The sequence below is a fragment of the Lepidochelys kempii genome, chromosome 6, assembly GCF_965140285.1.
Source record: "Lepidochelys kempii isolate rLepKem1 chromosome 6, rLepKem1.hap1, whole genome shotgun sequence".
NCBI lineage: Eukaryota > Metazoa > Chordata > Testudines > Cheloniidae > Lepidochelys > Lepidochelys kempii.
Window position 1 is genome coordinate 10,686,059 of NC_136385.1, and position 72,089 is coordinate 10,758,147.

At 48.6% G+C, this 72,089-nt stretch overlaps 1 protein-coding gene across 1 annotated transcript; it reads right to left on the reverse strand.

The window, feature by feature from the left end:
* Positions 1 to 9,370: 9,370 nt before the first annotated feature.
* LOC140913656 (uncharacterized) lies at positions 9,371 to 40,044 on the reverse strand. Its single transcript, XM_073350416.2, is given in 9 exon segments — positions 9,371 to 10,938; positions 11,542 to 11,631; positions 13,888 to 14,004; positions 14,735 to 14,993; positions 32,331 to 33,766; positions 34,367 to 34,522; positions 36,869 to 36,982; positions 38,329 to 38,455; positions 39,899 to 40,044. Coding segments are annotated over 9 exon segments (4,002 nt in total). The 5' UTR covers positions 40,034 to 40,044.
* Between the last annotated feature and the right edge of the window lie 32,045 nt (positions 40,045 to 72,089).

Here is a 72,089-nt window from a genome sequence, read left to right on the forward strand (position 1 = left end):
CCCGTTCCTGTGCTGAATGCAGGAAAATATTCTATTATCCATCAAATCTCACTAGACACCAGAGCAAGCACTTGGGAGAGAATCTCTATGGCTGTGCTGACTGCAGGAAAGGATTAAATTGGTCATCAAATCTTGCTAGACATCAGCACATTCACTTAGAGGAGAGGGTGAACCCCCTCATTGCACTGAGTGTGGGAAAAGGTTCAGGTGTGCACAACATCTCACCGTCCACCAAAGAAATCACACTGGGGAGAAACCCCACTGCTGTGCTGAATGCGGGAAAAGATTAACCCAATTATCAGGCCTTATCACGCCGCAGAGCATCTGCTCAGGAGAGAGACTCTGTCCCTGCACTGAGTTCTGGAAGCACTTTATTCACTCATCAGCTCTCACTAGACATGAAAGAACCCACAGGGGAGAGAGAGACCTGACCCTCATGTCTGATGTGGGGAAACTTCTGCCAACTCTCCCTTCACCCTTCTCCCCAAAGCCTGTACATAGGAGGGGGACCCTGCACCTGCCCTGAAATGCTCCCACCTGCTCATTGACCAGACAGAAATTCAGGTGCTAAGTTTGGTAAGGTGATTTGTGTAGCCCTGGGGATAGGAGCATTAACCAACAAGCCACCTAAACATCCCGTTGTGGGTGTTACAGGTTGGGACTGGGAGAGATGAGATGACTGGAATCTGGGCTGCTGTGTACGAGGCCCTGGTTTCTCCCAGGCTGTTCACTTGCTGTCTCCCACCCACCCCAGACTCCACGGACACAGTATATTTTTTTATTTCCTCTAGTTTTCCTTCTTTACCCAACTTCTCCCAAATGCAAAGTATATTTCCAAAAAGATCGAAAAGTATATTCCTGCTTCTGAGTAACCAAAAGGCTGTGAGGCCCCCTCTGTGCCCCTCACTGCACTGATCAAAGCAGACGGCTTTGTTATAACTGCTCTTTTCTCTCAATAACTTGACTCTGTGTCCCTAGAAGAGGAAGTGGAATGCCAATACTAACACCACTGAGATATTCCCGGGTCTCAGCCCTGACATGTAGTGGCAGGACATGGGGGAAGTTCTGTCTGGGTCCTGTCATTCTGCTTCATGGCCTGATACTCATGTACAAAAGGTTCTGGTTTGGGGGATTTTATAGAGGACTGTAACCAGGATCGGGAAAGCAGGGCAGTTGCCCCAGGCGCAAAGTTGTGGGGGCAAAAAAATGGGGCAGTATAGGAGGGACATGTGGGGTCACATGCCCCCTGCCCAGATTTCTGCCTTCAATTTAGCACGACTGATTAGAAGCCGGTGGGAGCCACCCAGCCCTCTTGGGCCCCTGGCTCTCCGTACTGTGGGAGCTGAGGCACTGGCTGGCTGCCTGGCAGTCCTCCCTGCCCTGTGCCCCGAACCGGGCCGCCTCTGTATGACCAGGTGCTCCCCAGGCAGGGTGGGTAGCACAGTTCTGAGCTGTGCCCCAATGCACTCTTGCCTCTCCCCCAATGAAACTTGGCGCCAGCCAGCAACACCCCTGGAACTGGCCCCAGCCTGTGAAGCCAGGCTGCCATGACTCCCTGAGGCGCTTGCTGTGGGGCATGCCAGAGTTTGAAAATCTGTGTGCTAAATGGATTATGATCAAATTTACAGATAGGCAAAGTAAGAAAATTGCAGGTTGAGAACTTATTATAGTCAAAATCCAGTGATTTACTTTTGAATTAAGATGTTCCAAAGGACTTGCAAATGAACAGTAAAAAAACAGGCATAATTTGTTGACTTAAGGATATTTACTTTGTAGATTTTGACATGTGATGTTGACAATTTATGTATGAATGGTTGTAAAAGCTTTAACTTTTTGAATCTCAATGTCTATTATCATTAAGTAATTGTCTAACCTCCCCCTTTCCCATAATTTCCCGCAACTGAGAAAATTTAAATCAATAAAAAATATTTTTAAAATGCTTAAAATAAACATTGATATCTGTTGAAATTATTTTTAAAAAGTGAATTCTGCCAGACCTACCTATCGGTTACAATTAGTTGACCTTGTCTTCAGTGTTGCCATGAGAGTTGTATAGCAGCAATAAACAGCTTGGTATATTTTACTTTTCAAGAAACTTGGAGAACTCTTCATCCATGCTTGAATATTTCCACTTCCCTTCCTTTTTTAATTCCAAAATGCCAACACAGACACACCAGCTCTCAGTTCGATCAAGTCTGAGGAAACATACACAATGATTTCCAGTGTTGTATATCATCCTAAGAACTTAGTACCTGTAATGACAGCACCTTTGCTTTAAAAAGACACTAATGTTGATGCAAATAACATTGATGTCCCAATCAATATTTGAAACATTATTTTGTATAGTGTCATTTTCAAGATATATGGAAAAGAACTAAAGAAAGGGCAGATGAAATGTTTATCTGTGGTGAGTGCCTTTATATGAACAGTCAGTGAACTTATTTGAACACAGTTCATTATTTTAATATAACACTCCAGATGCATTTTGTTTCCCTTCAACTCGTACCATGAATAGAAATCTCTGATGGAAACAGCTGAAGGTCACATTTTAGAATTTTTCTATGGTTGGACTTAACCTCCACTGTAATGAATAAGATGCATGGTTCACCATTAGTGAGATGACATTTACTCAATTGATATATGTTGCACTTGTTCACTTTGATTCTGAAATTGCAAAATAAGCAAAAAAGTTGCTAGTTATTACAATAAAAATATTTTAATTAATTAAGCAATTCTTACTTTCGTTGTTAGTGCCGATCACTGGTGACACCTATATTTACTCATTCCTATGCGTTTGAATTATAAGACCCCCTTTTGTACACAAGGGAATTTTCTTCATGAATTACTGCAGAGAATTCCTATATAATTTAGCACTGAGTCTGCCTCTCCATAAAATGTTTTCATGGTCTTTAGTCCTGATACAGCTAACTACTACACCAAACATCCACATGGAGGGGGAACGTTAATAAAGGTGCATGTGCAGATGGGTTGGAAAAGGGCTTCAGAGATTCATAGCTATTAAGACCAGAAGGAACCAGCCAACCATCTATATCACCTCCGTAACACAGGCCATGAAATTTCTATGAATTACTCCTGTATGGAGCCCAATAACTTGTGTTTGGCTAAACCATCTTCCAGAAAGGTGTCCAGACAGAATTTGAAGACATCAGGAGCTGGAGAATCTACCACTTCCCTTGTGAGTTTCTCCCACTAGTAAATCACCCTCACGGTGGAAAATTTGTCCTTATTTCCTAATTCAATTTGTCTTTCTTCGGCTTTCAGCCATCGGGTCTTGATGTGCCTTCATAAGAGGAGCATTTCAGGGGTGTGAAAGTAGGTTTTCAGGCACAGACTGTGGACACAAAAGTTTATTAGCCAAGAATGTGCAAGTCTACTTCATATGGGAGCCATTTCCATGACATGCCCCCTCCGCATACAGGGCTGTATTTATGTCCCAAGCCCAGGTCCAACTGCCATAACTGCCACTTTGGAATGTCCCATTCTCCTCCCTCCCTCCCCCACCACAACACAGGGCTGCGTTTACTCCCCCTCCCCCAAGAGAACCAGGCCTGCAGGCTGCTCTGTGATGGGGAAGGGTCAGGAAACCACTTCTGGGGAAGAAGAGACTGAGACGTTCCCCTTCCAGGAGCCCCTGGGGCTGAGCTATCCCTGCACAAAGGCACTGAACACACCAAGGCAGGGACTCCTCACTCCCCTCCCAGCACTGAGGGGTCACAAAACAGCAGCTTCCACTGGGGGGGGCAAGGCAGAGGGAGAAATGTGTCCGATTTCCCCTCCCCACCCAAGCTGCTCCGAGGATCACTGGCCACCTGTTCCAGTGTAGACAGCACACTCCACCACAGACTGAGGGGATCAAAGTGTCCCAGGCCAGGCTGGTCAGGGTGGCTAATCCCCCTCGCTGTCTGAGGCTGCACTTATGGGGTGGAGAAGATGACTGGCCAACTGCCAGTTTGGAAGGTCCCACTCTCCTGGAGGAGTTGGGTGGGGATTGCTCAGACACAATCTCAAAATTTGTCACTTTGGTAAAAATCCCCCTTTCTTAAAGAGAACAGGAAAAATGAAAAGGGTCTGATTGTTCAGAAACCCAAACCCACCAAAATTAAAGAGGTGAAATTTCAGCCTTTGGCATCCTTCGACTGAAGTACTCAATGGTTTTTTTGCCTTGGTCCTGGGCAACACAGTATGGGGAGGAGGTGAGCAGCCCTCAGTGGTGAAAGAACAGGCTGAGAACTATTTAGAAAAGCTGGACATGCACAAGTCCATGGGGCTGACTGCACTGCATCTGAGGGTGCTGAGGGAATTAGCTGATGTGACTACAGAGCCATTGGCCATTATCTTTGAAAACTCATGGCCATCGGGGGAGGTCCTGGACGATTGGAAAAAGGCAAATATAGTGCTCATCTTTAAAAAAAGGGAAGAAGGAGAACCCGAGGAACTACAGACCAGTCAGCCTTACCTCAGTCCCTGGAAAAATCATGGAGCAGGTCCTCAAGGAAACCATTTTGAAGCACTTGGAGGAGAGGAAGGTGATCAGGAACAGTCAACATGCATTCACCAAAGGCAAGTCATGCCTGATCAACCTGATTGCCTTCTATGATGAGATAACTGGCTCTGTGGATATGGGGAAAGCAGTGGACATGATATATCTTGACAAGTTTGCAGATGACACTAAACTGGGGGGAGAGGTAGATATGCTGGAGGGTAGGGATAGGGTCCAGAGTGACCTAGAGAAATTGGAAGACTGCGCCAAAAGAAATCTGATGAGGTTCAACAAGCACAAGTGCAGAGTCCTGCATTTAGAACGAAAGAATCCCATGCACCGCTACAGGCTGGGGACCGACTGGCTCGGCAGCAGTTTTGCAGAAAAGGACCCGGGGATTACAGTGGATGAGAAGCTGGATATAAGTCAGTAGTGTGCCCTTGTTGCCAAGAAGGCTAATGGTATATTGGGCTGCATTAGTAGGAGCATTGCCAGCAGATCAAGGGAAGTGATTATTCCCCTCTATTCGGAACTGTTGAGGCCACATCTGGAGTATTGCATCCAGTTTTGGGCCCCCCACTACAGAAATGATGTGGACAAATTGGAGAGAGTCCAGTGGAGGGCAATGAAAATGATCAGGGGGCTGGGGCACATGACTTATGAGGAGAGGCTGAGGGAACTGGGCTTGTTTAGTCTGCAGAAGAGAAGAGTGAGGGGGGATTTGATAGCAGCCTTCAACTACCTGAAAGGGGCGGGGGGTTCCAGAGAGGATGGAGCTCGACTGTTCTCAGCGGTGGCAGATGACAGAACAAGGAGCGATGGTCTCAAGTTGCAGTGGGGGAGGTCTAGGTTGGATATTAGGAAACACTATTTCACTAGGAAGGCGGTGAAGCACTGGAATGGGTTACCTAGGGAGGTGGTGGAATCTCCATCCTTAGTGGTTTTTAAGACCCGGCTTGACAAAGCCCTGGCTGGGATGATTTAGTTGGGGTTGGTCCTGCTTTGAGCAGGGGATTGGACTAGATAACCTCCTGAGGTCTCTTCCAACCCTAATAGTCTCTGATTCTATTCCCCCCACCCCCATCCCCACAGTGAAATGGTTCATCCCCTCAGCTGGGAGCTTTTATCCTGAGTCTGGGGATAAGTTTCCAACTCCCTCCTCCCTTACCCCAGCACAGGTGAGAATGGTCCTTCCTCAGCCCAGAGTGGCAGCTGGTAATTAGGAGTGGGGGCGGGGTTGTGCAGTTTGAAAGTAGAGGGGGAATTGCCCAGAGAAGGACAGTCTGGGCCTCTATTGGCTCCATCCCACAATCCAAACCCAAGATGCCCTTTGCCCTTCATTGCGGCATTAACCCCTGGGAGCAGCAGCTGCAGGGAGCAAGAGGGGAAAATGGGCTCAGGAGGATCAAACAGCTCCTGAATTTCTAAGGTTCCCAGTGAATGTTTCCTGAGGGGCCACAAACAGGCTGCCCTGGCCTCAGCCCCTGAGAGGTCACTGCCCCCCTATATCCTATGGGGCTGATCACACTTCACAGGGATCTAGGAGATCACCCCCATTTCTCTTCCTGCCCATTTTCACCATTTATGGCCAGGCAGCCCTACCCCATCTTGGTGGAGGGGCACCCCAGCTGAAGCTCCAGGGGCAGAGGGCACTGTGACTGCAGCTCAGGTTCCTAATAAATGATTCTGTCTGAGGAGTAAATAAAAAGGGCCATAATGATAAACTGACCCTGGAGCCCATGCTGATCACTCAGCAACTGTCACATGAGCCCAGATACAGACCAGGAGAGTCTGTCTGCTTGGGAAATTGCCAAAGCTGGTTGAGGGGAGGGATGGGGATGGCACTCAGGGGGTAGGAATGGAGCAGGGGTTCAGGTTGTCTCCACTGTATTGCATGAGAATTTCAGCTTTCATTACAAAAAGTAAGTTTCTAGCCCTCATGGTAGCAGAGAAAAACCTTGAAAACATGAAACCAGTGCACCTAACAGCTCAGAAACCTAAAGCAAGAAAAAACCTCCAACTTTTATTATTTTAGAAAAATCTCATGAGTTTTAACCATTTGGGGCTGGCAAACTGTTTCCCTAACATGTATCCCTGAGGCAGTTCAGTCTTAGTACAGCTCAGAGTCACTAAGGGGAGAGAGATACACAATAACTACTATCAGCAATTGGAGTTTGATAGTGAGTCAAGATGTCAGATAACCAAACTCAACCGATTTATTGATTGGAAGTAAAATCAGTGTAATACAGGAAGGTCAGTATGTACCCAATCTGGAGAACTGTCTTGCAGCAGTTTACATCTTCACTCTGTTCCAAACTATGAGTTCAGTTTTACTCATATTTGTATTTTCCTCATTTAGAAGACAGAAAATTCCAGAATCCACAGACCTTACACACCTTTTCTTATCTAATTATGCACACAACAGTTTAGCTGGCGGTAGACCATAGCACACAAGGAGCATAAAACCAAAGAAATATTTGCACTCACTGTACCTAGCACACACTTCATATTTGGCAAACCTTAACAGAGTATACATCTTACATCTGACAAATTCTGCATATACAATGAACAAAGGTTAGAACAATTTAACAACTAGTAAATTTGCACAATAAAGCTTAGCATAAGCACAACGTATTCTGGGAGATTTTAACAAATTCAATGCTCTACCACCCCCATTTTTAGAGTGCAGATAATGATTTAAAGCAGATTACAACTGAGCTGAACTGCAGCTGGCATAACCAGCTCCAAAAAGAAAGGCAAGATGGCTGCTTTTCCCCAACATCATCTCCCAAGAGTGACTGGAACATGGCAAATTCAGCAGTGCAAGGAAGATTGCAGGGCTTCACTTACACACATGGGAGGCAGCCATTTCAGACTCATAATTCTATTGTATTATTTTATTCCCTCCAGGAATGATGACACAACAGTGAGATAAAGTTGCATCTCATCGTCACCCTCCGAAAGAGAGGCATGGCCACGGATTTCCCCAGTTGGAGGAACGAGGAGACATTGGCCCTGTGCTGCTGCTCAGTTTCATCTGTGAACGCTGCCGGGACCAGTTTCTCTCCCTCTCTGTTTAAGACTCTCTCTCTCTCTCTCTCTCTCTCTCTCTCCTCAAACAGGGTTCTCTGAGCTGTCTGTTCTCACGCAGGATCCCATCTCTGTCCCTGCTCTATGAACCCTGGCTGTTTCACATCCATGTCACACTCTGGGCTGGGACTGCAACTCCACAAGTTGTTTATTGAAAACACCTACAACTAGCAGCAAACAAGTCCCAGCCTGGAAAGTAGAGCAAAGGTGCTCAGAGATAATTTCCCTCACTTCTTGACATTACGTGTCAGGGTTGAGATCCAGGTACATCTCAGTGTTAGTGGACTTAAAGTGCCACTTCCTCTTCCAGGGACACAAACTCAAATTATTCAGAAAACAAACCATTGTAACAGGAAGCAGCTCTCTGAAACTTCTACTATATCAATCCCTCATCCCTGCCCTTGCCTTTTTTCTGGCGTATGGCTTCTCATGGCACAAACAATGAATTAGATGTTGGGTAAGTGATGTGGTCACGCTATCATGGCAGCAGCATCCAGAGACGTCAAGTGCATGCATCTACCATCAAGATGATAAAGAAGGCAATCCATAACCAAACAGCATACTGTTTGTACTTGAGCCCCACAGGAACAGGATGGGGAGGTCAAGAAGCTGGATAAAGATGTAAGTTAAACCACCTGTCACCACAATGTATCCTGTTGTAATGAAGAAGGATCTTTCATTTTATATGGTTATTCCGAGGAGCATGTGAGAGCTGATTCAGAGAGACTAGGGTAGTGGTTGTCAACTTTTCCAGAATACTGTACCCCTTTCAGTAGTCAGATTTGTCTTGCATACCCCAAGTTTCACCTCACTTCAAAAATACTTGCTTACAAAACCAGACATAAAAATACAAAAAAGTGTCACAGCACACTATTACTGAAAAATTGCTTACTTTCTCATTTTTATCATATAATTACAAAATAAATCAAATGGAATATAAATATTGTACTTACATGTCAGTGTATAGTATATAGAGCAATATAAACAAGTCATTGTCTGTATGAAATTTTAGTTTGTAACTTTCCTAGTGCTTTTTATGTAGCCTGCTGTAAAACTAGGCAAATATCTAGATGAGAAGATGTACCCCCTGAAGACCTCTGTGTACCCCCAGGGGTACACATACCCCTGGTTGACAATGACTGAACAAGGGGATGCAAATCTGACTTGTCTATCCATCAAGAAGTGCATCATCAAAATAAAATATAGTCCCACACCACCTGTTGCCGCTGTTTCTAAGAAATGTTGTGTCTCATGTACTGTCTGACAGGTTCAACTATTTCAGAAAAGGGGTGTCTTGACTTTAGCCGTATTATCATTGGTGTGACCCAGAAACTCCAGTCTCCAATCTTCTGGTCCTAGCTGGTATTGCTTGCCTGGTAATTAGGTGTGAGACAGGGCCCTGGCTGCATTATGCATACAGCCAACTATTACAACAGCTTGCTTCATAATTTTATCTCAAAGCCAAATCAAAATGCCCTTCCTTTTGATTCAGGACATGCGGGAGATGTCGCTGCCTTTCATTAATGCAGGAGAAAAAAGTTCCTTTTCAGTCTGTGCCAGAATTTTTGTCTATTTTTCAAGGAACCTGAGAGGATGGGAGCCGCAGTGAGTGAATGGCCTGGGAGAAATCAGAGCCTGTAAAGCGCAGTCCTGACTCCTGACATCCCTGTCCCAGCTGCAATCCACAATGATTGTTTAGGCGCCTCTAGGGTGAAATTCTCCCATCTCCAGGGCCACACAAATTATTTTAACAAACCCAGGACTGAACCTAATGTCTGGTTAGTGAGGAGGTGGGAGCAGTTCAGAGTGGGGGAGCAGGTTCCCTCTTTTACAGGCTTTGGGAAAAGAGTGAAATGAGAAATTGAAGAGGTTTCTCCAATCAAACACAAGGGTCAGGAGTCTCTATCCTCAGTGGGTCCTCTGGTGTTTAGTGAGAGATGATGAGCGAGCAAAGCGCTTCCCACACTGAGTGCAGGAATATGGTCGCTCTCCTGAGTGGGTTCTCCGGTGTTTCGTAAGAGATGATGAGCGAGCAAACCGCTTCCCACACCGAGCGCAGGAGTATGGCTTCTTTTCCAAATGGATTTTCTGATGTTTGGTAAGAGACGATGAGTGAGCAAAGACCTTCCCGCATTGAGTGCAGGGATAGGGTCGCTCTCCTGAATGGATTCTCTGGTGGTTGATAAGGCCTGACGATTGGGTGAATCTTTTCCCACACTCAGTGCAGTAATAGGGTCTCTCCCCAGTATGGATTCTTTGGTGGACTCTGAGTTGTACTAGACGGACAAACTTTTTCCCGCATTCACCACAGTGATGGAGTCTTTCCCCAGTGTGAATTCTCTGGTGCAGAGTGAGACTTTCTGGATGACCGAATATTCTCCCACACTCATCGCATCGATGGGGTCCCCCCGTACGATGGATTCCTTGGTGTCTCCTGAGACTTTGAAGGAGACTGAATTTTTTCCCACACTCAGCACAGCAATGGGGCTGCTCCCCAGTGTGGATCCTCTGATGTCTAATGAGATGTTCTCGTAGGCAGAATTGTTTCCCACACTCGTGGCACAGGAAGGGTTTCTCTCCGCTGTGGATTTTCAGGTGTCTAGTAAGACTTGATGTAAGTTTGAAGCCTTTGCCACATTGGTTACAGTGATGGGGCCTCTTTTCTGAGTGGATTCTCTGGTGATTACGAAATGTTGATGAATCCATAAATCGCTTTCCACACTCAGCGCAGGCATAGGGTCTCTCTCCTGAGTGGATTCTCTTGTGGATGGTAAGAGCTGTTATTTGGAAGAATCTTTTTCCGCACTCAGCACAGCGATAGGGTCTCTCTCCTGTATGTATTCTCTGGTGGGCAGTGAGCAGTGATAACTGGTTGAATATCTTCCCACACTCAGAACAGGGATGGGCTCTCTCCTTTCTGTGGGTTTTCCCATGTGCTTTGAATGCCTTCTTTCTCCTGAAGCTCTCCCCACACTCGCTACATTGATAGAGATTCTGTCTCCTATGAACCATCCAGTGGTGGCTTATCAGGTCTTTCTGCACCTTGAATTCTTCCCTGCACACACGGCAGGTATATAAGCTCTTTCTGGGCTCAGTTTGTCCCTTTTCAGGCAGCTTTAGATGTGACCTGGATCTCCTCTGATGGCTTCTTGGGGTTGCTGGCTCCTTCCTGGTCAGGTTCTTCCTCTGCCCTTGTGGCCTGTCCTGCCTTTTGTGGTGTCTTTCCCACTCAGTTTTCTGGGAATGGTTCTCCCCTGATGTCCCTGGGAAAGGCCTGAGTGGCTCCAGGTTGCCAGACCCTTCCTCAGGAGTCTGCCCCTCAGCTCTGCTCAGGGTCCTGGCACCCTCTGGGTGGGGAAGAGTATCCAAATGTTATTTTCTGCGCTGTTGACAAGGGGAAACCACTAATATTCCCAGCAAAGGGATGAGCCTGAGTCAGCCCCGTGCCCCCCCTCCTCAGAGCAGTGCTGGCTCTTGGCACTTGAGTGCAAGAGGCCAAACTCCCAGGAGCCCCAGTGCTGGGGAAGAAGGAGAAGATCAATGTCCCACAGACCCTGCTAATAGTCCCCCAAGTCAATGAACATGAGAATTAGCCCCCATGATTCTCTCCCTACTCTGAGGCCCATCTCAGTGGGGAGAACAGCATCACCACACACCAGCACTGACAACCCTCTCCCGAGGGACACACACGGAACACTCACACTGTGATGGGATCCCAACGGCTCCGTGTTCTATGGAAAATGGGGGAGGGGGAGAGACTGGGGGAATCTGCGTAAGGGGAGAGATGGGGTTTCTACGGGGATGTCAGGGTGAGGAACTGTAGCTCTTTTCATGTTTGGGCTTCAATCCCTATTGTAATGCTCTGTGAGAGGAGAGTTTGCAGCTGATGGATGACTCCAGAAATGAGCTTTCCAGCTTCCACAATGGAAAGGGCAGAGCTGGTTCCCTACCTGCTCCAGGGGAAGACGTTTGTGTGAGGAAGAAGCCCAAGCAGCTTTCAATTAGTGACCAGTCCCAGGTCTCCTCTGCAGCTGGAAAATCTGCACCAAGACAAAAGGTCTTTGGTTGACAGCACATGGACCGAATGAATATCACTGAGAGAAGCCCTTTCCCCACCATCATAAATGATGCATAAAATGGGGGCTTGATTTTCAATTTGTATTGTGGTAGCACAACTGAGTTTATGGTTGTATAGCACCAGGTGCTGCACAAAACCACAGAGATCGTCCTGATGTTGAGCTTATACACTAAATATACAGAGGGTGGGAGAGAACCTGAGTCAAAGGACTAACTTGCTGTTGTAATAATTGGGCCCACAAAATTACCCTAATTGACAGTATAATTATAAACTTTCTCACAGTTTTTATAAAGTGTTACAATATCCTACAATAAATGTCAATGGGAAAAGGTGCAAAATATAAACAAAAAGATAGAATTAGTCCAAACAAAAAAGGCCTATAATGCAATTCAAGAATAGTGTTAAAATTATGATTGGTAAACAAGACAAGCATGGAACCGTAAATTAATAAACCAAAATGAATGTGTCAGAAATCAGCCCTAACTGGAGAAAAACCCAATGAGGGGCTGGGCTGTTTTGCCTATTACTTCCTTTTGGGGTTTTTCAAAAGTAAACACCTTTGAGGGGAAAAAAAGGAGCAGGATTGAATGCAACCCTCGCTGACTGAAAAAAGCAGCAACAGCAGGTGCGTGCCAACAACTGCTGCAGTGAGTGATACCATCATGCTACCACCCTGATCCTCTTTTGGGACCCCAGATCTTCTTCATCCTTACCCTAAGAGATGTACTAACAAGACTGGACTAGAGAGAGGGAGCCTGAGGATGCTGTCACCATTTCCAGTTCTGGCTAACTCCCAAAAATCACCTGGAATGTGAGACTTTGTCCCCTTCTCCGCCAAGCACTATGAGTTCTTTTAGTTCCTCAACTTATTTCTTCTCTTTCCAATTTTTCTCCCTTTGCTTTAGATTAAATAAGAGTCGGGCTTAGCTGGCCAAAACTGCCATAGTTTGCAACATTGCTGTAAGCCTGTGATCAAAGAGGCAGACAGAAGCACAGCCCAGACCAGCTCAACGCTGGTACACGTTTACCAGATAGGTCTGATCAGACTGCATGCCATGCCTGTGTTTCTGCAGCCACAAAGCTCTAAGTAAGAGTCAGCCAGAGACAGAAGCTGCATGTTCTATATTTGCTGTGCTTTTCTCTTCCCTCTTGTGTGTGTTTGTCTTGTTTTGTCTTCTAAGAAACAGGATCAGATTTTAACATCACCACAACAGCTCCAGCCCATTTCAACTAACTGCTTCTCTTTTGCCCAAAAGCAGAGTTATTACCATCTTTAATATAATCTAAAAGACTTTCAAACAGAGGCTTTTTGTCTAAAGACTCTCTCCAGCTAAAGGGCAAGGAAACAAGGGACATTTATTTTAACAAAGTCATACTTAACATTTGACATTTCAGATGCCTAAACTTTTTTCCTTCTTTTTCTGTATATTTAATAAAAGGTTAGAAAGAATTTTTCATGCTGTTTTCCATGGTACTGAGCAGGCTACAGCCTCTGTATTCCAAACCCCAAACCTTATTTAACATTCTTTAATACTGGCCATGACAGTGTCATGTTAACACCTTTGTCTCTCTGGGCCCATATATTCTACATGAATTAATACAACATTGTCCAAGCTCAGCCAGCAGCTCAGTGGCAGAGTGAGGAATGGAGTCCAGGTCTCCTCACTCACACAACATGATGTTGCCTCCCAAGCAGTCCTGGGGAGTAATAAGGAAATCCTTTATTAATGTCAACTGAGAGCCCACAAAAGCGATGGAACGATGTTGGGTCTCTACAAAACTGTGCCTGAAGTGAGAAAGGAAATTCCCAAGTGCTGCTCGGTCAATGATTCCGACAGCCAGGGAGGGGTTACAAACACTTTAGTGGATGGAATTAGAAAACAAAATGATCTTGACAAAGTGGAGAATTGGTCCAAAATTAACAAGATGAAATTCAAGAAACACAAGTAGAAAGTGGAAGAAAATATCAGATGCACAACTAGAAAATGGGGAATAACTGGCTTGGCAGCAGTACAGCAGAAAATAATGTGGTGGTTATAGTGGATCATGAATGAATGAGAGCTGACAATGTGATACGGTTGCAAAAAAGCCTAATAGAATTAGTCTAAAAGACTAACATTCTGAAATGTATTGTCACTTTGGCCAAAATGTACCAGGATTTCAGCTGCCTTCAAGCTACTCATTTGTCCCTTGCACAACACTTTAACTCCCTCCTCACCTGGGTGGGTGCCTCTCAGGATGACCCCATCTTCATCTTCTGTGGGACCCTGGACACACAGCTCTTCCCCTCGCTCTATCCTGGAGATCACCACTGACTTGGGGGTTTGGATTCCTGCTTAAACAAAAGCATCACTGCTCATAAGATCTAAGGTAAGTACTTCTAGCCATGGAACTGCTGCACTTTGCACAGCTCCATATGAAATGTTTGTGCCAATCAGGCAATAAACTAATCTATGTATTTGAAATGATTTTCCATGGAAACATGAACTGCAGCTTATGGTCAGCACTCCTGGTGCCTAGCAATGGCAGGATATTGAATTGCAAACAACCTTGCACCTGCGGAAAGAGGAGTTGGAGAGGACTGCAGTGTCTGAGGGGATTGGGGGCAACAGGTGTGGCACATAGTGTATATTTCTCCTTGGCCTAGGAGAGTTACTCTACTATGGCCCAGCACCCCTCTCCCTCCTGTGGATATGTCTACATAGCAATTAAATACTTGTAGCTGGCCTGGGTCAGATGACTTGGGCTTGAGAGACTTGGGCTGTGGGACTGTAAAATTGCTAAGTGGATATTTGGGGAGGGGTCCCAGAGCAGAGGCTCCAGCCCGAGCCTGAACATCTACAATGCAATTTTTAGCCTGAGCCCCATGTCCTAAGTCAACTGATCCAGGCTCGCCACAGCCGTGTCATGGGTCCAGCATAGATGAACCCAGTCTGTCTTTCACCTTAACTGTGGTGTTGGTGCCCTTTCATCCTGTTGCCTGCAGAACATATGGTCCTTTTCTGCTCATGTGCCCTATCTGGGGAACTACAAGAGCCAGAATTCTCTGGAAAACAGCTCCTCACCTAATGAGACCAGAGTCTGGTAATTTTCCCACATAACGTGTTTGTAAAGTTGCCTTTGCTCCTCGCCCAGCAGCACCCACTCCGCTGGGGAGAAATACATGGCCACATCCTCAAACGTCACTGACATCTGAAAGGACAAACAAATCAACTCAGCATGGCAAAGTTTATACACTGGTAGAGGAAGAGTTGTTGCAGGTGATGCAGATGCACAGTGGTCCACGCAAGTGGGAGGGTCTGGGAGGCTTGAAAGTTCGTACCATTATTATGGGTGCAGGTTTGTCTCAATGTGAAAAAAGTAATGGACAGTGTTTTCCTGTGACTTTTTTTCTGTGTCCATTACTCACCCCACAGTTGTGGCTCCAGCAGCGGGGCCCAGCCCACGGCTGTGGGTATTGTATTCGGGCACAAAGGGTTGCATCACTGCTGAGGGTTAGTCCTCCTGACTCTCTGTCATGAAGGGGCAGGCAGGCCAAACTTCAGTGAGTGTTGCTGCAATCCAGAGCACCAGGACACAGCCCCACTTACATTTAGCCGGCACACCCGACCCTCTGTCACCATGCTGGGGGGCTGGGCAGACCAAACCTGGGCAGCACTGCAACCTCACATGCCATGATGCAATGCCCAGAACAGGACACCGGGCCCAGCCCCTCAAGACCCTGCTGAAGCCACTGCTGCGGGGTGAGAGTGGGGCACTGGACTCAGCCGTACAGAACACAGGAGCTGCTGGAGCTGCACTGTGGGGTGAGCACAGGGTGGGTTCGCTCTCCAGTCGCTCCCCCCCGGGCTTGCCCTCTCTATGGGGCGGGAATGAGGGTTACAGTGTTGTAGCCTTGTCGGTCCCAGGATATTAGAGAGACAAGGTGGTGGAGGGAATCTCTCTTGCTGGACCAACTTCTGTTGATGGAAGAGAGAAGTGCTTGAGCTACACAGAGCAGGGTCCCAAAGCCCAGGCTCCAGCAGGAGCCCAAATGTCTGCACTGCCATTAAACTGCCCCTAGGCTGAGCCCCATCAGCTGGCACAGCCCGGCTGCAGGTTTCAGTTGCCATCTGCACAGACCCTGGGAGCCCCAGCCAGAGAGCTGCAGCTCAAGCAGGAGCAGCCCAGGCTGGTAGCGCTGGAGGCCCCGGGCTGGATCCCCAGCACGCTGCCCGATGGGGCGCTCACAGAAGGAACCTTCCCCCCGCGGTACCCACGGACCCAGCGCAGCCTCCCCCCGCGCTCCCATCGCCGGTGTGTGCAGCGGCCCCGGCCCGGCGCCGAGCCCGGTGTCCCGAGCGGGCCGGGCCCAGCCCCCGTGGCACAGGCCAGGGGAACCGACCGAACGGAGCCGCCCCCCAGCCCCGGCCGGTGCCTGCTCTGCGGGGAGGGGTCAGAACCCGGCAGCCCCCGCAGCCCCGCACCGGGGAAGGGTCCCGCCGGGCTCCGCTGCACAGACCGGCCCCCGGGGGGTGGCTCCGGTCCCAGGCGCGGTTCGGCTCCGGCACCAGCAGCCTCCTCCCCGGGCAGCGATTCGCAGCCTCCGCGGCCGCTTCCCTCCCTCCGCGGCCGCCTCTGGCGGCGCCTCCCCGGGCCCCGCTCACCGCCCCGCGCGCCGGGGCTGCAGCCTGCAGAGGGGGCTCGCTCCCGCACGCGCCGCTCGGGCCGGGCTCGGCCCTCGGGTCTCCGCGGCGGGCACGAGAAGGTCCCTCCCTTCGCCCGCCCCCTCGCGCAGTCATGCCTGGGCCTGTCTAGGCTGCGGAGGACCCCGAGCTCTGTGGGTTTAACCCTTAACCATCTCGGTCGGGGAAGCGAGTTGCGGGGGGAGCCACTAGGGGAGACGGGGTGAAGCCGGTTCCCTGTGGGTTGGTGGCTCCCATCCCTTGTGCAAAGGCGGGTATCGCACCAATGTTACAGTGGGGGGCTGGGCGCCCTGTGTAGGGTGGAAACCACTTCAACCCGGGGGGGCTGCCACCACTGTTCCCTCTAAGCTCGGCCTGTGCGCGTGCGCACAGATCCTAAACCCCGTGCACACGGCGAAACACCGCGTGCACAAAAATTTGCACAGAAGAAATTTTTTGTGCACAGGGCCTGTCAAAAATTAGAGGGCACATTGGCTGCCGCACCTGCACTCCCAGCACCCTGAGTTCCAGCCCCCCTGTTAATTCATCAGGGTGTGAGACACCTTTTCAAACATTTCACCAGAATAAACATGGTTTGAGATTAGTAAATTAATACATTATTTAATAATTATTCAGATCTGGAACTGGGATGTGAGTGGCTGTAAGTAAGAAAATACTTTTGGGGATATCCTAAGTGCCATTAAGGTGACAGAAGATAATTCCCAGAGGTGAAATTCCATGTCTGGGCTACACTCTGCTACATATCATACCTGCGTTTCTATTTTGTATCTATTTGACAGTAGTCATACCACATCCATGAAAAAAAAAAATCAACCAAAAGCAATGGTCAACCAAACTGTGGCAGATCCACATGTTTTTACAAAGTTTATTTGGACAACAGTTACTATTTAAGAAGTCTATAGGACTAACCCTGCTTTGTTCTTAGATGTGTCTACAGTATGAAATTATTTCGAAATTATTCTATTCGAATTTTCAGAAGCTATTTTATACATTCGGTCTTCTGTGTCTCCACTAAAGTGTGTGAATTCGGCAGATTGCGTCCACAGTACCGAGGCTAACATCGAATGTCGGAGCAGTGCACTGTGGGTAGCTATCCCACAGTTCCCACAGTCCCCACCACCCATTGGAATCCTGGGTTAAGCTCCCAGTGCATGATGGGACAAAAACATTCTCGCAGGTGTTTCTGGGTGTGTGTCGTCAGAAAGCTACAGCAGACAATTGTTTCGCGCCTTTTTGGCGTGCAGACGCCATACTGCTTTCAGCAGACGGTGCACCGCTGCTCTCCTGCTACGATGAATCCACCTCTCCAACTCAACTGTGCTCGGCCATCGTGAACCAAGCAGCACAGCTTCCGCCACAACTCTGCTCTCCTGCTATTGCCACGCTTCCAAGCTTCTCCGTGTTGTCTGTCCTGGGCTCCCACCTCCGTGAAAGCCACAGAAGACAACCATTTTCCGCCATTGTTTGGCTACCAGGAACCAAACAGCACAGCTTCCGCCACCAACTCTGCTCTCCTGTTATTGCCACACTTCCAAGCTTCTTCATGTTTTCTGTCCTGGGCTCCCACCTCCGTGAAAGCCACAGAAGACAACCATTTTCCACCATTGTTCGGCTACCGTGAACCGAACAGCACAGCTTCTGCTGCCAACTCTGCTCTCCTACATTTTGCACCCTTTTTCCTGGATTACCTGTGCAGACGCCATAGCCATGAACCCAATCAGATCTCTGCTGAAGTTTTGACCATTGTAAATACCTTGTGCATTGTCCAGCAGTATGTGCAGTACCTGCAAAACCAGGCGAGGAAGCAACGACAGCACGATTACTATACTGATGAGGACATGGACACAGACATTCCTAGAAGCACGGCATGTGGCAATTGGGAGATCATGGTGCTGTTGGGCCAGGTTCATGCTGTGGAACGCTGATTCTGGGCACGGGAAACAAGCACAGACTGGTGGGACCGCATAGTGTTGCAGGTATGGGATGATTCCCAGTGGCTGCGAAACTTTCGTATGCCTAGGACCACTTTCATGGAACTTTGTGACTTGCTATCCCCTGCCCTGAAGTGCAAAGACACCAAAATGAGAGCAGCCCTCACAGTTGAGAAGCGAGTGGCAATAGCCCTGTGGAAGCTCGCAACATCTGACAGCTACCAGTCAGTCAGGAATCAGTTTGGAGTGGGCAAATCTACTGTGGCGGCTGCTGTGCTGCAAGTAGCTAATGCAATCATTGACCAGTTGCTATCAAGGGTAGTGACTTTAGGAAATGTGCAGACCATTGTGGATGACTTTAATGCGCTGGGGTTCCCTAACTGCAGCGGGGCGATAGACGGAACGCATATCCCTATCTTCGCCCTGGAACACCGGGGCGGCCAGTACATAAACCGCAAGGGGTACTTTTCCATGGTGCTGCAAGCTCTGGTGGATCGCAAGGGACGTTTCACCAACATCAACGTAGGATGGCCAGGAAAGGTGCATGACGCTCGCATCTTCAGGACCTCTGGTCTGTTTGAACAGCTGCAGGAAGGAACTTACTTCGCAGACCAGAACATTACTGTTGGGAATGTTGAAATGCCTATCGTTATCCTCGGGGACCCAGCCTACCCCTTAATGCCATGGCTCAGGAAGCCACCCTGGACAGTAGTAAGGAGCAGTTCAACTAAAGGCTGAGCAAGTGCAGAATGGTGGTAGAATGTGAGTTTGGACATTTGAAAGCTTAGGGTTAGATCTCAGCACAACCAATATTCCATTTATAATTGCTGCTTGTTGTGTGCTCCACAATATCTGTGAGAGTAAGGGGGAGACATTTATGGCGGAGTGGGAAGTTGAGGAACTCACCTGGTGGCCAGTTTCGCACAGCCAGACAATAGCAGGGTGCACTGCACATCAGAGAAGCTTTAATAGCCAGTTTCATGACTGGCCAGGGTACGGTGTGAGAGTTGAGTTTGTTTCTCTTAAAGTTACCCGCCCCCTATATATATATTAAAGGAAATAAAGTCACAATTGTTTAAAAAATGTTCTTTATTATTTGTTGCACAAAACATTGAGAGAAATCAGAAGCTAGATGGGGGGGGGGGGGGGGGGTTGGGTTAGGGGAGTGGAGGAGGAGGGAAGGACAAGTCCAGAAACCAAATAAAAATTTAGGATATGCCAGCTTTCTGCTGCTTGTGCAATCCTCTGGGGTTGACTGTGTGGGTCAACATAGGCCCCCCCCCGACCCTGTGTTGTGTTCTTGGGCATCTGGGTGAGGAGGCTATGGAACTTGGGGAGGAGGGAGGGCAATTATTCAGGGGCTGCAGCGGCAGTCTGTGGTCTTGCTGCCTTTCCCGCATTAGATCCACCATACAGCGGAGCATGTCAGTTTGCTCCCCTATGAGCTTGACCATAGCATCCTGCCTGCTCTCATCACGTATGTCCCTCCTCTCTTCGTATTCATGTAATGCTTTACGTGACTCTGCAATTGTTTGCCTCCGCGCATTCAACTGGGCCCTATCAGTGCAGGAGGACTGCATGAGCTCGGCAAACATGTTGTCCCGAGTTAGCTTTTTCTGCCTTCTAATCTGGACCAGCCTCTGGGACGGAGTAGATAGGGGCCACATTGAAACATTTGCACCTGCTGCAGGAGGAGAAAAAGGGAGGGTAGTATTTTAAAAGATACATTTTAGAGAACAAAGGGGACACTGTTTCTCAGTGAAACAGGCAATTCATAGTACACAGCACATATTCTTTCTGTACAAGGTCTCATTTTGCCTCCTATACTGAAGTGCCTGCCACTTTGGTGAGAGTAAGCCATCACATGCGGCCAGGCAACAGAATTCAGCTTGCAGGCAGCCTGCAGGCTCTGTGGGATGATCGCTTCACACAACACCTTCCCCCCACACACACACCACAGGGCTCCGATGAGGCTCTGAGCAGGGATGAGCCCTTTAAACTAAACCGAACAGCCCAGCATGGCTCCGATGAGGCTATGAGAAGGGATGAGCCCTTTAACTAAACATGAACAGCCCAGCACGGCTGGGTTTTCCCCCACCGCGTGGCTCCGATCAAGCTCTCACTCACCAGAAGTGCCTTCTCCAGGGTCATGGTCTGGGAGCATGCTTTGGGAGTAGGGGAAGGCTATTGGCTCCAGCGTTAAGAATAGTTCCTGGCTAGGGGGGAAAACAGATTCCACACTTGTCACCTGTGCACTGTCCTCCTCCTCCTCCTCCTCTTCGTCCTCCAAAATCTCATCCTCCTTGCTCCATGCTACTCCCCCCTTGCAGGTGTCCACGGACAGTGGTGGGGTAGTGGTGTCGTCACCCCCAATAATGGCATGCAGCTCACGGTAGAAGCGGCATGTATGGGGCTGTGACCCAGAGCGCCTGTTCGCCTCCCTGGCTTTTTGGTACGCTTGCCTGAGCTCCTTGATTTTTGTATGACACTGTTCTGTGTCCCTGGAGTAGCCTCTTTCTGTCATGGCCCTGGAGACTTTAGCATATGTATTTGCGTTCCTTTTTTTGGAACATAGTTCTGCCATAACAGATTCATCTCCCCAACATGCAATGAGATCCAGTACCTCCCGTTTGGACCATGCTGGAGCTCGTCTGCGAATCCGGGACTGCGTGGTCTCTTGAGATGGTGGACTCTGCATGGTCGCCTGCGATGGTGTACTGTGCTGATGGTCACCTGTGCTGATGGTGACCAAACAGGAAATTCAAAAGTTCCTGGGGCTTTTACTACCTACCTGGCTAGTGCATCAGAGTTCAGAGTGTTGTCCAGAGTGGTCACAAGGGAGCATTCTGGGATAGCTCCCGGAGGCCAATATCGTCAAATTGCGTCCACAGTACCTGTAACCCAGAACTGCGATCTCAATTTTAGCGCTACTCCACTTGCCGAGGTGGAGTACAGAAATCGGAGTAAATGAGTACAGTACACTTTAGTTTTCAAGTTACTGGGAGAACTCTTCATCTGTGCAATAATATCTCCACTTCCTTTCCCTTTCAATTCCAGAAGTCCATCACAGAAACACCAACTCTCCATTTGATCAAGTTTTTGGAAAGATATAAAATGGTTCCCAGTGTTGTATGTTATCCTAACAGTTTTGTACTTGTAATGACAGCACCTTTGCTTTAATAAATGCTAAGGTTTATTCAAATTACTCTGATGTTTTCTACTGAACTAAACAATATTTGGAACACTATTTTTAATATTAATCTTATATCCAACTTGCATGGAAAGGAGTTAAAGAAAGGGCAGGCAAAGGATTTATCTGCCCTTGGGATATTTCTTTTTCTGAACAGTCAATGCATGTATTTGAAAAAATGCAATACAGTACTTCAATATAACACCGCAAATGCATTTTGTTTTTTCTCAACTTACTTGCCATCATGCACAGAAATCGCTGGTGGAAACAGCTGAGGGTCACATTTTAGAATTTGTCTGTGATTGGACTTAACCTCCAGTGTAATGAATAAGATGCATGGTTCACCATTTGTGAGATGACATTTACTCAATTGATATATGTTGCACTTGTTCACTTTGACTCTGAAATTGTAAAATAAGCAAAAAAGCTACTAGTTATTACACTACAAATATTTTAATTAACCAATTCCTGCTTTTGTTGTTAGTGCTGATCACTAGTGACACCTGTATTTACTCATTCCTAAGGGTTTTTATTATAAGACGCCGTTTAGTGCAGAAGGAAATTTTCTTCACCAATTACTGCAGAGAATTCACACATAATTTGGTGCTGTGTCTGCCTCTCCATAAAAAGTTCTCCTGGTCTGTAATCTTGACACAACCAACTACTGCACCAAACATCCGTATGGAAGGGGAACTTTGGTAAAGGTGATTGTGCAGAAAGGTCAGGAAATGGCTTCAGAAATTCATAGATATTTAGGCCAGAAGAGACCAGTCAATCATCTATATCATCTGCATAACACAGGTCATGACATTTCAATGTATTACCCCTGTATGGAGCTCAACAACTTCTGTCTGGGCTAAAGCATCTTCCATAAAGGTGTCACGACGGGTTTTGAAGACATCAGGAGCTGGAGAATCCATCACTTCCCTCGGGAGTTTGTCCCAATGGTTGATCACCCTCACTGTAGTGGATGTAGTGGTGGCTGAACCCCCTAAAATGGCATGCAGCTCATCATAGAAGCGGCATGTTTGGGGCTTGGACCCGGAGCAGCCGTTTGCCTGGAGCTCTTTTGCGATTCTGGGACTCCATCATGGTCACCTCTGCTAATGAGGTCTGGCCAGCGTGGCAAGCTGCAGGTGACCATGCAAACAGGAAATTGAAATTCAAAAATTTGTGGGCCTTTTCCTGTCTACCTGGCCAGTGCATCTGAGTTGAGAATGCTGTCCAGAGTGGTCACAATAGAGCACTCTGGGATAGCTCCCGGAGGCCAATACCATCTAATTGCGTCCACAGTACCCCAAATTCGACCCAGCAAGGCCGATTTCAGCGCTAATCCACTTGTCAAGGGTGGAGTAAGGAAATCGATGTTAAGAGCCCTTTAAGTCAAAATAAAGGGCTTCATCATGTGGACGGGTGCATGTTTACATCGATTTAACGCTGCTAAATTCGACCTAAACTCCTCGTGTAGACCAGGGCTACGAAGCCCTTTTTTTCGACTTAAAGGGCTCTTAAAATCGATTTCCTTACTCCACCCCCGACAAGGGGATTAGCGCTGAAATCGGCCTTGCTGGATCAAATTTGGGGTACTGTGGACGTAATTAGACGGTATTGGCCTCCTGGAGCTATCCCACAGTGCTCCATTGTGACTGCTCTGGACAGCACTCTCAACTCAGATGCACTAGCCAGGTAGACAGGAAAAGGCCAGCAAACTTTTGAATTTCAATTTCCTGTTTGGCCAGCATGGCAAGCTGCAGGTGACCATGCAGAGCTCATCAGCAGAGATGACCATGATGGAGTTCCAGAATCGCAAAAGAGCTCCAGCATGAACCGAACGGGAGGTACGGGATCTGATTGCTGTATGGGGAGAGGAATCCATGCTATCAGAACTCCGTTCCAGTTTTCGAAATGCCAAAACATTTGTCAAAATCTCCCAGGGCATGAAGGACAAAGGCCATAACAGGGACCCAAAGCAATGCCACGTGAAACTTAAGGAGCTGAGGCAAGCCTACCAGAAAACCAGAGAGGCAAACGGCTGCTCCGGGTCCGAGCCCCAAACATGCCACTTCTATGATGAGCTGCATGCCATTTTAGGGGGTTCAGCCACCACTACCCCAGCCGGGTTGTTTGACTCCTTCAATGGAGATTGGAGGCAACACGGAATCAGGTTTTGGGGACGAGGAAGATGATGATGATGAAGTTGTAGATAGCTCACAGCAAGCAAGTTTTCCCAACAACCAAGAACTGTTTCTCACCCTGGACCTGGAGCCAGTACCCCCCGAACCCGCCCAAGGCTGCCTCCCGGACCTGCCAAGCAGAGAAGGGACCTCTGGTGAGTGTACCTTTTAAAATACTATACATGGTTTAAAAGCAAGCGTGTGTAATGATTAATTTGCCCTGGCATTTCCGGCTCTCCTGGATGTACTCCCAAAGCCTTTGCAAAAGGTTTCTGGGGAGGGCAGCCTTATTCCGTCCACCATGGTAGGACACTTTACAACACCAGGCCAGCAGCACGTACTCGTGAATCATTGTAGAACAAAGCATTGCAGTGTATGTTTGCTAGCATTCAAACAACATCCGTTCTTTATCTCTCTGTGTTATCCTCAGGAGAGTGATATCATTCATGGTCACCTGGTTGAGATAGGGTGCTTTTCTTAAGGGGACATTCAGAGGTGCCCGTTCCTGCTGGTCTGTTTGCCTGTGGCTGAACAGAAATGTTCCCCGCTGTTAGCCACGGACAGGGGGGAAGGGGAGGAGGGGCTAGCCACGGGGTGGGGGGAGGCAAAATACGACCTTGGAACGAAAGCACATGTGCTATGTATGTAATGTTAACAGTAAGGTTTACTGTGAAAGAATGTACCCATTGTTCTAGAAAATGTGTCTTTTTAAATACCACTGTCCCTTTTTTTTTCTTCACCAGCTGCATGTGTTTCAAGGATCACAGGGTCTTCTCCTTCCCAGAGGCTAGTGAAGATTAGAAGGCGAAAAAAACGCACTTGTGATGAAATGTTCTCTGAGCTCATGCTGTCCTCCCACACTGACAGAGCACAGACGAATGCATGGAGGCAGACAATGTCAGAGTGCAGGAAAGCACAAAATGACTGGGAGGAGAGGTGGCGGGCTGAAGAGAGGACTGAAGCTGAAAGGTGGCGGCAGCGTGATGAGAGGAGGCAGGACTCAATGCTGAGGCTGCTGGAGGATCAAACTAATACGCTCCAGCGTATGGTTGAGCTGCCGGAAAGGCAGCTGGAGCACAGACCGCCGCTACAGCCCCTGTGTAACCAACCGCCCTCCTCCCCAAGTTCCATAGCCTCCTCACCGAGATGCCCAAGAACGCGGTGGGGGGGCCTCTGGCCACCCAGCCACTCCACCCCAGAGGATTGCCCAAGCAACAGAAGGCTAGCATTCAATAAGTTTTAAAGTTTTAAACTTTTAAAGTGCTGTGTGGCCTTGTCCTTCCCTCCTCCACCATCCTTCCTGGGCTACCTTGGTAGTTATCCCCCTATTTGTGTGATGAATGAATAAAGAATGCATGAATGTGAAGCAACAATGACTTTATTGCCTCTGCAAGTGGTGATCAAAGGGAGGAGGGGAGGGTGGTTAGCTTACAGGGAAGTAGAGTGAACCAAGGGGCGGGGGGTTTCATCAAGGAGAAACAAACAGAACTTTCACACCGTAGCCTGGCCAGTCATGAAACTGGTTTTCAAAGCTTCCCTTATGCGCACCGCACCCTCCTGTGCTCTTCTAACCGCCCTGGTGTCTGGCTGGCATAACCAGCAGCCAGGCGATTTGCCTCAATCTCCCATCCCGCCATAAACCTCTCCCCCTTACTCTCACAGATATTGTGGAGCACACAGCAAGCAGTAATAACAGTGGGAATATTGGTTTCGCTGAGGTCTAATCGCTTTTAAACGTCCAAATGCACAGTCTACCCCCATTCTGCACTTGCCCAGCCTGTAGTTGAACAGCTCCTGACTACTGTCCAGGCTGCCTGTGTACGGCTTCATGAGCCATGGCATTAAGGGGTAGGCTGGGTCCCCAAGGATACATATAGGCATTTCAACATCCCCAATGGTTATTTTCTGGTCTGGGAAGAAAGTCCCTTCCTGCAGCTTTTGAAACAGACCAGAGTTCCTGAAGATGCGACCATCATGTACCTTTCCCGGCCATCCCACGTTGATGTTGGTGAAACGTCCCTTGTGATCCACCAGAGCTTGCAGCACTATCGAAAAGTACCCCTTGCGGTTTATGTACTCGCCGGCTTGATGCTCCGGTGCCAAGACAGGGATATGGGTTCTGTCTTTGGCCCCACCATACTTAGGGAATCCCATTGCAGCAAAGCCATCCACTATGACCTGCACATTTCCCAGGGTCACTACCCTTGATATCAGCAGATCTTTGATTGCTTGGGCTACTTGCATCACAGCAGCCCCCACAGTAGATTTGCCCACTCCAAATTGATTCCCGACTGACCGGTAGCTGTCTGGCGTTGCAAGCTTCCACAGGGCTATCGCCACTCGCTTCTCAACTGTGAGGGCTGCTCTCATCTTGGTATTCATGCGCTTCAGGGCAGGAGAAAGCAAGTCACAAAGTTCCATGGAAGTGCCCTTACGCATGCAGAAGTTTTGCAGCCACTGGGAATCGTCCCAGACCTGCAACACTATGCAGTCCCACCAGTCTGTGCTTGTTTCCTGAGCCCAGAATCAGCGTTCTACCGCACGAACCTGCCCCATTAGCCGCATGATGCCCACATTGCCAGGGCCCGTGCTTTGAGAGAAGTCTGTGTCCATGTCCTCATCGCTCTCGTCACCGTGCTGACGTCTCCTTCTCGCCCGGTATCACTTTGCCAAGTTCTGATGCTGCATATACTGCAGGATAATGCCCATGGTGTTTAATGTGCTCCTACTTGCCAAAGTGATCTGAGCGGGCTCCAAGCTTGCCGTGGTATGGCGTCTGCACAGAAAAAAAGGCGCGGAACGATTGTCTGCCGCTGCTCTGACAGGAGGGAGGGGTGACTGATGACACAGCTTACAGGGTTGGCTTACAGGGAATTAAAATCAACGAAGGGGGTGGCTTTACATCAAGGAGAAACAAAAACAACTGTCACACAGAATGGCCCCCTCAAGGGTACTCAAAACCCTGGGTTTAGCAGGCCAATGCTCAACCCACTAAGCTATCCCTCCCTCTGATATTTCAAGCAGGGCTTCACGGAGGGAAGGAGGGAGGGGGGAGCAAATGAATACAAAACAAATCTGGTCTATTTCTTGTTTTGATCCACTCCATCTATCTTTTACATCTTTGGCTGGCAGCAGATGGTGCAGAAGGACTGCAAGCCATCCACATCTCCTAGCTGCTCAGCAGAAGATGGTGCAATAGGACTGCTAGCCATCCACATCTCCTGCCTGCTCACCACAAGATGGTACAATAGGACTGCCTGCAGGACTAAAGAGAATGGCCTGGTCAAGTCACTCCTAATTTAGTCCCTGCACTCATATCTGCCCAGGCGCTCCTAACCGACCTTACCAAGGCGGCCAGGAGCACCTCGGACATGATGAGGATGGTTTTCAGGCTACCAGTCCTATTGCACCGTCTGCTGCCACAAGGCAATGGGTTGCTGCTGCTGTGTAGCAATGCAATACCACGTATGCCAGCACCCAGGAGACATACGGTGACAGTGAGCTGAGCGGGCTCCATGCTTGCCGTGGTATGGCGTCTCCACAGGTAACTCAGGAAAAAAGGCGCGAAACGATTGTCTGCCGTTGCTTTCACAAAAGGGAGGAAGAGAGGGAGGGCCTGATGACACGTACCCAGAACCACCCGTGACAATGTTTTTTGCCCCATCAAGCATTGGAATCTCAACCCAGAATTCCAATGGGCAGCGGAGACTGCAGGAACTGTGGGATAGCTACCCACAGTGCAACACTCCGTAAGTCGACGCTAGCCTCGGTACTGTGGAAGCACTCCGCCAAGTTAACGCACTTAATGCACTTAGAGCATTTTGTGTGGGGACACACACGATCGACTATATAAAAACGATTTCTAAAAAAACGACTTCTATAAATTCAACCTAATTTCGTAGTGTAGACATACCCTGATTCTAAGGGACAAAATTCTAGGTGTGGAATAAAATTCTGCCTCCTTAAGATCGTGTTTTCTATGCCTAGAATTCAACTGTCACCAGCTGGATCAGACTGAACAAGTTTCAAACTTTGAGAAGGCTCTTACCTTCTAAACAGGGACGTCTTTTTTCTACTCAAATCAGTAAAAGGAAAGGAGAAAACTCGAAAGAGGTTCCTCCTCGCGCTCACGTACGTGAACCCTAATACTCTCTCAGTCCTCAAAGAGAGACCTCAAGAAGGAGACTTGCTGAAGCAAAGCCACACGCATCACCGAGGTTTCCCTGGCCCCTCACCCCTGTCCTGCCTGGCTGATGTCAGCATCTCTCTGTGAGGTCACCACCTCCCCACCACCTTGAACCAATAGTCTGAGGTCCTGCAAAAGGCCTTTGTGATGTCACTGCCACACCCCTCCCTTGCTGTGCTAATGTCCTACCGCTGGCCAGGCACTTTGGAGGTTTGAGCTACTCCCTGCGGATCTCCCCACTCAATGAGTGTTCATTCTCGGAAGCAAGCCGGCTACACCGTAAAACATCAGACGCTGCTCCCAGTGCTCCACTCAGTTTTTCAGAAATGAGGAGACTTTGTGGCCAGAAGAGAGCATTAGAGCATCTAATCTGACCCCCTGCATGTCACAGGCCGCCAGTATGATACAATAGCTACTTTTGGGGCAAACACATTCCAGAATCTGTAACTGTATAGATCACTGTTGCAGCCACTGTTGCAGCCACTATTGTATAAAGGTTGTCGTATAAGGGGTCTGTGGAGAGGTTATGATTGGCTGAAACCTTGAAAACATGAAACCAGTGCACCCTAACAGCTCAGAAACCTAAAGCACGTAAAAACCTCCAACTTCCCTTTTTTTAGAACAGTCTCATGAGTTTTAGCCATTTGGGGCTGGCAAACTGTTTAGCTAACATGTACTCCTCAGGCAGGTTAGTCACAGCACAGCTCAGGTTCACCAGCAGGAGAGAGAGGTACAATAACTACTATTCACTTTGGGGTTTGATAGTGAGCCGAAATGTCAGGTAACCAGACTCAACAGATTTACTGATTGGAAATGAAGTCAGTAGAATTGTGACTTTAACCACGGTTCCATCCAGAATGTTGAACAGCTGTATCCCATCTGGTCTCCAACCAGGGGTGCCTTTTACACTTCTTAGCTGTGAAAGCAACCACTCCTGGTTTGCTCTCTCAGCCTCCAGCATGTAAATTACTCCCAGCAACACTGTATGAGACCTATAGCCAGTGACTCCTGAATTACACTGCAGAGCAACACTAGCCAATTCCTAGTTCCAGACCTTCCCCCCAGAAATGTAACACATGGTCCTGTCCAGCCTTCTTCTGGACAATACAAGCTCATATAAACTCCATCATTTTATTAACAGAAAATGCTAGGCACAAATCCTGGTCTCAAATAAAGTTTCTCAAACCCTTCAATCCAAACACACTGTTTTAGATGAAACAATAAACCAAGTTTATTAGCGACAGAAAAAAGATTATACGTGATTACAAGAAATGAGGCATAAAAGTCGGGACTGGTTATAAAATAAAAGGTAAAACACAACTAATATCTAACGTAACTAGCTAAATGGATTCAAAACAAAAGTCTCTCTCACCACCTATTGTATTAGTTTTATTGGCGGGAATCCTTTCAGCTTGGGACCCTCCTCAAGTGAGGTGTTACTTTCTTTGTCTTTCAGGTGTCAATGATGCCATGAGCAGAGAGAAAGAGAGGACTATTTGGGGGCACCTCTTCCCCTTTCTTATAGTTCATTCTCTTGTGAAAGAATCATCCCCAGCCGAATTTTAGGAGACATACGGTCTGTCTAGACGGAAACCTTAAGCTGTTCCTTTGTTAAAATGCAGATTTCTCACTCACACCCTTTCCCCTAGCCAAATAACAGCCACTTAACCAGGTGAAAGTCCATTCGATTTAGCTGATATTTGGCTGAGAGGTCAGTCTGCCTTTTTGTCTCTGAAGAACAGGTCTGTGGGTTTTCTCCAGAACTATGACATGTCTAAGTAACATCATACAGTAGAACCATAACTTTACATAGAATGTTGCCTCCCATATTTTCATAAGACAATGTTCAGCACATTAGGAATTTTAAAATAATACCTCAAAAGGCATACTTTGTACAAAATTGATCATTATCCTGGTAAGGGGTGAACACAGAGGTACAGACTGTCACAGTAATACAGAAAGGTAAGTATGTACCCACTTTGGAGAAATGTTATGCAGCGGATACCTCTTCACTCTGTTACAAACTATGAGCTCAGTTTTGCTCATATTTGTATTCTCCTCATTTACAAGACAGAAAAGTCCAGATTCTGCAGACCTTACACACCTTTTCTTAGCTAATTATGCACATAGCAGTTTAGCTAGTAGTAGGCCATAGCACACAAGTAGCATAAAACCATAGAAATATTTGCATCAACTGTACCTCGCACACAGTTCATATTTGGCAAACCTTAACAGAGCATACATCTTGTGTCTCACAGATGTCGCATACACAATGAACAAAGGTTCGAACAACTGAACTACTAGTAAATTTGTACAATAAAGCTTAGCATGAGCACAGAGTTTTCTGGATGATTTTAACTTGTTCAGAGTTCTTACACCCCCATTTCTTTAGTAGAAATAATGGTTAAAAGGAGATTACAACTGAGCTGAACTGCAGCTGGCATAACCAGCTCCAGAAAGAAAGGCAGGATGGATGCTTCTCCCCAACATCATCTCCCAAGAGTGACTGGAACATAACAAAGTCAGCACTGCAGGGAAGATTGCAGATCTTCACTTACATGGCAGTGCAGCCATTTCAGACTCGTATTTCTCTTCTATTATTTTATTCCCTCCAGGAACGACGAGACAACAGTGACATAAAGTCCCATCTCATCATCGCCTTCCGACAGAGAAGAATGGCCACAAATTACCTCAGCTTGAGGAATGGGGAGACAATAGCCCGGTACTGCTGCTCAGTTTGAACTGTGGATGTTGCTGAGATTAGTTTCTCTCCCTCTCTATTTAGGATTCCCTCTCCTGAAACCATGCTCTCTGGGCTGCCTGTTCCCATGCAGGATCCCACCTCTGCCCTTGCCCCATGACCCCTGGGTGTTTCATACCCATGTCACACTCTGGGCTGGGACTGCAACTCCACAAGTTGTTTACAGAAAACACAGACAACAAGCAGCAAACCCGAGTCCCAGCCTGCAAAGCAGAGCAAAGTTACCCAGAGAGATTTTCCTGCACTCCTTGCCACTTGGTGTCAAGGCTGAGATCCAGGTACATGTCAGGGCTTGTCTACACTACCGCGCGGGGTCGATCTAAGATACCACAACTTCAACGATGTGAATAGTGTAGCCGAAGTCGACGTACTTAGATCTACTTACCGCAGTGAAGACACTGCGGTAAGTCTATAGCTGACGCCCTCCCATCAACTGCGCTTGTTCTCCTCGTTCTGGCGGAGTACTGATGTTGACTCCTGCTGGATCGATTGCTGCCCACCGATACAGCAGGTAGTGTAGACAAGCCCTAAGCGTTAGGGCTACTGTACACTAGAAGTGCTATAGCTCCCACTAGTGTTCAAGACACCAAGCTAGAATTCAAGACGCTCTAACCCAATGGGAGGGAGCTTGCCTGTCAGCAGAACACCTCCACCTCTACGACAGGCAGTACCTATGTTGGCAGGGAAGCTCTCCCATCAACATAGCTCAGTTTACACCAGTGCTTAGGACAGTATATTTTACATCTCTCAGGGATGTGGATGAGTGTTCTGGTAAGTGATAAGTTCTAGTGTAGACAAGCCCTAGGTGGCATTACAGTGCCACTAACTCATCCAGGAACACAAATTTGAGTTATTAAAAAAAAAAGCCATTATAATAGGAAGTAACTGACATCTCTCATCCCTGCACTTGCCTTTTTTTCTAGTGTATGACTTCTGATGGCACAATGAATCAGATGATGGGTAAGTGATGTAGTCAAGGCTGATCACGACAGCAGCATCCATAGATGTCAAGCATTTGCATGTACCATCAAGATGACAAAGAAGGCAGGCCATAACCAAATTGCATGCTGTTTGTTGATCCGGAAACTCTGATTTCCAACCTTCCGGTCCTAGCTGGTATTGCTTGCCAGGCAATTAGGTGTGAAGACAGGGCCCTGGCTGCATTCTGCATGAAGCCAACTATCAGGACACCTTGCTTCATAATTTTCTCTCAAAGCCAAATCAAAACAACCTTCCTTTTGATTCAGTACTATGAGGGGCACACAGGGGATGTCACAACCTTTCATTAACTACGGAGATGAAAGCTCCTTTTCAGTCTCTGCCAGAATCTTTATCCATTTTTCCTTTTTCCAAACAGAAAAATCCCAGAACAAATAAAACAATTACTTCAATTTGTGGAGCCTGAGAGGATGGGAGCCGCAGTGAACAAATGGCTTGGGATAAACCAGGGCCTCCAAAGTGCAGTCTTGGCTCCAGTCATCTCTCTCTTAGCTGCAGCCCATAATGCCCACAATGCAATGTTTCAGTACCTCTTGGCTTAAATGCTCCCATCTCCAGGACCATACAAATTATTTTAACAAACCCAGCACCTAAACTCGTGTCTACTTAGTGAAGCGGTGGAAACATTTCAGAGTGGGAGCAAGTTCTCCCTCTTTTACAGGCTTTGGGAACAGGGTGAAGTGAGAGATTGAGGAGGTTCCCTCCATTGAACACAAGGGTCAGAAGCCTCTATCATGAGTGGGTGCTCTGGTGTTTAGTAAGATATGATGAACGAGCAAAGCGCTTCCCACACTGAGTGCAGGAATATGGTCGCTCTCCTGGGTGGGTTCTCTGATGCTGAGTAAGAGATGATGAGCGAGCAAAGTGCTTCCCACACTGAATGCAGGAATATGGTCGCTCTCCTGAATGGATTTTCAGATGCTCAGTGAGAGATGATGAGTGAGCAAAGCGCTTCCCACACTGCGTGCAGGGATAGGGTCGCTCTCCTGAATGGATTCGCAGGTGGTTGGTGAGGGCAGACAATTGGGTGAAACTTTTCCCACACTCAGTGCAGCAATAGGGTTTCTCTCCAGTGTGGATTCTCTGGTGGCGAGTGAGATGATGTATATAGACAAAGCCTTTTCCACACTCAGTGCAGCGATGGAGTTTCCCAGTGTGGACTCCCTGGTGTCTAGAGAGATTTTCTGGATGACGGAATATTTTCCCACACTCAGCACAGCGATGGAGTCTCCCCGTAATATGGGTTTCCTGGTGTCTCCTGAGACTTTGAAGGAGACTGAATTTTTTCCCACACTCAGCACAGCAATAGGGCTGCTCCCCAGTGTGGATTCTCTGATGTCTGATCAGATGTTCTCGTAGACAAAATTTTTTCCCACACTCATGGCACAAGAAGGGTCTCTCTTCGCTGTGGATTTTCAGGTGTCTAGTAAGACTTGATATAACTTTGAAGCCTTTCCCACATTGGTTACAGCGATGGGGTCTCTTTTCTGAGTGGATTGCCTGATGATTACGAAATGTTGATGAATCCATAAATCGCTTTCCACACTCAGCGCAGGCATAGGGTCTCTCTCCTGAGTGGACTCTCTTGTGGATGTTAAGAGCTGATATATGGAAGAATCTTTTTCCACACTCAGCACAGCAATAGGGTCTCTCTCCTGTATGTATTCTCTGATGGGCAATGAGATGCGATACTTGGTGGAATATCTTCCCACACTCAGAACAGGGATGGTCTCTCTTCTTTCTGTGAGCTTTCCCATGTACTCTGAACTCCTTCTTTCTCCTAAAGCTCTCCCCACACTCACTACAGTGATACAGTTCCTGTCTCCTATGAACCATCCGGTGGTGGCTTATCAGGTCTCTTTGCACCTTGAATTCTTCTCTGCACACACGGCAGGTAAACAGGCTCTTTCTGGGCTCAGCTTTAACCTCTGCAGGAGGCTTTATGTATGGTCTGGATCTCCTCTGATGGCCTACTGAGGTTGCTGGCTCATTTGTGATCAGATTTTTCCTCTGCCTTTGTGGCCTGCACTGCCTCTTGTGGTGTCTACCCCACTCAGATTTCTTGGAATGCTTCTTCCCTGATGTCCCTGGGAAAGGCCTGAGTGGCTCCAGGTTGCCACACCATTCCTCAGGAGTCTGCCCCGCAGCCCTGCTCAGGTTCCTCACCCCTGCTTGGTGGGGAACAGAATACAGATGTTATTTCTTGTGCTGCTCACAAAGGGATACCACTAATATTCCTAGTAGGGGGATATGCCTGAGAAAGCTCCACACCCCTCCCTTCAGAACACGGCTGACCCTTTGCAGTTGAGTGCAAGAGGCCACACTCCCAGGGGCTCCAGCGCTGTGGGAAGAGGAGAAGGTCAGTGTCCCATAGGCCCTGATAACAGTCCTCCAAGTCAACATGAAAATCAGCCCCCACAATCCTCTCCCTATTCTGAGGCCCGTCTCACTGGGGAGATCAGCATCACCACACACCAGCACTGAGGACCCCTCTCCTGAGGGACACACACGGAACACTCACACTGTGATGGGATCCCAACGGCTCCGTGTTCTATGGAAAATGGGGGAGGGGGAGAGACTGGGGGAATCTGCGTAAGGGGAGAGATGGGGTTTCTAGGGGGATATCAGGGTGAGGAGCTGTAGCACTTCTCGTGTTTGGGCTTCAATCCCTATAGTAATGCTCTGGGAGGGGAGAGTTTGCAGCTGATGGACGATTCCTGAAATGAGCTCTCTGGCTCCCACTGATGGAAAGGGCAGAGCTGGTTCCCTACCTGTTCTAGGGGAAGAGCTTTGTGTGAGGAAGAAGCCCAAAGAGCTTTCAGTTGCTGACCAGTCCCAGGTCTCCTCTGCATCTGGAAAACCCGCACCAAGGTCTTTGGTTGACAGCACATAGACCGAATGAATATCACTGAGAGAAGCCCTTTCCCCTGCAACGTAAATTACTCATTTATGGTCACTGTTGGACAGCGGGTTCCACAATGCACAAGAGGGGAAGCTATTTGGGGCTCAACAGTTACTTTGTACTGTGGTAGCATAACTGAGATCGTGGTTCCATAGCACCAGGTGCTGCACAAAATTGGAGAGAGATCGCCCTGATGTTGAAGAGCTTATATACTAAATACAGAAAGGGTGGGAGAGAACCTGAGTCAAAGGAGTAACTTGCTGTTTTAATAATTGGGCCCACAAATTTACCCTTATTGGCAGTTTAACTGTAAAAACTGTGAGAAAGTTTATAAAGTGTTACAATATCCTATAACAATAAATACTGATGGGAAACGGTGCAAAATATAAACAAGATGATGGAACTAGTCCAAATAATAAAGGCCTATAATGCAAATCAAGGACAGTGTTAAAATGATGGCTGTAAACAAGAGAATTGTGGAACTGGACATTAACGAACCAAAATGACTGAGTTAAAATTTAGGCCTGATAGAAAAACAATGAGGGGCTGGTCTATTTTGCCCATTACTTCCTTTTGGGGTTTCTCAAATGAAAACACTTTCTGGGGAAAATAAAGGAGCGGGACTGAATGCAACCCTTGCTGACTGAAAAAACAGCAACTGCAGGAGCATGCCAACAACTGCTGCAGTGAGCGATACCATCATGCTGCCACCCTGATCCTATTTTGGGACCCATGATCTTCTTCATCCTAATCCTAAGAGATGTATTAACAAGACTGCACCAGAGAAAGGGAGCTGGAGGATATTGCCACTGTTACCAGTTCTGGCTAACTCCCCAAAATCATCTGGAATGTGAGATTTTTGTTCCCGTCCCTCCTAACTCATGAATTCTTTCCATTCTCCACCATATTTCTTCTCTTTCTTATTCTTCTCCCTTTGCCTTCTAGTAAATAAGAGTCTCGCTTAGGTGGCAAAAACTGTCATAGTTTGCAACCTTGTTGTAAGCCTGTGATCAAAGAGGCAGCCAAACGCATTGTCCAGAATAGACTAACGCTTGACAGGTTTGCCAGGCAGGTCTCCAATTGGCTGATCAGACTGTGTGCCATGCCTGTGTTTCTCCAGCCATGAAGTGGCAAGTAAGAGTAAACCTGAGCCAGAAGCCACATGTTCTATCCATGCTGTTCTTTTCTCTTCCGTCTTAAGTGGGTTTCTCTTGTTTTGTCTCCCAGGAAACAAGATCGGATTTTAATAATATCAGCAACAGCTCCAGCCCATTTCAACTAGCTGCTTCTATTTTCCCCAAAAGGACAGTTATTACCATCTTTAATACCATCAACAAGACTTTCAAACAGAGGCCTTTTGTCTGAAGAATTTCTCCAGGTAAAGGGAAAGGAAACAAGGGACATTGTCAAAATAAAAGTTCTTAGGTCATACCTGACATTTCAAATGCCTTAACTCTTTTTCCTTCTTTTTCTAAATCTTTAATAAAAGAATAGAAAGAATTTTTCATGGTGTTCTCCACGGTACTACACAGAGTTCTATCTCTGTATTCCAAACCCCAAATCTTATTTAACACTCTTTAATGTTGGCCATAACCGTGTCATGTTAACACCTTTGTCTCTCTGGGCCCATGTAGTCTATATGAATTAATACAACATTGTCCAAGGTCTGCCAGCAGCTCAGTGGCAGAATGAGGAATAGAATCCAGGTCTCCTCACTCCCACAACATGATGTTGCCTCCCAACCAGTCCTCGAGAGTAATAACGAAATCCCTTATTAATGTCAATCCAGAGCCCCAAAAAGCAATGGAACAATGTTAGGTCCTTACAAAACTGGGCCTGAACTCGGAAGGGAGATTCCCAAGTGCTGCTCAGACAATGATTCAGACAGCCAGGGAAGGATTACAAACACTTTGGTGGACAGGATTAGATTTCTAAATGATGTTGACAAACTGGAGAATTGGTCTGAAATCAACCAGGTGAAATTGAAGAAACAAGTTCAAAATAGTTCACCTAGGAAGGAAAAATGAAATGCACAATAGAAAATGGGGGATAACTGGCTTGGCAGCAGCGCATCAGAAAAGAATGTGGTGATTACAGTGGATCATTAATTGAATGAGAACCGACAATGTGATACTGTTCATGCATCCGATGAAGTGAGCTGTAGCTCATGAAAGCTTATGCTCAAATAAATTGGTTAGTCTCTAAGGTGCCACAAGTACTCCTTTTCTTTTTGTTCTAAAAAAGCCCAACGACATTAGACTAAAAATTAACATTCCCGGATGTATTGTCACTTTGGCCAAAATGTATCAGGATTCCAGCTGCCTTTAAGCTATCATTTGTTCCCTGCTCAACACTTTAACTCCTTCCTCACCTGGGCGGGTGCCACTCAGGACGTCCTCATCTTCATCTTCTGTGGGACCCTGGACACACAGCTCTTCCCCTCGCTCTATGCTGGAGATCACCACTGGCTTGGGGGTTTGGATTCCTGTTTAGAGAAAAGCATCACCCCTAAGAACTTCTAAGAACATTGTGCAGCTCCATATGCAATGTTTGTGCCAATTAGGCTATGAGCTAATTGTGAAGGCTAATAGCAATTGTTTTCCATGGAAACATGAACTGCAGCTTATGGTCAAAACTCCTGGTGCCCGGTAGTGGCAGGATATTGAGTTGCAAACAACCTGGCACCTGTGGAAAGGGGAGCTGGAGAGGACTGCAGTGTCTGAATGGATTGGGGGGAACACGTGGCAAAAGTTGGATATTTCTCCTTGTCCTAGGAAAGTTACTCTACTATGGCCCAGCACCCTCTCCCTCCTGTGGATATGTTTACATAGGAATTAAAAACCTCTGCCTGGCCTGGATCAGATGACTTGGACTTGAGGGGCTTGGGCTGTGGGACTGCAAAATTGCTGAGTGAATATTTGGAGGGAGGGTCCCAGACTAGGTCGTCCCTACCTATATGCAAAATATACAGCTGCGTAGGGCACCCAGAAATTTGGGGCACCAAATTTGCTGGTGCCCTACGCAGCTGCATGCTGCTCCAGCCCCTGCTCTGCCCCAGCCCCATCCCTGCTCCACCCCTTCACCAAAACCCCCACCCCGCCCTAGCCCCGCCTCCACTCCCCTAAGGACTGCAGCAGGGTCGGGCTCTAATCCAAGTATGAACATATACACTGCAATTTTTAGCCCTCCAGCCTGAGTCCCACGTCCTGAGTCAACTGACCCAGGCAAACCACGGCTGTGGTGTTGGTCTTGTATACCAGCTTAGATGAACCCAGTCTGTCTCTCTCCTTAACTGTGGCGTTGGCCTTTCATCCTGTAGCCTGCAGAACACAGGGCCCTTTTCTGCTCATGTGCTCAGCCTGGGGAACTACAAGAGCCAGAATTCTCTTGCCTTAAACTGTGGAGCCCTAGTGACTATGGGTGGAAGTGCGTCCCCTTGAAGACATGCAGTGTAGTTATAGCCCTATCAGTCACCGGACATTAGAGGGAGCAGATGAATGAGGTAATACCTTTTATTGGACCAGCTTCTGTTGGTGAGAGAGAAGCTTTCCTTTCCCAGACCGGAAGAAAAGCTCTGGGTGGCTCAAAAACTTCTCACACTCACCAACAGAAGTTGGCAAAATAAAAGATATTACCTCACCCACCTTGTCTCCCCATGAACTGGCTGATCTCCTCAATTAAACATGCCTCTATCCATCCACACCCATGCCCCCCTCCTCCCATAGACACCTCTCCACCCAACCACTCACACCAATGCTCCACCTCAGTTACGGTGTCTCTGTGCAGCACCCAGTGCACTGCGGCCCTGATCTCACAGACACAGCTCCTCACCTAACGAGACCAGAGTCTGGTAATTTTCCCACATGACGTGTCTGTAAAGTTGCCTTTGCTCCTCGCCCAGCAGCGCCCACTCCGCTGGGGAGAAATACATGGCCACATCCTCAAACGTCAGTGACATCTGAAAGGACAAACAACCCAACTCAGCATGTCAAAGTTTACACATTGGTAGAGGAAGAGTTGTTGCAGATGATGCAAAAGTACAGTAGTCCATGGAACTGGGAGGGTGCTGGGGGGGGGGGGGTTTGAAAGTCTGTACCATTATTATGGGTTCAGGTTTGTCGCAGTGTAAAAAAAGTAATGGACAATGTTTTCTGTGTCTGTGATTCACCACTCAGTGGTGGCGCCGAGAGCTGGGCCTGGCCCCCTGCTGTGGGTGTTGTATCCTGTCACAAAGAGCTGCATCACTTCTGAGGCTTCATTCTCCTGACCCTCTGTCATGACGAGACAGGCAGATCAAACGTCAGTGAGTGTCGCAGCAACCTGGAGCACCAGGTCACAGCCCCACTTACGTTTAGCCTGCACACCTGACCCTCTGTCACCATGCTGGAGGGCTGGGCAGATCAAACCTGAGTAGCACTATGACCGCTCTAGCCGTGATAAAATGCCCAGAGCAGGGCACTGGGGGCAGCCAGTCCCATAGGACTCTGCTGGAGCCACTACTGCAGGGTGAATGTGGGGCACTGGAGTGGCATTGTGGGGTGTGTGCAGGGTTGGTTCACTCCCCAGGTGCTCCCTCCCTGGGCTTGCCCTCTTTCTTGGGCAGGAATTAGGGTTACAGTGTTGTAGCCGTGTTGGACCCAGGATATTACAGAGACAAGGTGGGGCAGGTAATATCTCTTATTGGACCAACTTTATTTGTTCTTGAGCTACACAGAGCAGGGTCCCAAAGCCCAGGCTCCAGCAGGAGCCCAAATGTCTGCACTGCCATTAAACTGCCCCTAGGCTGAGCCCCATCAGCTGGCACAGCCCGGCTGCAGGTTTCAGTTGCCATCTGCACAGACCCTGGGAGCCCCAGCCAGAGAGCTGCAGCTCAAGCAGGAGCAGCCCAGGCTGGTAGCGCTGGAGGCCCCGGGCTGGATCCCCAGCACGCTGCCCGATGGGGCGCTCACAGAAGGAACCTTCCCCCCGCGGTACCCACGGACCCAGCGCAGCCTCCCCCGGCGCTCCCATCGCCGGTGTGTGCAGCGGCCCCGGCCCGGCGCCGAGCCCGGTGTCCCGAGCGGGCCGGGCCCAGCCCCCGTGGCACAGGCCAGGGGAACCGACCGAACGGAGCCGCCCCCCAGCCCCGGCCGGTGCCTGCTCTGCGGGGAGGGGTCAGAACCCGGCAGCCCCCGCAGCCCCGCACCGGGGAAGGGTCCCGCCTGCCCCCGTCAGCGAGCGGGGGGGCTCGGTCGGGCTCTCGCTGGTTGGGGCGCGGACCCTCCCGGGGGGTGGCTCCGGTCCAGGCGCGGTTCGGCTCCGGCACCAGCAGCCTCCTCCCCGGGCAGCGATTCGCAGCCTCCGCGGCCGCTTCCCTCCCTCCGCGGCCGCCTCTGGCGGCGCCTCCCCGGGCCCAGCTCACCGCCCCGCGCGCCGGGGCTGCAGCCTGCAGAGGGGGCTCGCTCCCGCACGCGCCGCTCGGGCCGGGCTCGGCCCCCGGGTCTCCGCGGCGGGCACGAGAAGGTCCCTCCCTTCGCCCGCCCCCTCGCGCAGTCATGCCTGGGCCTGTCTAGGCTGCGGAGGACCCCGAGCTCTGTGGGTTTAACCCTTAAGCATCTCGGTCGGGGAAGCGAGTTGCCCGGGGAGCCACTAGGGGAGATGACAGGTTTCAGAGTAGCAGCCCTGTTAGTCTGTATCCGCAAAAAGAAAAGGAGTACCTGTGGCACCTTAGAGACTAAGCAATTTATTTGATCATAAGCTTTTGTGAGCTACAGCTCACTTCATCGGATGCAACAGGGATGATCGTGATGCATCCGATGAAGTGAGCTGTAGCTCACAAAAGCTTATGATCAAATAAATTGGTTAGTCTCTCAGGTGCCACAAGGACTCATGTTCTTTTTAGGGGAGATGAGGTGAAGTCGGTTCCCTGTTGGTTGGTGGCTCCCATCCCTTGTGCAAAGGCGGGTATCGCACCAATGTTACAGTGGGGGGGCTGGACGCCCTGTGTAGGATGGAAACCACTTCAACCCGGGGGGGCTGCTGCATCTGCACCCCCAGCACCCTGAGTTCCAGGCCCCCGGTGCAAAGAACATTTCTTAGTAATTCATCAGTGTGTGAGAGACGCCTTTTCAAACATTTCACCAGAATAAATATGGATTGAGTTTCATAACAGTGTCTATTAGTAAATTAATAAATTATTTAACAATCAGATCTGGAGCTGGGATGTGAGTGGCTGTAAGTAAGAAAATACTTTTCAGGATATTCTAAGTGCCATTAAGGTGAGAGAAGATCATTCCCAGAGGTGAAATTCCAGTGACTGGGCTACACTGCTAAATATCATACCTGAGTTTCTAATTTGTATCTATTTGACAGTAGTCATATCACATGCATGAAAAAAAAATCAAACAAAAGCAATAGTCAACCAAATTATGGCAGATCCAGATGTAATGTTTTCACATAGTTTATATGGACAACAGTTACAATTTAAGAAGTCTGTAGGACTAGCCCTGCATTCTTCTTAGCCAAAATAAGAACAAGAAAAGGGCTCAATTTATCAGAACTTATTTCATAGTTGTATAAATATCTAAAATGTTATAATTTGTGTCATGTCTTTTGCATGGTGCACAACAAAAATTATTTGAAGAAACTATCAGACACAACCAGCCCCCCAAAAACATGTTTATTATTTATATATAAACATACACGACCTAGCTGAGTGCACACTGTGGTCAGACTGATTTTCAGATGGCTTCTAAAATACAGATCACAGTAAGTACCATCAGAGGGCTCACAAACAACTTAAAGGGATATTACAACCCTATTCCCACACACACTACAACTAGTTAAACCAGGCTTTAATGTTGCTGTGAGAGTTGCACAGTAGTAGTGTGGCTTGGTACACTTTCCTTTTCAAGTTACTTGGAGAACTCTTCATCTGTGCAATAATAACTCCACTTCCTTTCCTTTTAATTTCCAGAATTCCACCACAGAAACGCCAACGCTCGGTTTGATCAAGTTTTTGGAAATGTACAAAATGGTTCCCAGTGTTGTATGTTATCCTAACAGTTTTGTGCCTGTAATGACAGCACCTTGGCTTTAATAAGTGTTTATTCAAATCACTTTGATGTTTTCTACTGAACTAATCAATATTTGGAACACTATTTTTACTATTAATCTTATATCCAGGTTACATGGAAAGGAGTTAAAGAAAGGGCAGGCGAAGGATTTATCTGCCCTTGGGATATTTCTTTTTCTGAACAGTCAATGCATGTATCTGAAAAGATGCAGTACAGTACTTTAATATAAAGGATCCCCTGGTAGAATAACATGAGGGGGAAAGGAGTCCAGGAAAGCTGGCTGTATCTTAAAGAATCCTTACTGAGGTTACAGGGACAAACCATCCCGATGTGTAGAAAGAATACTAAATATAGCAGGCGACCAGCTTGGCTTAACAGTGAAATCCTTGCTGATCTTCAACACAAAAAAGAAGCTTACAAGAAGTGGAAGATTGGACAAATGACAAGGGAAGAGTATAAAAATATTGCTTGGGCATGTAGGAGTGAAATCAGGAAGGCCAAATCACACCTGGAGTTGCAGCTAGCAAGAGATGTTAAGAGTAACAAGAAGGGTTTCTTCAGGTATGTTAGCAACAAGAAGAAAGTCAAGGAAAGTGTGGGCCCCTTACTCAATGAGGGAGGCAACTTAGTGACAGAGGATGTGGAAAAAGCTAATGTACTCAGTGCTTTTTTTGCCTCTGTCTTCACAAACAAGGTCAGCTCCCAGACTACTGCACTGGGCAGCACAGCATGGGGAGGAGGTGACCAGCCCTCTGTGGAGAAAGAAGTGGTTCGGGACTATTTAGAAAAGCTGGACGTGCACAAGTCCATGGGGCCGGATGCATTGCATCCGAGAGTGCTAAAGGAGTTGGCGGATGTGATTGCAGAGCCATTGGCCATTATCTTTGAAAACTCATGGCGATCGGGGGGAAGTCCCGGACAACTGGAAAAAGGCTAATGTAGTGCCCATCTTTAAAAAAGGGAAGAAGGAGGAACCTGGGAACTACAGGCCAGTCAGCCTCACCTCAGTCCCTGGAAAAATCATGGAGCAGGTCCTCAAGGAATCAATTCTGAAGCACTTAGAGGAGAGGAAAGTGATCAGGAAAAGTCAGCATGGATTCACCAAGGGCAAGTCATGCCTGACTAATCTAATTGCCTTCTATGAGGAGATAACTGGCTCTGTGGATGAGGGGAAAGCGGTGGATGTGTTGTTCCTTGACTTTAGCAAAGCTTTTGACACGGTCTCCCACTGTATTCTTGCCAGCAAGTTAAAGAAGTATGGGCTGGATGAATGGACTATAAGGTGGATAGAAAGTTGGCTAGATTGTCGGGCTCAACGGGTAGTGATCAACGGCTCCATGTCTAGTTGGCAGCCGGAATCAAGTGGAGTGCCCCAAGGGTCGGTCCTGGGGCCGGTTTTGTTCAATATCTTCATAAATTATCTGGAGGATGGTGTGGATTGCACCCTTAGCAAGTTTGCAGATGACACTAAACTGGGAGGAGTGGTAGATACGCTGGAGGGTAGGGATAGGATACAGAGGGACCTAGACAAATTAGAGCATTGGGCCAAAAGAAATCTGATGAGGTTCAACAAGGACAAGTGCAGAGTCCTGCACTTAGGACGGAAGAATCCAATGCACCGCTACAGTCTAGAGACCGAATGGCTAGGCAGCAGTTCTACAGAAAAGGACCTAGGGGTTACAGTGGACGAGAAGCTGGATAGGAGTCAATAGTGTGCCCTTGTTACCAGGAAGGCCAATGGCATTTTGGGATGTATAAGTAGGGGCATTGCCAGCAGATCGAAGGACATGATCGTTCCCCTCTTTTCGACATTGGTGAGGCCTCATCTGGAGTACTGTGTCCAGTTTTGGGCCCCACACTTCAAGAAGGATGTGGATAAATTGGAGAGAGTCCAGCAAAGGGCAACAAAAATGATTAGGGGTCTGGAACACATGAGTTATGAGGAGAGGCTGAGGGAACTGGGATTGTTTAGTCTGCAGAAGAGAAGAATGAGGGGGGATTTGATAGCTGCTTTCAACTACCTGAAAGGGGGTTCCAAAGAGGATGGATCTAGACTGTTCTCAGTGGTAGCAGATGACAGAACAAGGAGTAATAGTCTAAAGTTTCAGTGGGGGAGGTTTAGGTTGGATATTAGGAAAAACTTTTTCACTAGGAGGGTGGTGAAACACTGGAATGCGTTACCTAGGGAGGTGGTGGAATCTCCTTCCTTAGCAGTTTTTAAGGTCAGGCTTGACAAAGCCCTGGCTGGGAGAATTTAGTTGGGGATTGGTCCTGCTCTGAGCAGGGGGTTGGACTAGATGACCTCCTGAGGTCCCTGCCAACCCTGATATTCTATCATTCTATGATTCTATGATAACACTGCAAATGCATTTTGTTTTCTCTCAACTTACTTGCCATCATGCACAGAAATCGCTGGTGGAAACAGCTGAGGGTCACATTTTAGAATTTGTCTGTGATTGGACTTAACCTCCAGTGTAATGAAAAAGATGTGTGGTTCACCATTAATGAGATGACATTTACTCAGTTGATATATGTTGCACTTGTTCACTTTAACTCTGAAATTGCAAAATAAGCAAAAAAGCTGCTAGTTATTATACTACAAATATTTTAACTAACCAATTCCTGCTTTTGTTGTTAGTGCTGATCACTAGTGACACCTGTATTTACTCATTCCTAAGGGTTTTTATTATAAGACGCCATTTTGTGCAGAAGGAAATTTTCTTCACCAATTACTGCAGAGAATTCATACATAATTTGGTGCTGTGTCTGCCTCTCCATAAAAAGTTCTTCTGGTCTGTAATCTTGACACAACCAACCACTGCACCAAACATCCTCATGGAAGGGGAACTCTTGTAAAGGTGATTGTGCAGAAAGGTCAGGAAATGGCTTCAGAAATTCATAGATATTTAGGCCAGAAGAGACCAGTCAATCATCTGTAACCCTTCTGCCCGTCAGAGTTGGCAGCAACAAGGGCCGGGTTCAATATTTAGGGGATCCATTCCAATAACACAATGCAAACCGGCTCGAGCCCCCACCCAGTGACCTGGGACAAATACATACTACCCCGGCTGGGCGCCTCCAAGAGGCAATACTTCCCCTCTCGCAAGCACATAGTCTGAGTGTAGCAAAAAGCCTTTTAATAACAGAGAGAAACAATGTGGCATTATATTGGGGAAACACCACCAACCGGATTCATACCACAACCCAGGAGCAAAAAAAAACCCACCCCAAGCAAATTGGGGCATGCCTCTTTCCCTTTGGTTCTTGAGTCCAGCAACCCCAAATCACCCAAAGTCCCAAAAGTCCAATGACCCAAAAGTCTCTGTCCCTGGTCAGGGCAGCCCCAGAGTTCGAAAGTTTATCTGCGGAGCTTTATCTCCCAACCTGGGTGGAGATGGGACGGGGGTAAGAAGCACCTTACATGATCTGAAGCTGACCGCCCCACAGCTCCATAGGCCTTCGCTCCGCTCCGCTCTGCCAGCCACCCCACAAATTCCTTCGCTCTGCTCAGCTCCGCTCCGCTCCGCGGCCCACAAGCAGCTCCCGCCATCCCACGAACTGCTCCACCAGCCAGTCCACAAACTGCTCCACGTCCCACCAGCAGCTCCCACCGTCCTACAAACTGCTCCACCAGCCTGTCCACAAGGCACTCCAGCCATCCCGCAAACTGCTCCACAATATATCTTCAGGCTCCCCCACTACTTAACACAATGCTCTGTGATTTCAGCTCTTAGTCAGCTCAGCTCTTTGGTGAATTCAGCTTGTAGTAGGGGAGCCTCAGTGCTGGTGCACCATTAGCCCAAAGTGAGCTCAGCAGCCTGTAACTAAACTTCTAATGAAATCAAAATTAGCTCTGATATGCCACAGTCAGTAGAGAGAGGAGAAAGTGTAATTAGCATGTAAGGCCCTCACCAAAGGGCCCATACCACCAAGTAATAATACTTGTCCCCAGCCTCTCTCAATTCACAGAGTTTTGGAACCCATGACCCTTGCCTAGCGAGTGCCACTTAGTTGATGGTGAGTCCCTCCATCATAACAAAAGGCCAAGTACAGTTCCAAGCAGTTCCCATAATCAGAGTAATAATAATTTATTCTTCCTGCCCCAATAACAGAGACACTGGGGATCCCACAGCAGCCAAAGTGACCATTTGGGCAGCTATGGCCTCATTCTAGGCAGGGTGGGTGTGCCTATGCAAATGAGATCAGCCCCTGAAGTTCTTTTCCACAACTTGCCACACCTCACCACCAGGTGTCAGGGTGGAGCTCATCCTGACATTGCTTACACATCTATATCATCTGCATAACACAAGCCATGACATTTCAATATATTACCCCTGTATGGAGCTCAGCAACTTCTGTTTGGGCTAAAGCATCTTCCATAAAGGTGTCATGACGGGTTTTGAAGACATCAGGAGCTGGAGAATCCATCATTTCCCTTCGCAGTTTGTCCCAATGGTTGATCATCCTCACTGTAGAAAATTTGTCCTTATTTCCAGATTGAATTAGTCTTTCTTCAGCTTCCAGCCATCTGGTCCTTTTCTGAAGTGTAGGAGGAGCATTTCGGGGGAGGGGACAAGAAAGTGGGTTTTCAGGCACTGACCCTGGATACAAGTGTTTATTAGCCAAGGACATGGAAGTCTACTTTATGTGGGAGCCATTTCCACCCCACACCTCCTCCACATACAGGGCTGTATTTATTTCCCAAGCCCAGGTCCAACTGCCACTTTGGAATGTCCTATTCTCCTACCTCCCCCACCACAATCCAGGATTACTATTACCCCAAAAATGGCTTTTGGGGCACTGCTTTATAACCTGCCTATTTCCCCCTTAGTCTGTTCTTCATGAGGTAAAAGTTTCTGGGGTTGTTAAGGAAACACTAAAGGAAACGGATATAACCTTCTGCTAAAGTAATTGACACAGGCAATATTCTTTCTAAAACAAAGTATCTTATTGATATAACCAATAATCCCTAATAAAGTGGATCCAAAACACCTCAATAAGGCACAAAATCCCCGAGACAAAAATCACATATTGCAAATTAAAGAGCACTTAAACTACAATAGCATATCGCTCAAATGATTCTAAGCAAAGCAATTCATTGGATGTAGCCAATTTGCAACAAATCGCTGACAACAGATCTTAAATTACTTTAAAGTTTACATATGTATACACTGGTGCTGCATGGGGGTCGCACTGAGGGTCTTGTAGTGCCCCCAGCCCGCTCTCTGAGCTCCAGGGGCGGGGCTGTCCAGAGCGCCCAGTGGCGTGGCCACGCAGCCCAGCCCACCACCGGAGCACAGGGGCCAGACCAGGGACACCTTCCCGGCCTCAGGTAAGTTGGGATGGGCCTGGGGGGAAGGGCAGTATGGGGAGATCGTGGGGGTCCCGGACGAGGGGTTGGGCGGGGAAGGTTCATGTGGAGAGTCCCCGGGGCTAGGGGTGATGCGGGGAGGGGTCTCATGTGGAGGTTACATGGCCCCTTAGGGTGGTGCCTCCTTAGCCTCCTTCCCCACTAACCGCTGCTGTAAATATACTTAAAACATGCACAAACACACACACACACACACACTTAAAGCATACACGTACTAACCCTATATACTATCCTATACAGTAAACCATAATTAGAAGAATATTAAGCTTACGCTATAAATCCGTTGCTGTTTTCTTTTAAAAGTCAAATCACTGCTGCAGCTGCTGTTCAATTCCCTCTGCCCTACTCCCGCTTTCTTTTCTATCTCCACCGCAGTTCTTCTTTGGCTCTTCTCGCTGGCTCCCCGGCTCTTCCTGCACGCCTCTCTCCTTTTCAGATGCAGCCTCTGGACTCCGAAACTATTGCTGGCAACTGGCCTTTTATGGTTATGCTACATTGTACCTCTTTTGTTATGTATCTTCCTATTCATAGAAACAGTTCCCTCCCTTGCACATGCTCAGCCTTGACCACTATTCCAGAATTCGGATTGACACTTCTGACCTTTAAAACAAGTTGTGACTAGGACGAGTGGCTTCCGACCAACCAGACTGACATGTCCGTCCCCCGTTACTGCACATGCCCAATAGTTGCCGATCTCGCACGATGCTCCCTGTTGTCCTTTATCCCAGCGCTGTGACTCTGCAGAGACACACCCACACACACCTGGCTCTTTGCCAGCGGCCAGCGGAACTTTTTCTTTTCTTTTTTCTGAAGAAATCCAAAGTTCTTACTGAGCCGGCTCCGAGCTAAACTAACCATTGGATCTTGAATTTCATACATTGAATGACCTGAATAAAGTGCTCTCAAATGAGCTCCAGACCAACAACTGTGCACAGGAATTATTCAGCAAGTATTTTAGGAGAACTGGAATGTTAGAGAGAATCATGAACTGCTCAGAGACAATTAATGCAGAGAAGCAGCAAAATTCGTCAAACATATGACTCGTTATGACTTATTTACTTGGTCTTAAAAGAGAACAACAAGAACCTGAGTCTCCTGCCCGTCAATAACCCCCTGCTCAGGCAGTCAGGGTAGAGACTGAGGACAGAAGGCTGAGGGTTCTCACCAGAGAGCCCAAAGGATGGCCCAGATCACTGGTGGGGATAGTGCCCGAGCACTATTTCAGCCCCACATTTTTGGGGGGACCTCCCACAATGGGAGCTGCAGAGCACTCCCCCGCGACACACATGCACACACACCTCCTGGTGTTGGGAGGGGAACAGGAGAAAGGACAAAAGAAGCAAGAGAAGAAGAGAAAGGAGAGAGGGATGGAGGAAAAGGTGAAACAAAAAGGACAAACCCTAATGTCCCCACTAAGCCCTGGTCTACACTAGGAGTTGAGGTCGAATTTAACAGCATTAAATCGATTTAACCCTGCACCCGTCCACACTATGGAATGTCTACACTATGAAATTAGGTCGAATTTATAGAAGTCGGTTTTGTGGAAAGCGTTTTTATACAGTTGATTGTGTGTGTCCCCACACAAATGCTCTAAGTGCATGTAGTCGGTGGAGTGTGTCCACAGTACCGAGGCAACCGTCGACTTCCGGAGCGTTGCACTGTGGGTGTCTATCCCACAGTTCCCGCAGTCTCCACCACCCATTTGAACCCTGGGTAGAAATCCCAGTGCTTTATGGGGCTAAAACATTGTCACGGGTGGTTCTGGGTACATGTCGTCAGGCCCCCGCTTTCACAGAGGGAGGGAGGAAACAACGGCAGACAATCGTTTTGTGCCTTTTTTCTTGAGTTACCTGTGCAGACGCCATACCACGGCAAGCATGGAGCCCGCTCAGCTAACCGTCACCGTATGTCTCCTGGGTGCTGACAGACGCGGTACTGCATTGCTATACAGCAGCAGTTTATTGCCTTTTGGCAGCAGACAGTGCAGCATGACTGGTAGCCGTCGTCGACGTAGTCCTGGGTGCTCTTTTAACTGGGCGCCTGGGCAAACATGGGAGTGACTCAGCCAGGTCATTTCCCTTGTTTCGTCTCGTGGAGATTCAGTCCTACCGACAGTGCACTGCCTTTTAACCTCCAGCCAGCAGAAGATGATGGTTAGTCGTCATACTGCACTGTCTTCTGCCGAGCACTCAGGAGATGATGATGGCTAGCGGTCGTACTGCAGAGCCTGCTGCCAGCAAGATGTATAAAGATAGATGAAATGGTTCAAAACAAGAAATAGACCAGATTTGTTTTGTATTCATTTTCTCCTCCCTCCCTCCTTCCCTCTGTGAAATCAACGGCCTGCTAAACCCAGTTTTGAGTTCTATCCTTGAGGTTTTGAGTTCTATTCTTGAGGGGGCCATTCAGTTTCTCGCAAAGCCATCCCTTTGTTGATTTTAATTCCCTGTAAGCCAACCCTGTAAACCATGTCGCCAGTCGCCCCTCCCTCCGTCAAGGAAACAGCAGCCAATTGTTCCGTGCCTTTTTTCTGGGCAGATGCCATACCACGGCAAGCATGGAGCCCGCTCAGATCACTTTGGCAATTAGGAGCATTAAACACCACACGCATTATCCAGCAGTATATGCAGCACCAGAACCTGGCAAAGTGATACCGGGCTAGTAGGCGACGTCAGCGCGGTGACGTGAGTGATGAGGACATGGACACAGACTTCTCTCAAAGCACGGGCCCTGGCAATGTGGGCATCATGCGGCTAATGGGGCAGGTTCGTGCGGTGGAACGCCGATTCCGGGCTCAGGAAACAAGCACAGACTGGTGGGACCACATAGTGTTGCAGGTCTGGAACGATTCCCAGTGGCTGCGAAACTTTTGCATGCGTAAGGGCACTTTCATGGAACTTTGTGACTTGCTTTCCCCTGCCCTGAGGCGCAAGAATACCAAGATGAGAGCAGCCCTCACAGTTGAGAAGCGAGTGGCAATAGCCCTGTGGAACCTTGCAATGCCAGACAGCTACCGGTCAGTCGGGAATCAATTTGGAGTGGGCAAATCTACTGTGGGGGCTGCTGTGATGCAAGTAGCCCATGCAATCAAAGATCTGCTGATATCAAGGGTAGTGACCCTGGGAAATGTGCAGGCCAGAGTGGATGGCTTTGCTGCAATGGGATTCACTAACTGTGGTGGGGACATCGACGGAACCCATATCCCTATCTTGGCACCGGAGCATCAAGCCGGCGAGTACATAAACCGCAAGGGGTACTTTTCAATAGTGCTGCAAGCTCTGGTGGATCACAAGGGATGTTTCACCAACATCAGCGTGGGATGACCGGGAAAGGTACATGATGCTCGCATCTTCAGGAACTCTGGTCTGTTTCAAAAGCTGCAGGAAGGGACTTTCTTCCCAGACCAGAAAATAACCGTTGGGGATGTTGAAATGCCTAGTTATCCTTGGGGACCCAGCCTACCCCTTAATGCCATGGCTCATGAAGCCGTACACAGGCAGCCTGGACAGTGGTCAGGAGCTGTTCAACTACAGGCTGAGCAAGTGCAGAATGGTGGTAGACTGTGCATTTGGACGTTTAAAAGCGATTAGACCTCAGCGAAACCAATATTCCCACTGTTATTACTGCTTGCTGTGTGCTCCACAATATCTGTGAGAGTAAGGGGGAGAGGTTTATGGCGGGGTGGGAGGTTGAGGCAAATCGCCTGGCTGCTGGTTTCGCGCAGCCAGACACCAGGGCGGTTAGAAGAGCACAGGAGGGTGCGGTGCGCATCAGAGAAGCTTTGAAAACCAGTTTCATGACTGGCCAGGCTACGGTGTGAAAGTTCTGTTTGTTTCTCCTTGATGAAACCCCCCGCCCCTTGGTTCACTCTACTTCCTTGTAAGCTAACCACCCTTCCCTCCTCCCTTTGATCACCACTTGCATAGGCAATAAAGTCATTGTTGCTTCACGTTCATGCATTCTTTATTCATTCATCACAAATAGGGGGATAACTACCAAGGTAGCCCAGGAAGAGTGGTGGAGCAGGGAAGGACAAGGCCACACAGCACTTTAAAAGTTTAAAACTTTAAAACTTATTGAATGCCAGCCTTCTGTTGCTTGGGCAATCCTCTGGGGTGGAGTGGCCGGGTAGCCGGAGGCCCCCCCACTGCGTTCTTGGGCATCTCGGTGAGGAGGCTATGGAACTTGGGGAGGAGGGCGGTTAGTTACACAGGGGCTGTAGCGGCGGTCTGTGCTCCAGCTGCCTTTGCTGCAGCTCAACCATACGCTGGAGTGTATTAGTTTGATCCTCCAGCAGCCTCAGCATTGAATCCTGCCATCTCTCGTCACGCTGCCGCCACCTTTCAGCTTCAGCCCTCTCTTCAGCCCGCCACCTCTCCTCCCAGTCATTTTGTGCTTTCCTGCACTCTGACATTGTCTGCCTCCATGCATTCGTCTGTGCTCTGTCAGTGTGGGAGGACAGCATGAGCTCAGAGAACATTTCATCACAAGTGCGTTTTTTTCACCTTCTAATCTTCACTAGCCTCTGGGAAGGAGAAAATCCTGTGATCCTTCAAACACATGCAGCTGGTGGAGAAAAAAAAAGGGACAGTGGTATTTAAAAAGACACATTTTCTAGAACAATGGGTACACTCTTTCACAGTAAACCTTGCTGTTTACCATGCACAGCACATGTGCTTTCGTTCCAAGGTCGCATTTTGCCTCCCCCAACCATGTGGCTAGCCCCTCCCCTCCTCCCCCGGCTAACAGCGGGGAACATTTCTGTTCAGCCACAGGCAAACAGACCAGCAGGAACGGGCACCTCTGAATGTCCCCTTAAGAAAAGCACCCTATCTCAACCAGGTGACCATGAATGATATCACTTTCCTGAGGATAACACAGAGAGATAAAAAATGAATGTTGTTTGAATGCCAGCAAACGTACACTGCAATGCTTTGTTCTACAATGATTCACGAGTACGCGTTACTGGCCTGGTGTAGTAAAGTATCCTACCATGGTGGATGGAATAAGGCTGCCCTCCCCAGAAACCTTTTGCAAAGGCTTTGGAAGGACATCCAGGAGAGCCGGAAATGACAGGGCAAATTAATCATTACACATGCTTCCTTTTATCTGCCCTTGGGATATTTCTTTTTCTGAACAGTCAATGCATGTATTTGAAAAAATGCAATACAGTACTTCAATATAACACCGCGGCAGCCGTCGCAGGGCGGAGTGACTTCTCCTTACTCCGAACTGAGATCAGAACTACACAGCAGGGACTGGAGAATTGGCTCTGGTGATACCGTGTTCACTCCCTTCGCCCTCCCCCATCCACCCCCGTGGGGAGGAGAACAGTGAACTGCCAGCCTGGACTGGGGAGGGACCGTTCGCACCCTGAGACGGGGGGGATGGCAAATAATGTAACCGCAGAGATTTTTCTTGACATTCCTGACAGCAAAATAAAAACAAAAATGAAATGGGCTCCCCCGTGACTTTATCGCCCCTGCTCCTGCCACCAGTGAGATGGTTCCATCCAGAGCAGAGCAAGGCACTAAACTCCCAGCTCGTGGGACGAACCATTTCCCTTTGGGAGGAGGAGCTCATGCAGCATAAAATGCCAAAGGTTCAAAACTGACCTGCTTAATTTTGTTCCTCTATATGTTTAAATCCAGATGCTTTAAAAGTTTTCTCTTCTCTTTAGTGACAGGGGGAGTATTTACCAAACCAATAGGTTTAAAGATCTTGTTAGGGATCCCTCCACCCACCCAGTGGAGAATGGGCCCTGCCAAAGTGGCAGTTATGGCAGTTGGACTGACCCCTCCCTCAGCCCGTCCTGGTCAGCCCTGGCCTGGGGGGACTTTAATCCCTTCAATCCATGGCAGGGTAGAGGTTAATTGGGTCTGTCTGTCCTGTCTCCACTGGGGCAAGAGAAGCCACCAGTCCTGACTCCTGTTCTAATGGACAACAACCCCCCTAAGGCAGGGCTAGAGCCTAGGAATCGAGATGGTGGAGAAATTTCACTGAAACCGTTTCTGTCAGAAAATCCCATTCAGAGTAAACCAGTTTGTTTCTTGAAATAATAACAAGTGGGATGAAAGTTCTTTGCAAAAATATTTTGTTGCAAAACAAAAGCACCTCCTGTTTGTCACAGTGTGTTAAATTGTCTTATCGCACACAAAGCCCTGGTCTACACTAGGAGCTTAGGTCGAATTTAGCAGCGTTAAATCGATGTAAACCTGCACCCGTCCACATGATGAAGCCCTTTTTTACAACTTAAAGGGCTCTTAAAATCGATGTCCTTACTCCACCCCCGACAAAGGGATTAGCGCTGAAATCAGCCTTGCTGGGTCGAATTTGGGGTACTGTGGATGCAATTAGATGGTATTGGCCTCCGGGAGCTATCCCAGAGTGCTCCATTGTGACCGCTCTGGACAGCGCTCTCAACTCAGATGCACTGGCCAGGTAGACAGGAAAAGGCCCGCGAACTTTTGAATTTCAGTTTCCTGTTTGGCCAGCGTGGCAAGCTGCGGGTGACCATGCAGAGCTCATCAGCAGAGGTGACCATGATGGAGTCCCAGAATCGCAAAAGAGCTCCAGCATGGACTGAACGGGAGGTACGGGATCTGATTGCTGTATGGGGAGAGGAATCCGTGCTATCAGAACTCTGTTCCAGTTTTCGAAATGCCAAAACCTTTGTCAAAATCTCCCAGGGCATGAAGGACAGAGGCCATAACAGGGACCCAAAGCAATGCCACGTGAAATTAAGGAGCTGAGGCAAGCCTACAAGAAAACCAGAGAGGCAAACGGCCGCTCTGGGTCCGAGCCCCAAATATGCCGCTTCTATGATGAGTTGCATGCCATTTTAGGGGGTTCAGCCATCACTACCCCAGCCGTGTTGTTTGACTCCTTCAATGGAGATGGAGGCAACATGGAATCAGGTTTTGGGGATGAGGAAGATGATGACCATGAAGTTGTAGATAGCTCACAGCAAGCAAGCGGAGAAACCGGTTTTCCCAACAGCCAAGAACCGTTTCTCACCCTGGACCTGGAGCCAGTACTCCCCAAACCCACCCAAGGCTGCCTCCTGGACCCGCCAAGCGGAGAAGGGACCTCTGGTGAGTGTACCTTTTAAAATACTATACGTGGTTTAAAAGCACGCATGTTTAATAATTAATTTGCACTGGCATTTCCGGCTCTCCTGGATGTACTCCCAAAGCCTTTGCAAAAGGTTTCTGGGGAGGGCAGCCTTATTCCGTCCACCATGGTAGGACACTTTACAACACCAGGCCAGCGGCACATACTCGTGAATCATTGTAGAACAAAGCATTGCAGTGTATGTTTGCTAGCATTCAAACAACATCCGTTCTTTTTCTCTCTGTGTTATCCTCAGGAGAGTGATATCATTCATGGTCACCTGGTTGAGATAGGGTGCTTTTCTTAAGGGGACATTCAGAGGTGCCCGTTCCTGCTGGTCTGTTTGCCTGTGGCTGAACAGAAATGTTCCCCGCTGTTAGCCACGGACAGGGGGGAAGGGGAGGAGGGGCTAGCCACGTGGTGGGGGGAGGCAAAATACGACCTTGGAACGAAAGCACATGTGCTATGTATGTAATGTTAACAGTAAGGTTTACTGTGAAAGAATGTACCCATTGTTCTAGAAAATGTGTCTTTTTAAATACCACTGTCCCTTTTTTTTTCTTCACCAGCTGCATGTGTTTCAAGGATCACAGGGTCTTCTCCTTCCCAGAGGCTAGTGAAGATTAGAAGGCGAAAAAAACGCACTTGTGATGAAATGTTCTCTGAGCTCATGCTGTCCTCCCACACTGACAGAGCACAGACGAATGCATGGAGGCAGACAATGTCAGAGTGCAGGAAAGCACAAAATGACTGGGAGGAGAGGTGGCGGGCTGAAAAGAATAAGTGGCAGGCTGAAGAGAGGACTGAAGCTGAAAGGTGGCGGCAGCGTGATGAGAGGAGGCAGGACTCAATGCTGAGGCTGCTGGAGGATCAAACTAATACGCTCCAGCATATGGTTGAGCTGCCGGAAAGGCAGCTGGAGCACAGACCGCCGCTACAGCCCCTGTGTAACCAACCGCCCTCCTCCCCAAGTTCCATAGCCTCCTCACCCAGACGCCCAAGAACGCGGTGGGGGGGCCTCTGGCCACCCAGCCACTCCACCCCAGAGGATTGCCCAAGCAACAGAAGGCTGGCATTCAATAAGTTTTAAAGTTTTAAACTTTTAAAGTGCCGTGTGGCCTTGTCCTTCCCTCCTCCACCATCCTTCCTGGGCTACCTTGGTAGTTATCCCCCTATTTGTGTGATGAATGAATAAAGAATGCATGAACGTGAAGCAACAATGACTTTATTGCCTCTGCAAGCGCTGATCAAAGGGAGGAGGAGAGGGTGGTTAGCTTACAGGGAAGTAGAGTGAACCAAGCGCGGGGGGTTTCATCAAGGAGAAACAAACAGAACTTTCACACCGTAGCCTGGCCAGTCATGAAACTGGTTTTCAAAGCTTCCCTTATGCGCACCGCACCCTCCTGTGCTCTTCTAACCGCCCTGGTGTCTGGCTGCGCGTAACCAGCAGCCAGGCGATTTGCCTCAACCTCCCATCCCGCCATAAACCTCTCCTCCTTACTCTCACAGATATTGTGGAGCACACAGCAAGCAGTAATAACAGTGGGAATATTGGTTTCGCTGAGGTCTAATCGCTTTTAAACGTCCAAATGCACATTCTACCACCATTCTGCACTTGCTCAGCCTGTAGTTGAACAGCTCCTGACTACTGTCCAGGCTGCCTGTGTACGGCTTCATGTGCCATGGCATTAAGGGGTAGGCTGGGTCCCCAGGATAACTATAGGCATTTCAACATCCCCAATGGTTATTTTCTGGTCTGGGAAGAAAGTCCCTTCCTGCAGCTTTTGAAACAGACCAGAGTTCCTGAAGATACGACCGTCATGTACCTTTCCCGGCCATCCCAAGTTGATGTTGGTGAAACGTCCCTTGTGATCCACCAGTGCTTGCAGCACTATTGAAAAGTACCCCTTGCGGTTTATGTACTCGCCGGCTTGGTGCTCCGGTGCCAAGATAGGGATATGGGTTCCGTCTATGGCCCCACCACACTTAGGGAATCCCATTGCAGCAAAACCATCCACTATGACCTGCACATTTCCCAGGGTCACTACCCTTGATATCAGCAGATCTTTGATTGCATGGGCTACTTGCATCACAGCAGCCCCCACAGTAGATTTGCCCACTCCAAATTGATTCCCGACTGACCGGTAGCTGTCTGGCGTTGCAAGGTTCCACAGGGCTATTGCCACTCGCTTCTCAACTGTGAGGGCTGCTCTCATCTTGGTATTCTTGCACCTCAGGGCAGGGGAAAGCAAGTCACAAAGTTCCATGAAAGTGCCCTTACGCATGCGAAAGTTTCGCAGCCACTGGGAATCGTCCCAGACCTGCAACACTATGCGGTCCCACCAGTCTGTGCTTGTTTCCTGAGCCCGGAATCGGCGTTCCACCGCACGGACCTGCCCCATTAGCACCATGATGCCCACATTGCCAGGGCCCGTGTTTTGAGAGAAGTCTGTGTCCATGTCCTCATCACTCACGTCACCACGCTGCCATCGCCTACTCACCCGGTTTCGCTTTGCCAGGTTCTGGTGCTGCATATACTGCAGGATAATGCCCATGGTGTTTAATGTGCTCCTAATTGCCAAAGTGATCTGAGCAGGCTCCATGCTTGCCGTGGTATGGCGTCCGCACAGAAGAAACGCATGGAACGATAGTCTGCCGTTGCTCTGACGGTTGGAGTGGTGACTGACGACATGGCTTACAGGGTTGGCTTACAGGGAATTAAAATCAACAAAGGGGGTGACTTTACATCAAGGAATATTTCAGGCAGGACTTCACGGAGGGTTCCAATAAGAAATGGTGCACCTCAGTAATTGTTCTTATTGGAACAAGCAGGTTTGTCTGGTCTCTGATTGATACATGGCTAGATTTACCTTGCTGCACCTTCTCTGTGAGTGACTGCAGTGTGACCCAGAGGAATGAGTCCCCTAGACGGGGGGGGGATGGGGGGGAAGCAAATGAGTACAAAACAAATCTGGTCTATTTCTTGTCTATTTCTTGTTTTGATCCACTCCATCTATCTTTTACATCTGCACCATCTCTGAGGGTGACTGCAGTGTGACCCAGAGGAATGAGTCCCCTAGACGGGGGGTGGGGGGAAGCAAATGAGTATAAAACAAATCTGGTCTATTTCTATCTTTTACTTCTGCACCTTCTCTGTGAGTGACTGCAGTGTGACCTAGAGGAATGAGTCCCCTAATTGGGGGGAGGGGGTGGAGCAAATGAGTACAAAACAAATTTGTTCTATTTCTTGTCTTTTTCTTGTTTTGATCCACTCCATCTATCTTTTACATCTTTGGCTGGCAGCAGACAGTGCAGGACTGCAAGCCATCCACATCTCATGGCTGCCCGGCAGAAGATGGTACAATAGGACTGCTAGCCATCCTCATCTCTTGCCTGCCCGGCATAAGATGATGCAATAGGACTGATAGCAATCTGAATCACCTGCCTGCTCACCATAAGATGGTTCAATAGGACTGACTGCAGGACTAAAGAGAATGACCTGGTTGAGTCACTCCAAATTTAGTCCCTGCACCCATGTTTGCCCAGGCGCTCCTGATCGACATCACAGAGATGACCAGGAGCACCTCGGACACGACGATGATGGCTACCAGTCCTATTGCACCGTCTGCTGCCACAAGGCAATGGGTTGCTGCTGCTGTGTAGCAATGCAGTACCGCGTCTGCCAGCACCCAGGAGACATATGCTGATCATGAGCTGAGCAGGCTCCATGCTTGCCGTGGTATGGCATCTGCACAGGTAACTCAGGAAAAAAGGCGTGAAACGATTGTCTGCCGTTGCTTTCACAGAGGGAGGGAGGGAGGGCCTGATGACATGTACCCAGAACCACCTGCGACAATGTTTTTTACCCCATCAGGCATTGGGATCTCAACCCAGAATTCCAATGGGCAGTGGAGACTGCGGAAACTGTGGGATAGCTACCCACAGTGCAACACTCCGGAAGTCGACGCTAGCCTCGGTACGGTGGAAGCACTCCACCGAGTTAATACACTTAATGCACTTAGAGCATTTTCTGTGGGGACACACACACTCGAATATATAAAAACGATTTCTAAAAAACTGACTTCTATAAATTTGACCTAATTTCATAGTGTAGATACACCCAAAGAGGAGACACTTAGATCTCGAAAATTAGATAAAATGCTTCAGTCTGAGCTAAGTAGTAGCTGCTTTTAACAATTTAAAAAAAATACAAATAAAATAGAATATTTCAGCTATTCTATGATGTCATAATCTGATCTGAGTGAACGTGATAGGACACCTCATATTATGCTCTACTCCTAGTGACACTCTCCAAAGAAACCCCATCCTTCACCCACCGTGAGGTAGGTAGGAGCAGATCATTATTATCCCTACTTGAAAGAGGGAGAAGCTAAGGCTGAGAAAGGAGAATTGACTTGTCTTAGGTCACACAGCCAATCAATGGCAGAATTGGGAATAGGACTCAAGAGCCCTGATTTTCAAACTAACCATCAGATCTTGAATTTCATACATTGAATGACCTGAATAAAGTGCTCTCAAATGAGCTCCAGACCAAGAACACTACACAGGAATTATTCAGCAAGTATTTTAGGAGAACTGGAATGTTAGAGAGAATCATGAACTGCTCAGAGACAATTAATGCAGAGAAGAAGCAAAATTTGTCCAACATATGACTGGTTATGACTTATTTACTTGGTCTTAAAAGAGAACAACAAGGACCTGAGTCTCCTCCCTGTCAATAACCCCCAGCTCAGCCAATCAGGGTAGAGACTGAGGACGGGAGGCTGAGGGTTCTCACCAGACAGCCCAAAGGATGGCCCAGGTCACTGGTGGGGATCACTGCCCAAGCACTATTTCATCCCCACATTTTTGGGGGGACCTCCCACAATGGGAGCTGCAGAGCACTCCCCCGCGACACACACACCTCCTGGTGTTGGGAGGGGAACAGGAGAAAGGACAAAAGAAGCAAGAGAAGAAGAGAAAGGAGGGAGGGATGGAGGAGAAGGTGAAACAAAAAGGACAAACCCTAATGTCCCTAGTGATTCTAAGGGACAAAATTTTAGGTGCGGAATAAAATTCTGCCTCCTTAAACTTGTGTTTTCCACGCCTAGAATTCAACTATCGCCAGATGGATCAGACTGAGCAGGTTTCAAACTTTGAGGAGGCTCTTACCTTCTAAACAGGGATGTCTGTTTTCTAGTCAAATCAGTAAAAGGAAAGAAGAAAACTCAAAAGAGGTTCCTCCTCACGCTCACGTACGTGAACTCTAATACTCTCTCAGTCCTCAAAGAGAGACCTCGAGAAGGAGACTTGCTGAAGCAAAGCCACACGCATCACCGAGGTTTCCCTGGCCCCTCGCCCCTGTCCTGCCTGTCTGATGTCAGCATCTCTCTGTGAGGTCACCACCTCCCCACCACCTTGAACCAATAGTCTGAGGTCCTGCAAAAGGCCTTTGTGATGTCACTGCCACACCCCTCCCTTGCTGTGCTAATGTCCTGCCGCTGGCCAGGCACTTTGGAGGTTTGAGCTACTCCCTGTGGATCTCAATGAGTGTTCATTCTAGGAAAGAAGCCGGCTAGACAGTAAAACATCAGACGCTGCTCCCAATGCTCCACTCAGTTTTTCAGAAATGAGGAGACTTTGTGGCCAGAAGAGACCATTAGAGCATCTAATCTGACCCCCTGCGTATCACAGGCCTCCTGTATGACACAATAGCTGCTTGTTGGGCAAACACATTCCAGAAAGGCATCTAGTCTTCATTAAATGACATCAAGAGATGGAGAATCCACCACTTTCCTTGGTAGCTTGTTCCTGTGGTGAATCATCCTCGCTGTTGAATATTTGTGCCTTATTTGTCATATGAATTTGTCTCTTTTCACCTTCCAGCCATTGAGTCTTGTTTTGCCTTTCTCTGCTAGATTAAAGAGCCCTTTAACACCCAATATTTTCTCTCCATTGAGACACTTCAATGAAGTCACCTTTCAATCTTCTTTTGATAAGCTGACCAGGTTGAGCTCTTTCAATAGCTCACGAGAAGGCATTTTTCTCCAGCCCGCAGAACATTTGGTGGCTCTTTGCTGCCCCAGCTCCAATTTCACAACATCTTTTTCAAATGAGGACAACAAAGCTGGATACAGTATTCCAATATCAGTCTCACTGATGCCGTGTCACCTCCCGTGACGTTATTGACATAATTTGTAATGCTATTGATCACTGTTGCGACCACTGTTATACTTTTGCAGTCAATATAAAGGTTGTCGTGTAAAGGAGTCCATGGAGAGGTTATGATTGGCTGATTCTAATTATGCTATCTTTTTCTTTTACTGGGGTATTGGTTTTCATAACCATTCATCCCCATAACGAGTGGCACTGGCGGTGATACTGGGAAACTGCAGTGTCCAAGGGAATTGCTCATGTGACTTGTGGTTAGCCAGTGGGGTAAAACTGAAGTATTCTCTGTTTGGCCAGTTTGGTTTGCCTTAGATGTGGAAAAACCCACATCTAAGGCAAACCAGCTTTCGGCTCTAACTGCCCTGCTTGAAGCAATTTGTCCTGAATTGGCACTCTCATTTGGGTCCTGCCAGAACCAGCATCATTACAGCTCCCTGTCCTACTCACGGCTCTGCCCCTACGTCTGATGATGGCTTTAGCCCTGTTCACCACAGCATCACGCTGGGAGCTCATCTTGAGTGGCTTCTCCACTCTGGCCCCTAAATCCTTTTCAGAGTCACTGCTTTCCTGGATACATGTCCCCATTGTGTAGGTGTGGCCGGCATGCCTTGTTGCTAGGTGTAGGACCTTGCATTTGGCTCTGGTCAAACTTGTTTTCTTTGAATGGGGCCAGCTTGCCGAACAAGCCAGATCGCTCTGTATCACTGCTCTCTCCTCATCAGTAATTACCACTCCACCAGTATTTTGTCACCCACCAATCTTATCAGCAGTGATTATATGTTTTCTCCCAATTCACTGATAAAAAATATTTTTAAAAATTAGTCCTTGAGAGCTTCTTCAGACTCTTAGTACCCAGGACCTGCTCCCCACAGCACAGTGAGAAAAGGTCGTCCTGCTCTGCTGGTACAAAGGAGAGAAGAACAGAAGGAAGGCAGGATCTCTTCCTCAGCAACTACCTGAAGGTCCGTCTCCCTGAGGGAAGGGAGGACTTGCTCCTGTTGCACCAGGGTGTGGTGTTCTGTCCCATCTAGTGGCGCCGAGACCACATAGAGAGAGAATTAAAGGAGTCTGCTCCATAGCCTTAGCTAATAGCCAGTTGGCTTTTAGCTCATGATGTAGAGGCTCATGCACTAAGCTCCCAGGCTTGATCCTGCCCACTGACGACCGGGGTGTATCAGTGTTATAAGTGGGGGGGTTGTGACATTATTGACATGAACTATGACCGTATAGATAATTGCTGCAACCAAGGTCCTATAGTTGCACCAAATCTTGTACGAAGGAGGTCATGTGAGGTGTCTATGAAAAGGCTGTAATTCGCTGGTTATGATTATGCTGTCTGTATGTGTGTATCCTTCTTGCGTTTGAAGTTATGAGTCTTGGCTATGTACTTGTATCTCAATGTGTTTGATTCTAAGTAGCGTTAGTGAAGCATTTGGTCAGTTTCTTGAGAAAGCAATTTTCAGATTAAGTGCCCAATCAAGAATCACTTAACTCACAACTGACCTTGAAAGACTCCAATCCACGTATGAGAAGCCTTCCTGGGAACGTTCAAGATAGCATGTGAGCAATGGCTGCTCCACCTGTAAAGAATGGAGTCATGCATGGACATGTGACTTGCCCATGTGACTCCAAACTCCACCTTGCTGCTGTGATTTTCCACAGTAAGAACAAAAGGGTCCTTCCACATGGCAGAGGATATAAAAGGCCCTGGAAACCCCTCCATTTTGTCTTCAATCCTGCTTCTTACCTCCTGAGGAGCTTTGCTACAAACTGAAGCTCTGAACAATGGACTGAATGACCCATCCAAATCTGTGGCTGTACTCCAGAGACTTGATTTGTGACTGCAGTTTATTCCATCACTGCTACAAACCTGAACCAAGAACTTTGCCATTGCTGTATGTAATTGATTCCTTTAACAATTTTAACTCTCATCTCTATTTATTTCCTTTTATGAATAAACCTTTAGATTTTAGATGCTAAAGGATTTGCAACAGCGTGATTTGTGGGTAAGATCTGACTTGTCTATTGACCTGGATCTGGGGCTTGGTCCTTTGAGAGAACCTTTTTTCTTTTACTGGGGTATTGGTTTTCATAACCATTCATCCCCATAAGGAGTGGTGCTGGTGGTGATACAAGGGAACTGGAATATCTGAGGGAATTGTTTGTATGACTTCCAATTAGCCAGTGGGGTAAAACCAAAGTCCTCTCTGTATGGCTGGTTTGGCGTGCTTTAATAGTAAAGTACACCCAGCCTTGGGCTGTGACTGCCCTGCTCCAAGCAATTTGTCCTGACTTGATACTCTCAGTAGTGTCCCGCCAGAGGCCGCATCGTTACAGGGGTCGTCCAGGATTACAACTGAGCTTCAGAGACTTCCCAGGACGCGCTTCCGCAGCTAGGGGAAGTATGTAACCCACACACCTTCTGGGTGCAGTGTGTGTCCCAGCTAGTGGCACCAAGACCACTTAGAGGGAGAGATAAAACGAGTCTTCTCTACAGCCTTCGCTAACAGCCAGGGGGCTTTTAGTTCATGCTGTAGAGCCCCATGCACTAAGCTCCAGAGGTCCCCGGTTCAATCCCACCCACCAACGACTGGGATCTGTCAGCCTTACGCAGGCAGCTGCCACCCGAAGGAGAGAGCTGCCATGCCATGCCCGGCTGTGAAGAGGTGCCATGTAGTGAGTTGACACCCTTCAGAGCTTCCTATGATAAACTGCGAACTTCCAACAATAGCAGGGTGGTAGGAAGTGTCACCCCCTTGTGTTTCCCTCAGAGTGGCCTGGGTCAGAGCCCAGTGGGAGGCCCTGGGCTCCCCCACCATCTGCCGCACCCTTCCCCCCCGAAGCGCTGAAACCCCTAACCACTAGGCAACATCCCCATGAGTGAAGGCCATGACGAGGAATCCATCTTTGAAAGTTTGCAGAGGATGCGGGAGTAGAAAGGGGAGAGAGGATGAGGGTGGCTCTTAGGGAGAGGGAGGGTGCCTTATGGGAATCTCTTGTTTACCATCATCAACCCAATGATCAGACCATTGACACCTAGAATCTTCCCTGACATGTTGTAATTGATTGGATCTAGATTTTAAAATGGTCACCACATTTGCAGACGGAGAACTGTCAGCGAGTTGAGTGGAAGGCCATTGCAAGCTCAGCTAATTATGCAATGTGGCTTATGCCCCATCAAACAAGCTCCTTAAACAATAGGTCCCAATTTTCATTCACATTGTTCTGTTTAGTGTTTTTCTCCAAAACACTTTCACTAATCATTTTGGTCAGCTTTGGAAAGTTAGCCCTTTCAGTGCACCCAATATAAATATTGGTGGTTGGGACTGCCCTCTATTGGTCATAAGAACAGCCATATTGGATCAGACCAATAGTCCAACCAGCCCAGAATCCTATCCTCCCACAGTGGCCAATGCCAGGTGCCCCAGAGGGAATCAACAGAACAGGTAACCATCAAGCAATCCATCCCCTGTCACCCATTGCCAGTTTCCAGCAAACAGAGGCTAGGGACACTTCAGGAGCATGGTTTTGTATCTCTGCCCATCCTGGCTAATAGCCAATGATGGACCTATCCTCCATGAACTTATCTAGTTCTTTGTTGAACCCTGTTATAGTCTTGGCCCTCACAACATCCTCTGGCAAAGAGTTTCCCCAGGTTGACTGTGTGTTGTGTGAAGAAATACTTCCTTTTGTTTGTTTTAAGACTGCTGCCTATTCATTTCATTTGGTGACCCCTAGTTCCTGTGTTATGAGAAGGAGTAAATAACACTTCCTTATTTACGTTCTTCATAGCCGTCATCATTTTATAGACCTCTACCCTATCCCCCCTTAGTCATCTCTTTTCCAAGCTGAAAACTCCCCCAGTTTTATTAATCTCACCTCATACGGAAGCTGTTCCACACCCCTAATCATTTTGGTTGCCCTTTTCTGGACCTTTTCCAATTCCAATATATGTTTTTGAGATGCGGGGACCAGCTCCAGTATTCAAGATGTGGGTATACCATGGATTTATAGAGAGGCAATATTTCATTTCTGTCTTGCTATCTATCCCTTTCCTAATCACTTCCCGACATTTTGTTCGCTTTTTTGATTGTCGATGCACATTGAGTGGATGTTTTCAGACAACTATCCACAATGACTCCAAGATCCCTTTCTTAAGGTGTAAGAACTAATTTAGACCCCATTATTTTAGATGTAGAGTTGGGATCATGTTTTTCAATGTGCATTACTTTCCATTTATCAACGTTGAATTTCATCTGCCTTTTTGTTGCCCAGTCACTCAATTTGGTGAGATTCCTTTGTCACACTTTGCACTCTCTTTTGGACTTCACTAACTGGAGTTGGTTTGTATCATCTACAAATGTTGCCACCTCACTGTTTACCCCTTTTTCCAGATCACTTAGGAGTATGTTGAACAGTACTGGTCCCAGTACAGACCCCAGGGGGACACCACTATTTACCTCTCTCCATTCTGAAAACTGACCACTTAGTCAGACCCTTTCTTTCTTGCCTTTGAACCAGTTCCCTACCCCAGAGAGGACCTTTCATCTTACCCCATTTTGCTTCAGAGCCTTTGGGGAGGGAGCTTGTCAAAAGTTTTCTGAAAATCTAAGCGTACTATATCCACGGGATCACCTTTATCCACATGCTTCTTGACTCCCTCAAAGAATTCTAGTAGATTCGTGAAGCATGATTTCCCTTTACAAAAACCAGGTTCACTTTTCCACAACAAATTGTGCTTATCTATGTGCCTAATAATTGTGCTCTTTACTCTAATTTCACCCAATTTGCCTGGTACTGAAGTTAGCCTTAGTGGCCTGTAATTGCTGGGAGCATCTCTGGAGCCCTTTTTATACATTTGTGTCATATTAGCTATCCTCCAGGCATCTGGTACGGAAGCTGATTTAAAGGACAGGTTACATACCACAGTTAGTTAGTAGTACTGCAATTTCACATTTGACTTTCTTCAGAACTCTTGGGTGAATGCCATATAGTTCTGGTGACTTATTGCTGTTTAATTTATCAATTTGTTCCAAAACCTCCTTACTGGTTGTTACAGTCAAGTCATGATCACTGGCCCCAGAGCAACCATGGACATCCAGTCCAGTGATCAGCTCATCTTTATCCACCACAAGGAGGCCCAGAATAGAGTCACCCCTATTTGGCTTTGTATTAGAAAAGTATCTATAATTTTTCAAAATCTCCAAGGATGATTTATTCCTGGCTACATGAGACCTCCCCCGTCTGTCTCCAGATAGGAAGTCCCCCGTGCTAACCTAATTTCTTCCTACAAGTCACAGACAGGTGCAAAAGGAGAAACATTTCTTCCTCTCTGGTTTGGATTCAGTGAACTGTGCCAGCCCCACACCGATTCATCTGCTGGGCTGTGTTAGTTAGCAGATTGATCCCTATCCATTCGAGGTCCTGGGGTTCTCAAGAACTAAGAATGGAAAACAGGTAATGATGTGTCTAATGCAGCGGTTCTCAAACTTCATTGCACTCCCACCTCCTTCTCACAACAAAATTTACTACACGAACCCAGGAGGGGGGACCGAAGCCTGAGCCCTCCCGAGCCCCACCGCTCCAGGTGTGGGGGGAAAGCCAAAGCCCGAGTCCCCACACCCTGCGTGGGGAGGCCAAAATCGAAACCCAAGAGCTTCAGCCCCAGACAAGGGGCCTGCAACCTGAGCCTGACTGCCCAGAGGTGAGGCCCTCAAGCTTTGGCTTCGGCCTCGGCCTCAGGCAGTGGGGCTCGGGCTTCAGTCTAAGCCAGCCCTGGGGACCCCATTAAAATGGGGTTGCAACCCACTTTGGGGTCCTGACCCATAGTTGGAGAACCGCTGGTCTAATGGAAAGTGCCACCCTGCCCACCACTTTTTTTACCCTCTCTCCCCTACCTCAATGGGTTGTAACCAGCGACACAAACATTCCAGTCAGAGGCATCGTCCCACCGGGTTTTCCCATTTCTCCTCCACGTGGAGAATTTCCAACTCCTCTTCCTTATTGCCCAGATTCCGCTGCCAAGAGCGGCGTTGCTTCCCTTCATGAGTGATATCTTGCAGGGCACATACACTGCAGCACAGCATTCCCCTGAGTCCACCCTTGTGTTACTGCAGGACGGGTTATCTGTAAGCCAGGGAGAGACTCCATCTCATGTGTCCCTTTCTTCCCTCCATTGCAAGGTGCTGAGGGAGAGAGAGAACGTGTCCCCAGGGCTGAAGCAGCATGGGATTGCTGGCATTGCAGCATGCTCTCCAGGAACCCTCAAGCCTCTGCAGCATCAGAACAGCAGAGCCTGGACTGGAGCAAGGGAAAGGCCTGTTTTCCACAGAATCCTTCCCTCAGGCCTGGAGCATTTAAAGCAGAAATCCCCGTGGGAGTTAATGTTGCTCTAAAAAGAGCTGCCGAGGGTTGTGCAGCTTCTTGACAACACCACGCCAAGTGATCTGTTCGTAGAGATGCATAAAGCCCTGCACTGATTCTCTGAGAGGATTGCCCAGAGCAGTTGCAGGAGGCAGGACCTTATTCCTTACCTCTCATGACAGGGCTGTAAAAGAGCCTGTAGAAAGCCAGAGGCAGCTTTCTAGAGCGTTAATTCAGAAATTCCCTGTGGAATCTAGGGGCTGCAGCCTATGGCAGGACGGAGCCAGGTGATTGTTGGAGTGACTCCAGGAGGAATGCTAGGGGATGGCTCTCTGATCACCTCTTTACTCTGCTTCTTCCCACCCCCACCTTTGGGGTAAGTCCATCACCTTCTCCTTAGTGCGTGTGGGCTGGAAATCAGATATGGCAGTAGAGACGTTGCCCACTCAGCCCATACGCAGGAGGATCCATTGCAGCTCACGTTCTCCTGCTTGTCACAGCCCAGAGGAATGCATGACACCAAGCCTGGACTCTGGGACTGCATTAGTTACCAACAGGGGAGTGTGGCAGGAGAGGACACACAACATGTCTACAACTAACTTTTTCTGGACTGCTGAAGTGGGGGGAGAGAGGCCAGATTCCATCTGGCTCTTTAGGACTCTGAGGAAGCTCTGGGATCTGGAGAGAGGTCTCTGGAGCCTCGGGATGTGCAGGTTTGGAGACATGTGGCTCCTACCTAGTCCAAAGTAACCTGCCGTGCTCCCCCACAAGAGCCATATTAACAGGCAACACTGCCTCTCTATTTCCTTGGCCACATGTACCGTGTCCTTTCTCTGGTGGCTAGTCCAGAAAAGGAGGACGAGAGCTCACGACTGCTACCACCTGAGGGATTTGCTGGGTTGAGATCAGCTGGTAGAAGCAGGCAATAGCGCCAGAATCTGGGACTTCAAGCCCCTAGAGTGACCTCTTACCTTTATAGACCTGCCCTTTCACCATACACAGCTATTTTAAAGTTTAGTGTGATAGTAAAGAGACCCCTTTTCAACCCTTCACCACACAGGACAAAGCCTGCAGTATTTGTCATTAACTATTTATTTCTACTCTCCTGGCTCCCAAACTGCTTCTCCTCCCTAATGCCGCCAGCCACCTTCGAGTTCTCCCTCTTCTCTCACCACCTCTGCTCACTTGATTGCAGCAGCTCAGCGGATGGTCCAGCTTTGCTCTTTTACTTCCATTCTTCTTCACTTCTTTGGGTGGCCGCATTTGCCATTGAGCAGCCTGATGGAAATCCCTGAGTCCTCTGTCTAGGCACACAGGCCCCGCAGCTAAAGCCAAGCCCCACTGAGAGCAGTGGGAGATTAGCCTGGAGTGTCAGGAGGGGAGGCTTGGCCCATGGGGACCTCAGGCACTGCAGCTGCTGACACCTCCATGGCGAATCCTCCAACCCATCGCCAAAGGGCTCTTCCACATTCTGCAAACTGGCCTCACTGGCTGACTGTCTAGGAGAACAGAAATCCTTTGTTAGAGCAGGAGAGTGTCTTCAATGCAGCACTCTTTCCACGGCTCCCAGAGGGTCCCAGTGAAACACCTGTGAGTCTCTAGGAGGCTCTCAAGGAGTTCCCTGCTCAGTCACTTGGCACCCACTAGCAATGGTCTCGACAGTGGCATTGCAAAGGGGAGCTCAGCAGATGGTCCCTTCCATGGCTTCCTGAGTGGGAGGGAGATTGATCTTGTCATTTAAGGCCTAGTTGTCAGAGTCAGGGCTCCTTGGTTCTCTGACTTTGGAAGTGGGTGGAGTCTAGTGGTTGGAGCTGGGCTGGTATCAGTTCCATACTTCCTTCTTGCCTCTGTCAGTGACGTTGTGTGTAACCTTGCAGCCAGTTGCTTTCTATCCCTATGCCCCAGCTAACAGGGATAATAATGACCCACCTCAGAGGGGCTGGCAGGGGTCACCAGTGAGGACAGCCAGCACCCCACACAGCCAGCAGGATCCCCCGACCTGCCTCCTGCTCCTCCGATCCCTGCCCACTATTTCTCCTGTCTCTTCTCCCCAATCTTCAACCCCAGCAATCCCTGCCCACAGCTGCCCCTCCAGCACCAGCCATCCCCCATTGGCCCGAGGAGACCCCTGCCCCTCCCATGTCTCTGTCCACCCTCTAGCTGCCGGGCGCCCTGTCTCGCTCACCACAATCCTCTCCACCACAGCCGCCTTGCAGCAGTGCGGCTCCAGTGTGTCCTGCCCTCTCTGCTGTGCAGCGAGACACGCGGGGTGGATGGTGTGCAGGAACAGGAGCTGCTGGGCCTGATCCTGCACCCACCAGGAGTGGGGTTAGGGGAGAGAGAGCCAGTTAGCCAGGGACCTCCCTGCCCCAGCCACACCAGCTGCAGGACTTAGGCCTGAATGGGGGACAGTGGGGACCTGCCCATTGTCCAAATCCCCCACGACTCCTACACAAGCAGGGTCAGGAACTGGGACAGTGCCTGTGGAGGAGGAGAACCCGGCTGGTGTGTGACAAACACCCCTATCTTGGGGGTCCTAGATCATGGAGGAGAAAGGTCCCCATTAGGGGTGGTGGCTCATGAGGGCCAAGACCCTCTGCAGGGGGTTCGTATGCTGGGAAGGAGCAGGACAATCTCGGTTCTAGCACAGCTGGGGGACGTTTGTACCTTTTCTCAGCCTTGGAGCTGATCTCGGATGTTTTTGAGAGCAGCCTCCTCTGTGACCACGTCCACCCTTTCCTCCTCCTCATCGTCCTCTGAGTCCCTGGCGGTCCCTGCACCAGGGAGAGAAGGGGACAGGGTGACTCCTGCTCCCACTCAGGGTAAAGACAGTGGCACAGTGGGGCAATGTGCCCCCTTCCCACCTAGGGCAGATCGGGCCCCACACTCTCCCCTCTCAGGGATGCCTTCAGCCCCCAACTCCTTCAGGAGCCCATAGCAAAGGGACCCCCCGACTCTGTCCTGGACTCCCTAGGAGGTGCCTCCCTGCCCCCCAACCCCCGCCCAATGGAGCACCAAGGACTAAAGTGGCAGCATCTAGTGTCAGTGGGGTTCACGTGGCTCAGACCAGACACGTGGGCTGGGGATCCACCCCCATAGCACTGGTCAAGGGCCTGGGCACAGGGTCTTCACAGGCCCCTCCTCACCCCTCCCGGAGCCCAGCCTGGCTCCTCACCTGGAACAAAGCAGAAGCGTCTATCGGCCTTTCTGCTGCCCGAGTCCCAGGCACTGCGGCTGTCCCATGGGGAGCGGGCCGAGCTGCTGGTGCTGGGAAAGGGATCTTCCACCTCCTGCCCTGGGGAGGCTGGAAGGTCCTCAGGGACCGGGCAGGGCGATGCCTCCTGCTGGAAATCAGGACTGGGCTCCTGGGGCCGCTGCTGCCCACACAACAAGCCCCAGAGCCACCCTGCCCGGTTCCACTCCTGGGCTGGCTCCTGCCTGCCCAGCCGCACCCTGGCCCAGCTCCATTTTGGCCTAGCCATCGCCTCTCCCACCTCGGCGCCTGCGCCAGGAGCGGGATTCCCCTGCCAGAAGGCTGGGCACTTCCACCTCCTGGCCCGGCTTGGGGCTCCTTCCCCACCAGCACGGACGGAGGGGCCGCTCTGCTCCTGGGGAAGATGGGCAGCTGCTTCCCTCAGGCTCTGGGGACACCTGCAGAGCCTTCTTCCTGAACCTCCTCAGGAGCCTGGCCTTCCTGGAACCGAGCAGGGAGTAGGCATGAGTCTGGGGTCAAGGCAGCCTCTCACGAACCAGCCTTTTTAGTCCCTCCCCATCCCTGCCCCAGCCACAGCAGCTCCTACTTCCCCCACAGGGGTGCAGGGAGTGCAAGGTACACACACTGGCAGGAGTTCATTGCATGATCTGCTCCCAACGTTCCCCCTCATCATCCCTGGTGCTGCAATAACAGGGGAGTCTCCTCCTTTTCGAGCACTGGGGTCAGTCACAAAGACCATCAGTCACTTTGGACAAGCAGCTCCCTCCTGCCATCCCAGGCCACACTTCTCCCCGCCCCCCCCACCTCACAGGCTAGAGAAGGAACAGAACTCAGGAGTCCAGACTTCTCCTGGGAAACCATTCCCCACTTCAAAGTCCCCAGACATAGCAAGGACAGGACCCCCTCGTTTCCCATTGATTTCCATGCTCAGCAACTCACAGGGTCTGGCCCAGCTCAGAGACTCTCAGCCTAGGGAACAGTCTCCCACAAGGGAAGGGCTGGGAGCCCCACCGCTGATCCCTGCCAGACCCACTAGATACACTCTCTCTGTTGGACAGCCAAACATGAAGGGCTCTTGGAGTATGGGCTTTCAACCAGCTCTGCACCCACATTCGGGGCGGCTCTACCCATTTTGCCACCCCAAGCAGCCGCCGCCAAATTGCCGCCACTGCAAGAGTGGCGGAGCTGCTGCCGAATTGCTGCTGCGAGACACAGATTGCCGCCCCGTTTTGAATGGTGCCCCAAGCAGCTGCTTGGAAAGCTGGTGCCTGGAGCCGGCCCTGCCCACATCACACTAATTGCATCTAGACCACGTTTCCCTCGTTTGCTTGTGAGAATGTCCTATGGGACTGTGTCAAAAGCCTTAGTAACACCAAGATAGATCACATCTACTGTTTACCGACCTCCACCAGGCCCGTAACCCTGCCAAAGAAGGAAATAGGATTGGTTTGGAATGATTTGTTCTTGACAAATCCATGCTCGCTCGTCCCAAGAACCAAATTATCCTGTAGGTGCCGACAAACTGATTAAGAACATATTCCAGTATCTTTCTAGCTATGGAAGTGAGGCTAGCTAGTCTGTAAGTCCCAGGGTTCTCTTTGTTCCCCTTTTAAAGATAGGTCCTGTCTTGTTAATGGATGGGAAGATGTTCTTTTTCAGGGATCTCAGATGAGAACTGGGGCACAGCACCTGGTTTGTTAAGGCCACAAAAATAGAGGCAGGAACCTCTTTTCTCCTGCTGGCAAAGAACCCCAGGTACCTAAAAGACAGGGACTCACATCCCTGAATGGGCTTTAAACAAGGCAATGGTTACAAAATTTGGCCCCAAACATTTCTTGTTTCCACACACTAGACATTTTAGCAAACTTTAGCATTCCTTGGTGCTGAACACCGTGAAACTCCCCTCTCCCCTTCACAGAGGGCTTTAACGCCCCTTCTCTCACTCAGGCTCATGACTGCCCAGAATTAGAGAATTGTCCCTGTTCCCATTGCACAGATAGGGAGGAGCCTGAGGTACAGGGAACGGAAGCGACCTACCCAAGGGCCTACACAGCAAGGCGGCGGCAGAGCCAGAAAGAGAAGCCACCAGTCCTGACTCCTGTTCTAATGGACAACAACTCCCCCACCCCACCTCCTGAGGCAAGGATAGAGCCCAGGAATTGAGATGGTGGGGAAATTTCACAAACCACTTCTGTCAGAAAATCCCATTCAGACTACACCAGTTTGTTTCTTGAAATCATAACAAGTGGGATGAAAGTTCTTTGCAAAAATATTTTGTTGCAAAACAAAAGCACCTCCTGTTTCT